The following is a 71259-nucleotide window of genomic DNA, read 5'->3' as shown; positions in this document are numbered from 1 at the left end:
TTTTGCCGTTCATCGGTTTGTGAGACCCCAACTTTGAGAGATTAATCATTCATCTGCAATTTAGTTGTGTTCTTTCTTGTTCTTGCTCGTGTTCTTCGTTGCATAGGCAGGGATTAGCCTTCTTGGCGAGGTCAACCTGGTCCAAGACTCGGTTGATAACCAGAGGAGCTGTGGTGCTAAGATTGTAAGGTTCAATCTTTCGATCTGAAGCCGGATCAGTGTGTCATTCTCCGCCACAACGATAGTTACCACCACCTGACGGAAGATCAGGATCCCTGTCTCCATTAGAGGAGGCATTGGTCTATTGGTGCTCTCTCTACGGCTTGTATCTTGGTGGATCCAAGTTCTATCTAGGCTTGCCTCTGAGATTTCTCTGGTAATCAACTTATAATTCAAGTAAGACTCTTATTTATATTATTCATTAGGTTCACAACTTGTTTGAGTGCTTTATTCCTTATCCGTTAAGAGTAAAGTAGTAATTGGAGTGTAAGCGTGGTGCTTAGACTCTGGTTACTTGTGGATGCATCATGCATTCTGGATTGGTGGTAGCTCATGAGGGTGACTCTTATAGCCTTGTTGAATCCTCTGTAGTCCACCTCCTATTTGTAAGGGCATGTAGGACGTGGTTGCGAAGGAAAGTATCCTCTGTTGGTGTCTTTCTCTAGTAATGTCCCCAGTTAAATAGTAGAAGACAGCTTACCCAAGTCAAAATTAGAGAACCTTAGTTTTCCTCTCTATGCTCCTATTTATCCTTACCTTGTTGCTACCCTTAGTTAAGTTAGACCGTAGTTAGTCTCACACGTCTCCCTGTGGATATGATACTTCGAATACTTCCGGGTGAAAGCTACAGTGGTATTTGTGCGCTTGTGGATTTATCTATGTGCGTTAAAATATACCAACAAGCTTTCTGGCGCCGTTACCTGGGACATGGTTGCTAAATTAACTACAAGCTTAGCTTAACCTTTTATCTTTTATTCTTTCTTTTGTTTTATTTTTCTTTTAGCATGGATTCCACTCCTATCTATCAATATGCTAAACCCACAAGTGCAAGCCTAAATCCACCTGAATCCTTAGACCCTATCATAACACCTGGTTATGAACTACGCCTGTATTAAATAAAACTAATTCGGGATAAATCCTTCTCGAGAGAAGGCGATGAAAACCTATACTCGCACCTATGGGAGTTTGAGTAGACCTATGCATCCTTGCGTATCACTAGCATATCTGACAAAACCTAAAAATAGAAGTTATTCCCATTCTCTTTGATGGGAAGAGCTAAACAATGGTATAGCCTAATCGTAGGAAGTATGCAAGGAGATTGGAAAACATTATGCTCTAAATTTTGTTTATGTTTTTTCCCATCTCTAAGGTAGTCTGCCTTCGAAAAGAGGTTCTAAATTTTAGACAACTAGAAGAAGAATCTCTTGGTATGTCGTGGGATCGTTTTAATGAACTAATCATCATTGGCCCGGACCATGCCATTCAAGACCCTATACTTCTTCAACATTTTTACATGGGTCTTAGCAAGGATTTTAGGGAATTCCTTAATGTAGCCTCTAGAGGAGCTTTCCTTCATTTGTCTGCTAGTGAAGCAAGGGCTATGCTTGATCGAATTAGTGAAAAGACTCCCTGCACTAGCATTCATTATGAACTCCTCAAAGAAGAGAAGGAATCCTCTCCAAAACAAGAAGAGGAAGTTTTGATAGCCAAACTACAACAAATCCGATCCCAAGATTTAGCTATCAATCCTGAACCACCAATACCCCAAAATCCCCCAAAAGAAGAAGGAATTCCACCTTTGAAAATCCATGTTAAGATTAAGGATGACCTCTTTGGTGCTGATTTTGGGAGAGCACTAAATTCTCATAAGAGACCTTCAAGCGAATATAATTCAAATCCTCTCAAGAAGAGATCTCTTAGAAAGCATCCTTATTCCCATGTGGGACATTGGGAAGAATTCAAGGATGGCATGTCTAGTGATGCCACAGAAGGAGAGCCAAGCCATTTAGAAGCCAATCCTATCTTCTCCCCTTCTATATCCACATTAGATGTCTTATTTGAACCCATCTCTCAACCCATCCTTGACCCCAATGATCCTTCTTATGCTCTTTCTCCTAAGTCTCATGATGATCCTAGAAATCCATTAAGACAACCAAAGCATAGGAGTCATGAAGAGCATAAGGATGACCAAGAAGAGCAACGACAATGGCTGGAATGTATTAAGAATTGGCTAGAATGTATTAAGAATTCATATGCCATTGCAAAAGAATGGATGGACAAGGAGAAAGCCTTATGGGTAGAATCCAAACTTGGCCTAGATTCAAATAGTGAGTTTGAATCAGCCTATTTAATAAACATGACTCATCCAAGTTTGGAGGAAGCCTTAGACGAGATCAACCCGAGAGCCACCAATCCAAGGAAAATATTGCACATTTAGGAAGAAACATCCTTGGATCTTGAAAAGGAAGATGACATCGATGAGCATAGGAGTTATTTCATGAACACCTCATCAAATGCATGCTCACATGAGAAATTTCCTGAATTAATTAGTCTCTCCAACATTGCCACACATGAGATCTTCAACCCCCTTGTGCTTCCTATTCATAAAGACTTTGAAAGGGTGGTTGTAGATGCATATGTTTATCATAAATATTGCAAATCTTTTTAGCATGAATCTTGAGATAGGTACACGAAGATTGGTGTTGGAGGGGAAACCACTTCACAATTAGAAGGCTTCCTAAGGACGAGCTTTTGTCCTAAAGCAAGCACTTTCGGGAGATAACATGAGCTTTCACCTTTTGCTGTGATACCCTTGTGAAATGAGCATAGAATATAATTGTGAAAATATTCCTTTGGGTATTTTTGTCACTAACCATTCCAGGTTTGAAGCAAAAAGAATGAAGGATGACAACATAAGGTACGTCCAACCAATTATCATGCAACATTGAATCACATTCACACATGAGAGTTCTATACATCCAAACTTGATTCTGCCTTGCAAAATTCAAGTGTGGGGGAGAACTTCTCTAAAAAATCTTATGCCACATGGTTAATTTTGGTTGTCTCTGCCTTTAAGCCATGCTCAATTTGCTAAACAACAATCATGCTCTTTCATCTCTATTTGAACAAATCTCTACAATACTTTCATGCTACTTTTGTTTACTATAGTACGCGTAGGTTTTGAAGTATTTTCATACACCTTTTAAATTAGGTATGGTGCTTAGTTTAAATTGTTTTCCTAAATTGAATTAGACGAGGTGTTTAGTTTGATTTTCGAACCAAGAGGTGTGTTTATCTTACTTCTAAAGACTTTTTAAATTAAGCGTGGTGCTTAGGTTAAAATGCCTTCCTAAATCAAATTAGACATGGTGTCTAGGTAAATTTTTGAGCCAATAAGTATGCTGTAGTAGACACTTGATATTTTGTTACACTAACCCCTATAGGAAACTCTCAATTCAATTTTGGGTAAGTCACGAGATAAATTCAAATCGGAGATGAAGCACGGCACATGACGAACTCCAATAACATTATGCAAAGAAGACATAGTTCATTCATCATAGATGGAAGAACTATAAGTATCAAAATTCATTCACTTGTCTTCTGTTGCAAGTTACCTTTGCCTTGAGCCATGCTTGTATAGAACATGATAAACAAAATATATGCTAAAGTAATCTTAAAGCCATATTTTTATTAGCATAGATGAAAACTACAAAATTTTGGACAAACAACCCGTGTTTCAAAATTGTATATTTCTTCAGGTATGTGTTGTCCACTAATCCTTTGTAGGCATAAAACAATGAGTGAGGTGGAAGATCCAACAAGATCAAAGAGTAGAAAGATGGCATGACAAAAGGATAAGAAAGGAGTGCAACCTAGGCGACAAGAAGCTCATGAATAGCTTAAGCTGTGATGCTAGCCGAACAAGGAAAACCTCAAGCAAAAAGGAAAGGACCATCATGAGACATCTACCCTTCATCATATGGTGCTACCACGACCCAATGACAAAGGTAACATCCAAAGGTAAATGGCCATTATTTAAAAAAGTTTTCCCTTGATTTTGGTCGGCACATAAATAATAAACAAACATGTTTGAGTCATAATTTACTCGATCCAATTTGACTAACTCAATATGTTTAGTTCTTCGAGCTTGCTCCTAGCACCATTTTCTTGATCTCATAGCCTTAACCAAATGATCTAAAACTTTGCACATCTTATCTCTAGAAGATAATAGTCATAATTAAAGATTTATAGATAGACAATCCTTCCAAGGTTAAGAAACTCAACCCTTTTTGCCAAATATACTTAAATGCTACACTCATACTCAACCTTTTGATCTTATCATCGAGACATAATTGAACAAAACACACAACATCAACTTCATCTTGTTCAATGTGCCTAAGATTAGAGAAGAATAAGTAAAGTTTTGGTTCTGTTGGTATTTTTCCACCAACAGAACCCATGCACTTCAAGCAAAATGTGGAGGGTTAGTCAATTCCCTAATTTCTACAAGCGAAGGTCCTGAACCTGTCAAACCAAAATCAAAACTCAAAATCAAGACAGGTTTGGCGGAAGAAGGTGACATCACCATTAGAGGCATCATCATAAGAATCTTCGTCTTCAGAACAAATTGAGGTATCAATGAACTTCACAAGGAGAAGTCCGATTCGAAGGACTTATAATACCGAACCCACACCAAAAGAGCTAGCTTGGGGGAGAAGCACCTCCATGTATCTAGGTAAGTATTCTTATCCAGGTAAGTATTCTTTTCCCTTTTTAGTTTTAGTTTCTTTTTAATAGTTAAGAAAATGATGAATGAAACAAAATAAAAGTTATATTGATAATAAATATATATAGCTATAGTAATAATGTGTGATCTAGTAAAATTAAAAACAAAATAAAAGGTGTGTCTAGTTTGCTTTAATTTATTTTTAAGAGTTGAATAAATAAAGAGGACTCAGAATAATCTCTTGAATAGAAATGATGAATAGTTGCTCTGTTATAATCCCTTTCAAGTTCCAGCCTCGAATTATCCCGAGTTTTGGATAAGATTGTTTTGACATAAGGGTTTACTCTGAACTTAAAACTCGTGGGTAGCATATGCTTGATCTAAGTCTAGGTAATTGATGGATATGATATGAGAAGGTCTAAGCTGTTGTTTATCTTGTTCCAAGTGACACCAAAGTTCTGGAGATTTATCTTTTGAAAAACACAAAAATACTACATGATGAGTTCATGTATGATAGCTTGAATTCCCACCCAAGCCATACATGTTATTTAGACTAGGAAACTTCCACATATTTGCTGCTTGCTTTTGTATTGAGTTTTGTCAAGCTTTATTGACCCTTATGAGAGGTTTGTCATGCTCTTAAAATCAAGATCACGTGCACACCACCCACATATGAACTACTCCTACACTAGGGGTAGGCGCAAAAACATGCCTTCCATCTAGATCCACCCAAAAATGTTCTACTCCTACACTAGAGGTGAACACAAAAACATGTTTATTAGGTTTTCCATCCAACAAATAAATGCTCCAAATTCTAGTTGCTATCTCTCAAAAGTTTTGTTGCCGAAAAAAGGCATGGGGCTATGCAAAAGTTATTCATAAAAAAGGAAAAAAAAGAGTTGAGAAAAATGGACAAGTGTCCAAGATATCTAAAACAATGGGTACTTAGATGCCTGCCTGAAAAGAGAGAGAGATGAATAAGATAGCCCCTGCTCTCTAGCAAGTGTTTCCAAGTTTTAAAAGAGAGATAAGTTTTCAAGGAGCAAAGTAGAATTAGGATTAGCCACTATATATTCCACACACATGCACATCTTGATTTGATTGTATGACTCAACTCGCTTTTGATCCATTGTTTAACTTTATAATATATGCATTGCAAGTATGCCCAAGCTTTCTCCCTACCTATGAACTCCACATAAGTCTATTGGTAGGAAGAGAAAAAGGCATAACATCTTTATTTCCTTGGTGAGGATCCACAAATACCACATATATTGATAGACTTGAGAGTGTCATACAATGAAATCTCTAAGTTTTATTTTGAAATTTTATAAAAACTCTAGAACAATGGTGGAACAAAGAACTTGGGACATAGTGCTTGACTTGATCATTCTATCTTTCAATTGCTCAAGACCCAAGTGAAGGCTCAGAAGCCCCATGATTGAAGGTAATATGGGTAAGTTTGAAAGTCAGATCAGTTTATTTTAATTTAGAGGAGAATTCTTGATTGAATGCCTGAGTACTTTTGAGGCATGAAAACATTATAGCAACTCCTGATCCATTGCTAAGTTTAGCTTTGCTTAGGGACTAGCAAAGGTTAAGCTTGGGGGAGCTTGTTGACGGTCACTAACATCAATTATAAACCATCAACATAACCTGCATTTATATTTAATTCCATCACCAAACATAGGTATAGGGGTTTAAACTAATGAATTCCATGAGCTTTGGTAAATATTTATATGCATGAGGATTTATCTAGAAAATAGCTCCTGGGACCACTATCATACACTCCAAGCAAGCAAACCGACGACAACAAGTGATTCAACCCGCGAAAACTATGAAAGACAATTATAAAAGGTTCCAGAAGACACCACATCAAAGCTTGGGCCAAACGGCCATGAAAGTGGGACGACCACTCCAGCCCATAGGCCAGACAGCCTACCACGGAGCCCGTTCACCCTCCGCCGCCTCATACTCATTCCTACGATCTACACCGTTGATTTTAAGGTGGTTTTAAGTCGGTTCATCCAATAGTGATCGAGGCAGTTGATGCAGATTGATGATGTGGAGATTCCTTGCCCCCTACTCCACCTCAGCCTATATATATAGCAGCCCCTACCCCCCTCCTAGGAGCCATCCAAAAACCCTAATTCATATTCTCCTCGTCAGGATCAGAGCCAGCTATCAATAGAAGATTAGTCCTCTATAGGATCTAGTCTTATAAATAGAAATAGTGAGAAAGAGTGAGGGAAGAGTTTGGAGGAGGCGTCGGCCTATCGGTGCCCTCTCTACGGCTTGTACCTTGGTGGATCCAATTTCTATTTGGGCTTGCCTCTGAGATTTCTCTAGTAATCCACTTCTAATTTAAGCAAGCTTCTTGTTTATATTATTCATCAGGTTCACAACTTGTTTGAGTGCTTTATTCTTCATATGGGAAGATTAAAGTAGTAATTGTAGTATAAGTGTGGTGCTTAGACTCTGGTTACTTGTGGATGCATCCTGCATTCTAGATCGGTGGTAGCTCGCGAGGGTGACTCTTATAGCATCATTGAATCCTCTGTAGTCCACCTCCTGTTTGTAAGGGCACGTAGGACACGGTTGTGAAGGAAAGTATCCTCTACTGGTGTTTTCCCTAGTAATGTCCCTATTTAAATAGTAGAAGACATAGCTTACCCAAGTCAGAATTAGAGAACCTTAGTTTTTCTCTCTACGCTCATATTTATCCTAACCTTGTTGCTACCCTTAGTTAAGTTAGACCATAGTTAGTCTCACACGTTTCCCTATGGATACAATATTTAGAATACTTCCGGGTGAAAGCTACAGCGGTATCCGTATGCTTGTGGATTTATCTATGTGTGTTAAATTATACCAACATATGGGCTATCTTTATTTCTTCCTTTCTTTTTCTTTTCTTTTCTTCATGCTCTTTGGCATGCATTTTTTCTATCATGCTTTCTAGCAAGGATATTTTCTTTTCTCTCTCTTTTTTAGCATAGCCCATACTATTCTTTTATGGCATACAAAACTTTAGAAAGAGAGACTCATGACAAGCATGTTTTTATGTAACTCTTAGTGTAAGAGTTAGCAGTTTATTTATGAGTGTACGTGTGTCTTGATCATGGGTGCATGACGAGAATCTCAACAAGGGTCACAACAATTTGACAAAGCTCAATGCTCAAACAAGTAGCATATGACTAAGGTTTTGCATGTATATATTGTCATATGGCCTTGGTAGGTATTTATAATCATTGAGGAACTTTAAATTTTAGCATTTTGGAAATTGAGAACTCCAGATGTCTAGCCTTTCTTAGAATAAAGTCATAGCAAATTCTATTTGTACCATATCATAACTCATAACAACTTAGAAAAGGAGCAGGCATTTGCAACCCACAAGTTTTCAAGTTTTTAGGATGAGACATTTTTAGCCAACAAACTTAAATCTTGGGGAATACTAAGTTATAGCCTAGGCACACATGAATTATAGATAGGGCAACTATTCATCATTTCAACTTAGGAAAAACTGAACATTCTTAAAACACATATGAGAGTGAAATTTATATTTTTTGGTATTTTTATCATATTTCATTTTTTGTATTTTTAATTTTTAGATTTTTTTCTCTTTTTTTAAATGCTAATAAATAAATAAATAAATGAAGAAAATAAATGAGAAAATCTAAAATACGAAAAGATACAAGGTACCAGCAGAGGATACTTGGAGAGGATACTTTCAAATAGGGACATTACTAGGGAGATGATGAATAGTTGGAGATTACTTGGAGATGACTCCGAGGTAGCTTATTTATTTTTATTGCATATATTTTTATATGGTTTTAACAAGTTTTTTCCACCCATGTCTATACTCAGCAGTTTTAGTTCAATGATCAAACTAGTCTTTTAATTTGATCAAGGCAGGCTAGTCAACCTAAGAACCTTGCTTAATTTGAAAAGCTTATGAAAAGTATGATCGTACAATAACCATACTTCAAACCAAAGCTTACTTGTATAAAGCATGGTAAGATCAACAAGATTTGTTTATATGAAGGGTGAACTATTGTTTTTATTTTAGCAAAATTAATACAAAGTCTATGGTTTTTATTATATAGGAATTCTAAGCAATTTATAAATGATAACTACTAATGTACCTCCGGCAAGGGCTCATTGTTTTAAAGTCCAATGAGCAGGACACTTCCCCTTTCATCTTTTGCTTGATGATGGTACATCCACACCCAGAGAAGTGGACGTGGATGGCTACACTTTCTTCCATTGCCGTGGCTGCCTAGTCTTCTTATTCCCAAAATTCAGCGGTTGATTTTCCCTACGTGGTGCTGAACGGGGTTGTTTCCTAGGCTGGGTTGTTTTAATGTGTTTACTTATTTTATACCCATTAAATGGACATTTTATTGTCCACCCTTGGAAGTTGAAAGTTAATTTGCCCCAATCACAAGAAGATGACTGCATTGGTGGTATTGAGGAATGGTCTTCCCAGAATGAGGGGAGCTTCCTCATTGGTGCCCATGTCTAGGATGACAAAGTCTGTGGGGATGTAGTCGTCCTAAATTTTTACCAAGGTGTCCTTGGCTAGTCCTTCTGGGGTTCGTATGGTTTGATATACCATATGTAGTTGAACACATGTAGTGGATAAAGGTCCATGAAGTTCATTGTCATATGTTACCTAGGACATGATGTTCACGCTTGCTCCAAGGTCGTGGAAGGCGTTGTAGAAGACCTTTGGTCCGATCGAGCACTCGATTTTCGGGAGGCCAGGATCTCCTTTCTTGGTGATGAACGGTGGATCAAGAAGATAGTCGTAGTCCAACCGACAGGGAGGCTTACCGAACCTCATTGAGACTATTTTAATAGATTTGAGAGGAGCTTAGGTTGCCACGGGATCCTTCCTGAATCATTATTAACAGGAATAGCTATAGCTATTTGAGCTAATTGAGTTTCGATCATTTTATTAAAACTTAATTGATTCTTAACATAGGAGGATAAATTTTCAAGTTTAGAATTTATATTTTCAATCATTTTATCTTTAAACATTAACTTTTTAGTGATATTTTCATTGATTTTAGCCTGGCCTAAGACTAGGTCTTTGAAGGAAGGTTGATTTGAATTGAAATTTGAATTGTAATTATTGTTACCTCCTTGGAAGCGTGACTGATTATTATTACCTTGTCGAAACCCGTTGTTGATGAATGTTGCGTCTTCACGGGTTTGGGCCAGTCATTCCCTGAGTGTCCGACATTTCCACAAACCTCGCAAGTCATTTGTGAGTCTATGGCCTGGACGGTGCCCTTCATAGCCTCCTTTTTGTGGGCCCTTTCATCTAGTCTTTCAACAATAAGTCCATTGTTTAGCAAGCATATCCGCCGCCTTCATGGTATGCATGCCTTTTTGTTGTTTTCTTTCTTTCCCCAGCTTTGATTTGCCACCATCTTTTTTATGAGAGCTGTAGCTTCATCGATGGTGAGGCAAAGAAACGCTCCTCTAGCAGCGACATCTACATGCCACTTTGACATGGGTGTCAGCCCCTCGTAGAAGTTCTAGAGCATGAACTAGTTCTCCATCACATGGTGCAGGCAGGCTTGGATGTAATCCTATAGCCTCTCTCATGCTTCGGGGATAGATTCCATGGAATTCTGCTAGAAGTTGGTTCTACCCATGGGGAAAAATTTCACAAGGAACGCCATGAAACATTTGTCCCACGTGTTGATGGCTTCCTTTTCCTTGTAAAATCACTATTTCGCCTTCCCCGCGAGGGAGAAGGGAAACAGAAGGAAGCCTGATGCTTGCTGGTGCAACGTCTTTTATGACAATGGTGTTGCACAGCTCAAGGAAGTGTTGCAAGTGTGCACTTGCAACCTCGCTAGGTAAACCACAAAACTGGTTTGCCTACACCATCGTGATTAGGCCAGTCTGGAGCTTGAAGTTTCCAGTGCCCATGTTGACAGCGAGCCCAACGGGCACGTTGACAACAGCGGGGGTGGAGTAGGCGTGAAGTGACTTGGCCATGAGTGAAGTAGCAGACGGTGCTAGGGCGACTGGTTCATTTGTTGGAGGAGTAGCGGAGGGAGAAGCGATACGGGACCTGTTCTTCCTTAGGAGTGCCTTTGGATTATTGGTGTAGTTTTCTGACATAACAAAACCGGTCATACACTATCCTGTTTTCATCCACAACAAGAAAAAAACAAGTAGAGTTAGCCTGCATAAACTATGGCTGCCATTCATGCATGTTATCATGATCATGTCCTACTAGATTCTTTTAACCTATGCCTTCCCAGGCAACGGTGCTAGAAATGCTTGTTGGCATTTCTTAGCGCAATCACCAAGTATGGAGATGGAATCCATTCTTGGCAACAACACTAAAAATACCTGTTGGTATTTCTTAGCACCATCACTAAGATTTGGATAAATTTTAGCAATGCCGCCAAGGAACATCAACACGATAGTTCTTAATGATTACAGATAATATCCGCAAGCGCACAGATCTATCGTTGTAGCATTTCACCCGAAAGTATTCAGGGTATCGTTATTTATATTTTCTCAAAGGAAGGCAAGGTGTAAGAGTCTAGCATGGATATGAATAAGATTACATACTTGCATAGTGAATCAATAGTCTATGATAGGGGTAAAAATGGTAATTCAAGGATAGTGGACATACATCTGGGCCAACCTCAAGGATAAAAGGAAAATAAAGAATAAAAGAATATTCCTAAGTGGAGCCGACATGTTCTAATATAGCCATGAAAAGAACAGTTGATGATCATACAAATTACATGGTTAGACTTAGAACTAAGTGTAAAATGGATGGGGAGATCTCCGGGCACTGGTCTGCTAGCAAGCCAGGAAGACTTTAAGACTCCTACACAATACCAGAACCTAGGGGATCACAAGGAATGGATAGGGTAGTCACCACCTACCGCCTACCCTTCAACCGTGAAGTACCGTCATATCCAAAGGCTTCTGTGCACCCCGGGCACCATGCCTATGTACAAAGAAACTACCCACATCCCCCTGAGACTCTGACCCTATGGGTCAACAAGCATAGAACATGGGAAACCCCAAAGGAACAATGAACCGCCATCTCAACTTAGCTCTACTTCTAATCATACAAGTTATATGAATGATTAAGCATAAAGTTCTACATGTTAAGCTCATAACATAGAAACTATATGCTAGTTCATATGTCATGATTATAACATCAAAACTATACTCTAGTTCTATAGCACAACTATATCGATAATATGAGAGCAAGACTTTGAAAGAAATTCTCATTGTATTCATACCAAGATTTCTCTCTTTCTTCCAAGGAGCCAAGCTCTCCTTGATAGCAAAGCTCCAAATACTACTAAAAGATAAAAAGAGTACAAGTGGAGGTGGAGGTGTAGAGCCCAAATAAGGTGTGTGTTGAAGGGTGAGCACTACCCCCTACTTATACTACTTGGTGGTCGGTTTGGCGCCAATAAATTAGGAAACCACCGTAAACCGACCAAGCATACCACCATGCAACCACTAGAGCAAGCTAGGCCCGAGCGGAGCTGGGCCCAAGTGGAGCTGGGGGCGGAGCGGGCACACCCTGGGCCAGCCCGTTCACCACCACCTTGCTCTGGTGGGTTTCTGGCTGGGCCTGGATGGCTCCCACACCACTGCTTGGCCCTGGTTTGGTAGTTGATGGGCTTTTGCTTGTTGTGCTCTTGTAGAATCTGCTTTATGCTTTCTGGATTGTGCACTTTTGGTCATATTCCCTTGTATTTTATGAATAAGTCCTGCAAAATACTAAGTCTCCAATATATGTGGAAATATGTCAATAGTAAATGTATATGCACCAAAAGTTTATTTGTTTCTCCTGTTTTGGATATTATTTGGTGGTCGGATATGGTTGTTAAGGACCGCCAACACGCGCCACTGACCGAACGCAGGGTCAGAGTCCGGTCACTGCCTAAGGCAGAGCTCGGTCACCTCGGGACAGCTCCGTCACTTCTCAAACTTCGCCACCCTTGCTCAAATGTGCCAACCACCAAGTGTAACACCTTGTGCACGTGTGTTAGCAACTTTTCACAAACATTTTTAAGGGTGTTAGCACTCACTAGAATCTAAATGCATATGCAATGAGTTAAACATCTAGTGGCACTTTGATAACCGCATTTCACGATGAGTTTCACCCCTCTTAATAGTATGGCTATCTATCCTAAATGTAATCACACTCACTAAGTGTCTTGATCACCAAAATAAAAAGCTCCTATCAAATATACCTTTGCCTTGAGCCTTTTTGTTTTTCTCTTTCTTCTTTTTCAAACTTTGAGCACTTGATCATCACCATGGCCTTCCCCATCATCATGATCATCCTTCACTTGATCCACCACTTGGATTAGTACTAACCTATCTCATATGCACTTAGAACCAAAGGTTAGCACTTAGGGTTTCATCAATTCACCAAAACCAAACTAGAGCTTTCAGTTGCTTCAACAGTTTCCAAAATCTCGCTCCTAAAATATAGAAGACAATTTTAAATTAGGAATCCCTAACTATTACCACTTTTATACTTTTTTCTCTCTCATATATTTGCATTGGAAAACCTATCCTACTTCTTATTCTTCTCACGTCCTTCCACCTTTAGATTGGCGGATTGATACGCACGCGAAAATATATCCGCGCGATTGGAATGTGTTTTTCCCCGTGCGGAAAGATTGGGAGTTGAGATATGGAGTTGTTGGAGGGCAGTGTTTTTTCAATCTTGCTTAAAAATCTAAATTTGGAGTGGGTTTTGGAAACTCTTGGAGATGCTCTAACAATAGGACTCATTCCCAATTTCCAAAAACATGGTAAGATAGCCATTTCTGGACTAGAGCATCACACAAGCACAAACTCACCAATGTACCTTCCTAGATGTGTCCTAGAGGTCGCATAGGAACACCTAGGGACAAACTTTGCTCCAAGCCAAGCCCCAATCCGTTCTCGACAAACTCAAGGTTGGACATGGGTGTTTTCATCAGATGGTCTTCCAGTACACGCGAATGATGATTTGTTAAGATAAAACATAGCAATAGAGATTGAAGTTTTTGTTTAAACCTCACGGACTGTCCGGTGGTTCACATGGTTATCTAAAAAGATGGTTTGATATTGATGGGCCTACGCATTGGCTATATAACTACCACTCCACATTAATTGTAGGAATATTTTCTATGGATGAAGATTCTCCTACATTAATTGTTACATTACTGAACAAATCAACATCTAATCAAGGGAATAAATATGTCAAATTAAAATGTTAAAACAAAATTCATAAATATTTTAGGATCATGCATGATCCAAACTATGGATTCCTCCTTTTCTTAGGCCTCATATATATAGAATCATATGCGATTCTACTTGTACTATCTTAGGATCATTATCATTATATATTAAGAAAATACAATCCGTGGAGGATCCATCTCTTGGCGACTTTAGGGGATGGTATAAGGTGTACTGAGTTCTGAAAATCTTAAAGTCTAGGATTTTAACCATCTGAGTTTAAGAGTTCCAGGACAAGATACACCTGGGGATGTTTGGATCTCTTTATTTTTGAGAAATTGAAATATACATAGTGGATTAGGCTATTTGGCTTGGAATTTAATATTCCATAACTTTCCCAAGCTCACAAATAAGCCTATCTCAAATTCATAGGGTGGGAGATGAGAATTGATTCTATAGACCACTATGCTATAATTCTATTCTCCAACTTATAGCACACTCTTTAACTCACTTTCCTACAATAAAAATACAACATATAAGTATGTCCCTTGTATGCATAACAATAAATATACAAATATATTCTATATACAACTATATTAGCTTAATTAATCTATGATTAAACTGTAAGTATTAGAATGAATTCAATTCCAAGGATCTAAACGGACCCTTATAGAACTCTGTACTATCTTATAGGATTCCAAAAGTTATTCATCTCTTTTCACTTTTTCAAAGCCCATTTCGTGATATTTTCTTGTACTACAGATGTAGGCATTCATAAAAGTGTGACGGTAGCTGGGACAAAGTTAGCGTGACAATAGCTTGTATTTTAGGATTAAGAATACTGACCCGAGAGTAAATAAGTGGTTTTCACAAATTAGAAGATACTCCATCTGTCCCGAATTAAATTAATTTCTAGAGTTATTTTAAGTCAAAATATTTTAAGTTTGACCAACTTTATAAAAAAAAAGGGCACTAAAATTTATTATACCAAATTAGTATCACTACATACGTCATGAAATGTATTTTATTATATGCTTATTGGGTGTCATGGATGTTGTTACCATTTAGTCGAACTTACGATAGTTTAACTAAGGTGATTCTAGAAATTGATTTATTTGGGACAAAGGTAGTGGTAAACAATTTACTACTCTCTTCGTTCCCAATTGTATGATGTTTTCGTCTTTCTAGATTTATTTACTATATATCTACACATAGTGTACATCTAAGTGCATAGCAAATGCTACGTATCAAAAAATGGCAGTTCTAGCGCTCGAACGTCCAGACGGACACGCACGTCCGGACACCCGAGCCTGCACTCCATTTTGCGTGCCCACGTGGGGGCCCACGCTGTCTGAACGACACCTGCGCCTTCCGACCCCCACACGGAGACAACTCGCGCCCCCTCTACTTCCCCCGCTTGGACGCCTGCTACGGCAGGTGGGTCCCCAATAGTAACACCCAATTTGTTTTCGAAACTTTAAGATGAAACATTTACAACATACGTATGAAGATAGATGAAACACTTAAAACATATGTTTGAAACATGGAAACATGCGTCTGAAATACTTGCAAAAACACCTGAAAATACTTGAAAAAAAAGCCATTGAAAAAATATGCAACATCTAGATAAAACACTTATAACATATGTGTGAAACATATGCAACTTTCAGATAAACACACTTGTAACATACGTTTAAAAATAGATAAAACATTAATTTGGAATAGACGCTTGCCATTGCAACATATGAAACATCCTGACCTACTTTTGCAACATCCATATGAAACACTTGCAACATGCCTCTAAAATATCTAAAACACTCGAAACATACTCTTGCAACATTTGCTTTCAAGCACAACATCTATTTGCTGCTTGGACAAATGGAGGCTTGGTGTAGGGCCGATTGTGCATACCAGCAGCATGTCGAAGGCGCACTAGCGGTGGCGATGTGCCGGGAGACATCCACCTTGGCAAACACGTGCAGGAGATGCAGGGAGGCGAGACGGATGCGGAGGTAGCGTGGCTGGCTGGGTGAAGGGCCACCAGGGATGGCTCACCACGGTTACTATCCTATGGTCGTGACGAAAAGGAAAAAGGGGGCAGCGGGGGATTTGCTCGGCGAGCATGCATAGGGGGGACTACGAGCCTAAGGCGGCATTGATGGAGCTAGAGTGGGAAGTGAGAGGGATAGAAGTGAAGGGAGCAACGGCAACTGGGGAGCTCCAGGCTCGGCTGTCCCCTGTCCGCGTGTGCGAGCAGAAAAGAGATGGAGAGAGCGGCATGACGAGAGAAGGGAGCGTGAGAGAGACAGAGGAGCAGGCATATTAGGCTCTGCAAGCCCAGGAAGGCTGGCGCTTGCGGTTGTGCGTGGCGGAGAGGGTGGCCGGCGTCGGGCGACGAGCAGGAAGTTGGAAGGAGCAATGTCGGGTGAACGAGAGAGGAAAGCAGACGAGTATACGGATATTTAGAAGAGAAGCTGGTACTGTATGTTCCGTAGGTAGAGGGATGTGAGGCTGTTAGGCTGTCACATTGCGTCCGGAGATTAAAGTTGTCCGAACAGTCTAATCCTATCAATTTTGATCTAGACAAGCCAAAACATCTTATAATTTAGAACAGAGGAAGTACTGAGAAAAGCGACTATGCCAATTTTTCGGTTGTGGGGTAACATGCAGCAGTTCAGCGTCTATGAACGCAAATTGCTCAAAGTTGCACAAATTTAAATGAGCTCAGAGTGTGACATGACATTAGTGATGATGATAGAACACGCTAAAGACAAAAACATGACATCGTGACACAGTAGCTATTGCTTGGCGACGAGTTCAGATTGATTTTGACAAAATGGCTATTGCTTTGTGGCAAATTCGAGTTCCAACAATTCCGTCTCACCTTGTTTTACACGGTGGATTCGCTTGTATAAAGAAACAATCTATGTAAGGAAAATGGACCTTAGGTCCATTTATTTTAGATTTTAGTGTTTGATGACCAACACAACCAAATTAGACTAATGAATTTGCAAGTAATTATGTTGTAGTTCAATAGAGTGAAAGACGTGACTTGGACAAAGATGACATGATGATCCCACGATCAACACCATAAGCAAGACTCTAGAAGCACAAGAGAAAACCCAAGATATTAAGCAAAGTCCAAACACGAAGATGGGAACCAAACCAGACGCAAGATCGCGAAGAAACGAGCTCCACAGAGGTGACCGGACGCGGCCCTATGTGGACCGGACGCGTTTGATCAGTTGCTCGACAACAGCAGGCGTCAGCATTAGTGACCGGATGCTGAGTGAGGCAGTGACCGGATGCACGAACTTAACTATTCATCGTCGCGGCAACAACTCAATGAGGACCGGACGCAGCGGCACTGGATGACCGGACGCACAAAGTGCAGCGTCCGATCATATCCAGAGAGGTTCCAAAGCGGCGCAAATGCGACCGGACGCGTCCGGTCGATGATAACCGCACTCGGTAGTGCGTCCGATCTCTACGCGCGCGTTTAACGGTCGGGACGACCGGACGCGTTCGATCAGGACGACCTGCGCGTCCGGTCAATGGCAGAAAACTGGGTTTCATCCCCAACGGCTACTTTCTTTATGGGACTTATAAATAGACCCCCAACTAGCCATTTGAGAAGTGTAGAGTTGAGGAAACATATCAAGGGTGTTGATGCACCATTTTAGTGATCTCCACTTGTATAGTGCTTAGTGATTCATTATGTGATTAGCGTAGGTGCTTTGCGAAGTGTTTAGGTTGATTAGACCACCGCTTATGCGTTTGCTCTAGGTTTAGGCCTAGTGTTTAGTGAGGTTTGCATACCTCTTACCACTCGGTGCTTGCGCGCACTATTGTTGTACACCAGAGGGGCTTGTAATCTTACGAGATCACACCAACCGCGTTTGTGGTGTGACTGCCACCGTGTACCGGAGGGAACAAGGCCCGTAGCATTTTGACCAGAAGCTAAGATGGCGGGGAGCGGTCTGGGAGAGGCTTTGCCACGAGTGGCTTAACTAGAGACCCGCTTGCGAGTGAGGAAGGCCCAGAGCTATCCACGGAGTTACCTGACCGGGAGCTTGGCCCTTGAATGGGATTCCTTGCGAGAGGCTGCAACGAGGACTAGGAGAAAGCTTGCACGCTTATCGGTACGTCAGTAAAAATACCGGAGTCATCGTCAGGAGTTTGCATATCTCTACCTTGCTCTTTAGCTTCCACATTTATATTATTTGCATAACTCCTTTTGCGGTAGAGATAGCAATAGACTAGCAAAACCGTAGTTGTACATTTAGATAGTTTATGTTTTTGCATAGGTTTTGCTAATGTTAGAAAAAGAGGCCATAGTTTAGAGTTAGAGTTTTAAGTTGCCTAATTCACCCCCCCCCCTCTTGGGCATCACAGTCCCTTACAAGTGGTATCAGAGCTAGTTGGCTCAATTTAGACCTTTGGCTTCACCGCCATTGAACCGTCGTTGAACCGACGCTCTAGGCCTTTGCACTTTGAGGGCGCTAACTTCCCCTACTATAAAGCTAGAATGGCTTGTCACCTTGAGGCGGTAGATTTGGCTGTTTGGACAGTCACTCATGACGGGATGAAACCCATTAAGAATCATGATAAACCCACAAAGAGTGAAGAAAAAGAAATTTATTTCAATGCTAGAGCTAAAAATTGTTTGTTTGAATCTTTTAGCATGGATGTGTTTAATCAAGTGTTCACTTTAAATATGGCACATGAAATTTAGTTAAAACTCCAAGAGCTCCATGATAGCACAACTAATGTCCGTGAGCAAAAATATTGTCTAGCTAAATAAAATTATGATTCCTTTAAAATGAATGATGATGAGCTTGTTCGTGATATGTATTCTCGTTGGAATCTAATTATCAATGAGCTCCATTCAATAGGATTAACAAAGCTAGATGATGCGGACATCGTGAGGAAGATCATCTCCGTGCTACCACAAAAGAAATATGTAAGTATCATCACCATCCTTCACAACATGGAGGACTTGAGCACCATGACCCCTACCATAGTCATTGGCAAGATAGTGGCATTTGAAATGTCATGGAAGATAGGTCAAGAAGAAGCCTCCTCATCAAGCAAAGGCAAAGCTCTTACATGTAGTGAGAAAAAAAGATGAAGGGCAAGCAAGTTGAGACAAGCTCAAGCTCAAGCTCCTCAAGTGAAGATGAAGAAGAAGATGGGATGATGATGATGATGATGATGATGATGATGATGATGATGATGATGATGATGATGTAGATTTAAGTGATAATGATCAATCTTCCTCCTCTACCTCTGACCTTGCTAAAGAATCAATCAAACTTATCAATAAGGTAGAGAAGATGATCCAAAGGCTCAATGTCAAGGGTGTGCCCATCCAAATTCAAGATTTCATCTTCACCAATCAAAAAAATGAGCAAAGAAAGAAAGGATGTTATGGATCCGACGAGTTGGGACACTTTGTGGAAGTTTGTCCAAACAAGCCCACACCCAAGACAAACAAGAAGGCGTGCAAGGACAAAGCCCTCACATCAATAAGGTCATGGGATGATTCTTCAAGTGAAGAAAAAGACCATCACAAGAGGCGAAGCCACAAGCACTCATTATCAAGCTCTTCTCGTGTGTGCCTTATGGCATGAGGTAACGAAAGCTCATCCTCTAGTGAGAGTGATAGTGATAATGAAATGCCTTCTCTTAATGAACTTGTGCAATAAAATTTTAAATATGCTAAGGCTTGAACTAGCGAACGAAAGAAGCTAAAATGTTGTAAGTAAAGCTAGATAGTTTACAAGAAGCATATAAAACCTTGCTTGAACAATATGAGACATTTACTAATCTCAATATTGAACTATCTACTAAAATTGAGCAACTTGAGGCTAGTGAAACAACAAATGCATGCACAATCAATGATGAGCAACTTGTAAAGAAAAATGAAAAATTAAAAAGAAAAGTTAGCTAGCTCACAAGATGCTTATAAAAGTATGCTTGCTAAAATGGAAACTATGTGCAAATATTATGATGAGCTAACTAATAAAGTTGCTAATCTTGAAGCTGTCGGTACAACCCTCACCAAGGCACCTAAAAAGAAAAGTTCTATCTTTAACATGCCTAAAAAGGATTCTACTACTTCTTGTAATGATTTATGTTTAGAGTAGACTCACCCTTATGTAACCAAGTTTGTGTTGAGAAAGTTGTTGTAGATACATGCACACAAGAGGTCACAATGGAGAATGAGCAACTCAAGCAAGAAGTGGTTCGCCTTACCAAGGACTTACTCAAGTAAAAGGCAAAACGGAGCAAGCCCAACATCATCAAGATAACACCATTAAGGGAGTGAAGAAGCTTGATGAAGGACAAACCATGGTTTGCTACATGTGCCACAATGAAGGCCACAAGTCCTATGAGTGCAAAGTGAAGAATGGGGGAGGAGCTAAGAAGAAAGAGAAAAACAAAAAGGAAACAAGCAAGCTCACCAACACCTACACCAACATGGTGGAAAAAAAGGACTCCACACCTTATCTCTTAAAGAAGAAGAAAATGACAAGGTGGTGGCCATCAAGGTGAACAAGCAAGCCAATAATGGGGCCAAATGCATTTGGGTGCCAAAGGAGATCATTTTTAACATGAAGAGCACCAAGAAGGTTTGGATCCCGAAAGGGAAGTGAGAAGTCCAATGGATTTTGGGGAATTTGGAGACTTGGCAAAGTATGGGTGCATTTCATGGGATGCATCATTATGGACAAGGTAATTGCCAAGTGGGTTAGTGAATACTATGGACTCAAATTCCCCTTCCCATGTTATGTAACTAGATTTAATTTCTTGCAATTTCAATTAGCATCTAGTTCCTTTTCATGTCTAGGTTTGTATTTGCATGTTTAATCTTTTGTCTTGCATACACTAGGTTTATCTTATGGTAGGCTTGCTCGGTTTCACTCTTAACTCTTGGAGCAAACCTACATGGTTTAAATTATTTAGGAGCATGGCACATAGCTTGTTTTACAATTGTTCATCTAATATGTGCCAAATTCCAAAATGTAGATAATTTCTCCCGAATATCACTTTCAAAAATGATTCTCACATTCATGTGATGTCATCTTTCAAGTGGTATTTTTTATTCTAAAATCAATGTGCATGTCTCCTATAAGTATTCCATACTTGTGTGCACAAATTTAGGGGGAGGTTACTCTACAAGTTGGATGCTTTGAGACTAACACCTTTTCAAGCTTATCATGTGTGTAGTAGTCTCATTGCAAGGAAAATAGAGTCACCGGAGTTAAGCATCATACTTCAAATATCCATCACCTATTGCAAGTGGTATAAATCAAATTGGTTTCCACATGTGGTATTTCTAAACCGATATCATCATGTTGATTTCACTTTGGTATTTATATGCGTTATCCATGCATTATATAGATTAAACTCCCTTGAGCATTAATTTGCCAATTATGCATAAACTACATTCTTCATCATATATATGCATATATTAAGGGGGAGCTTAGTCTATGTAATGTGAGAGTCAAATTTTGTAACCTATTCCACTCCACATACAAAGGATCACAAAGTTTGACCCTCCCTTGTACTACTAATGTCTTCCTTTTCGGTGTTTGATTCCAAAGGGGGAGAATTTGTAGGACCAAAAGCAAGCCCGATCATAATAATTTACAAGTGGTAATGGTCCGAGAAAGGGAGGATAGTGGATTATGGAGTTAGGGGGAGTCTTAAATCCATAATGCCACATGAGGACATTTGTAAGGGCAAGATAAGTTTCCAAAGATGTTTACATGTGGTATCTTTTAGCATCATATAACCTTGCCCTTTGCATTGCATCCTAGCAAGTAAATAGTTTTTAAATTCCAAAAATTTTATTATTTGCTTGCTTTGGTCGTGTTGTCATCAATAACCAAAAAGGGGGAGATTGTAAGAAAAATGGACCCTAGGCCCATTTACTTTGGATTTTGGTATTTGATGACCAACACAACCAAATTGGACTAATGAATTTACAAGTAATTATTTTATAGTTCAATAGAGTGCAAGACGTGACTTGGATGAAGGCGATATGATGATCCCACGATCAACACCATAAGCAAGACCCTAGAAGCATAAGAGAAGACCCCAAGATATCAAGCAAAGTACAAGCACGAAGATGGAAACCAAACCGGACGTAAGATCGCGAAGAAATGAGCTCCATAGAGGTGACCGGACATGGCCCTATGAGGACCAGACGCGTTCGATCAGTTGCTCGGCAACAGCAGGCATCAACAACAGTGACCGGATGCTAACCGAGGCAGTGACCGGATGCACGGACTTCATTGTTCATCGTCGTGGCAACAAAGTGCAGCGTTCGATCATGTCCAGAGAGGTTCTAGGGCGACGCAAATGTGACCGGATGCGTCCGCTCGATGATGACTAGACTCGGCAGTGCGTCCGATCTCTATGCGGGTGTTCAACGGTCAGGACGACCGGACGCGTTCGATCAGGACAACCTGTGCGTCCGGTCAATGGCAGAAAGCTAGGTTTCGTCCCCAATAGCTACTTTTCCATGGGACTTATAAATAGACCCCCAACCGGCCATTTGAGAAGTGGAGAGTTGAGAAAACATACCAAGGGTGTTGATGCACCATTTTAGTGATCTCCACTTGCATAGTGCTTAGTGATTCATTAGGTGATTAGCTAGGTGCTTTGCGAGGTGCTTAGGTTGATTAGACCACCGCTTATGCGCTTGCTCTAGGTTTAGGCCTAGTGTTTAGTGAGGTTTGCATACCTTCTTACCACTCGATGCTTGCGCGCACCATTGTTGTACATCAGAGGGGCTTGTAGTCTTGCGAGATCACACCAACTGCGTTTGTGGTGTGGCCGCCACCGTGTACCGGAGGGAACAAGGCCTGCGGTGTTTCAGCCGGAAGCTTGATAGTGAAGACGGTGGGGAGCAGTCTGGGAGAGGCTTTGCCATGAGTGGCTTAACCGGAGACCCGCTTGCTCGTGGGGAAGGCCTACAGCTATCTATGGAGTTACCTGACTGGGAGCTTGGCCCTTGCGTAGGATTCCTTGCAAGGGGCTCCAACGAGACTAGGGGAAAGTTTGCGCGCTTCTCGATACCTCAGTAAAAATACTGGAGTCATCGATGGGAGTTTACATATCTCTACCTTACTCTTTAGCTTCCGCATTTATATTATTTGCATAACTCCTTTTGCGGTAGAGATAGCAACAAACTAGCAAAACCGTAGTTGCATATTTAGATAGTTTATCTTTTTTTGCATAGGTTTTGCTAAGGTTAGAAAAAGAGGCTATAGTTCAGAGTTAGAGTTTTAAGTTGCCTAATTCACCCCCCTCTTAGGCGTCACGGTCCCTTACAACCTGAAGCAAAGACTTGCATACTAGTATGGAATAAAAGCTTAACAGAAACGGACTTTGTAGCACCCGGACGTCCAATCTAGGCGCTAGCGTCCTGAAGCCCGCAGCTACTAGCCTGATGCGCCTGCTGCCCACACTGCGTTGCTCGCCCGCCTGCTCATTGCTACGCCTGGACGCCTACGGCTACTAGCCAGATGCGCCTGCCCGCACTACGTTGCTCGCCTTCCTGCCCGTTGCTGTGCCAGCCTATCCGCTCACCTGCCTCCTCGCTCGTCGACCTGCCCACCTGCTCGCCCGCTCGTGCCCGCTCCACTCCATAGGGACTGCTCGCGGCCACCTCAGTTCCTCGCACACGTGGGGACCACCTGTGGCCACGAGACCGCCTCTACCTGCATCCGCTTCTCGAGCCTGCTCATGAAACACTTGCAATATGAAGAACTTGCTGCAATGTATGTCTGAAACAGATAAAATATTTAGAACATATGCTTTTAACATATGTGTATAGCCACTGCAACATATGTAACATCCAAATAAAACACTTGTAGCATATGTTTGAAACAACCGAAACATTTGAGAACATACACTTGAAGCATATGTGTATGATTGCAACATGTGCAACATCCCGATGTACTTTTGCAACATCTAGATGAAACACATGCAACATACATCAGAAACAGCTAAAACACTTGCAACATACGTCTGAAATATTTACAAAAACATCTTAAAACATTTGAAACCATTGCAAACATACGCAACAGTGTACAACCATTGCAACATATGCAACATCATGATCTACTTTTGCAACATTCTTATGAAATACTTGCAACATACCTCTAAAACATACGAAACATTTGAAATCTACGCTTCCATTATGAATCGTATCCTGGTGCGGCCTCCTACGCCGTCTGCATCGGGCGCCACAGCAGTAGGAGGCAAGGCCGGAGGGCTTCCGCACCAGGGCCCAACGCTTCTCCTTGTGCAGCGGCCTTAGTGGCTAGCTGGCGGCCGAGGGAGCGGTCACCATGCGTGGGCGTGGTGGTGCCCTGGCCATCAGGCGGAGCGGGCCGCAGAGCAGGAGCAACGAAGCAGTGTGGCGTAGCAGGAGAAGGAGCAGGCGGGGTGACCGTCAATGGCGGAGCAGGCCGCAGCGGTAGGAGCAGCGACAGGAGTAGAGAGGCTGGCGATAGAGCAGGAGCAGAGAGGCAGGCGATAGAGCAGGAGCATGCAGGGTGACCATTGATGGCGGAGCAGGTCTCTCGTCTCATTCTCCTTTCCTTATCCAATCGGCGCAACGGAAGGGACACGTAATAAAAAAACGAGCGGGCGTAGAGCGGAGGTCTATTGGGCTGGTCGTGGGCCCACAAAGGGGCGTCCGGACGGATGGACCACGTAGCATTTCCGAAAGCTTAAATCTAAAGTTTGCAGCCGTTCGCGTGCCCTTAAACCCGGCTTGATTCGCTTATTTTTTTTTATCCGGAACAGTGTTTTTCTCTCACAAACTCATCCAGCATTCCTCCAAACCATCTAGATTCCTCCAGAATTCAGACAAGCGAGCAGGCCCTATCATGCTCGCAATAGTACTTCCAATCACGTCGGTGGCATTAACTTCCCTTAGATAAGTAAACAAAATGACACATAACGACTTAACATCTCAATTCTACTAGCTTCTCACCATATATAAATAGTCATGAACAGGATCCTGATTTTTTTCCCACCATTAAACATAACCAAAGTTTGTGCATGTGATCCAAAGGGGCCCTGACCGGAATCAGAATGCAACAAATGATGTGGATTTGTATTTGCGTAGGCTCTCTGTTTTTCTCCTGTAATATACAACACTGGAATCGGTTGAGCTGAGTTTCTAGTGGGTACCCTACCCTTTATTACATTTTGTAGTGCACCCATGGATAGAACTCACTCATCTTGTACAATGATCTACAATCTACAACAGAATACTCCAAAAGAATGGTATTTGTCATTTGACTCTACACCTAACAACAGGTTCAATAACGATATCGACGTCATTGTCTTGAATCCATGGATGAGTTATATTTCAAAAAGGCTTGTCCCAGCATGTCACCCAGCTGGAGTTGAGCTTCTGTGGAGAGGTGCAACTGATCATCACGGAGCGGCAATCCTATTGCATCTACAAGAATGACGTTAGGAAGCTTGATATTTCTCTGAGCTTCCCTGACAATATCAGTGTAATTACCCTCTCCTGATGCAAGACCAACCTGAAATTAACAACAGCCATATAAGTTTCTTGTTTCTTACTCTGGATAAACTGATGCAAGAGGAAAAAAAAAGGTATCACACTATTCACGATTTTTTTTACCAAAGACATTTGGAAGCTGCAATTAGATGTAAGAGAGCAAAGATTTGCTTAAATGTGGGAAACGAGGCAAGAACACATTCTTCCAAGACTTTTAGAACTTTAATAAAATATAAACATTTCCCAGTCAATGTGTGAACCACAGTGTACATGTCTAAACAAAACTACCGAAGCGCACAAATAATAATAGAGAATATTCTTTTCCATGACATCACATGTACTGAACCTTCATTAGGCCAAAGAACTGTTACTGGACTCCATTTCATATCTCAACTGCAGAGGTGGAGCCCAGCATCCCAATGATCATGTGCATTGTTATAATATAAAGAGTAAACTCAAAGAGTGACAAGTGACAAGCAACAAACTCCTTGCTCCTAGTGGAAAGTGCCCTCCTTAGACATTCAAATCAGCTTGTTCAAGGGAGGCAAAAAAAAAAGAGCATTCAGATCATACTTTTTTTCAAACAATGTTGAATTGGTCATCAGTCCCGTGCTCTAATCATAAAGACCAAAAATATAACCACTTTGAGTCAAAGGCAAGAAATATGATAGTGATGTAGAAGTCATACCTTTCTATTAGGTAGGGTGTACTGTAATGTGTTACTTGGAGGAAGCCAATCATTTTTAAAAGGAAGTTTGACAAGAGCCACAGAATTTCTCAAATTTCTACTCAAATGGCAGCTTTGAAGCTATTTTTCTGATGAGTTATTATGTTTAGTTTGGTGGTCTCTGGTATGCTACCATTTTCTGTGACATCTACCTTTGGTTAGACGTATCGTTGCATGGAAGACTTGGTAGCTAAATGATGGTTTCCTTTCTACACTACAATTGCTCACAGAAGGGTGGCCCTAGTAACCTAGTTAGCACATTCACAACTAGAGTACTTTCAGTGAGTCATAAGCAGCATTTTATTACAATATTACTTATGTTGAAACCTTAGTAGCACATATGTTTCAGTCATTCACTCATTCTTTGTGCGGAGAAGGTTTTTATATGTTCCATATTCTTAGAATCTACTAATCGAGTTAACTAAACCTATGATAATAGTACTCTGCCTATCAATCAGTAGGGCCTTCAATCATGATCTTAACATTTTGAAATACTTTCATGTGGGTTTTGAGTTCTATGAACTTAAAGGGGTGTATGTTTTTGCCTTCAATCATGTATCCCTTGACATTTTGAAATGCTTTCATGTGGGTTGAGTACTATGAACTCAAAGGGGCATACATTTCCATCTGGTTATGTCCTAGACATGATCCTTTTAAATCTGGCTTCGCTTTCAAATGAATGCAAAAGAGGATACGAGTATGACTGGCATGTTCAGCATTCTTTCCCCATACTAGGCCAATGGGTAAACTATTAATTTTAATAATGAGTAAAGTCAATCAAAATTGAGCACTTTGAGGTTGCGTTAATCAAGATGTCCCTTTATTGAAGCTGATTTTCAACAGAGTTCCTCGAAATGGATGACAAAAGTGATCGGCCTTGTCAGTTGATTTCAGTAAAAGTAGGATTATTTATCGTCTAAAATGAGTGCTTACGGCTTACGCTATCATGCTGACGTGCGCTGATGTTTGTTTGTAAGAAAGGAGCCAACTTTCAGGCTTGGCTTTAGCAATGTGGAATTAGACCATTTCCATAAAGAAATAAAATTGGTCCCGAATTCAAGCTGACGCCATGACGGAAGCACATGGAGAGTGGGGGGGGGGGAAAAAAGAGGAATCCGCGTGCTGACCTGTATGACGAGCAGATTGGGGATGCCGAGATCGGCCCGGAGATCGTTGACGAGGCGCTCCATCCTGCCTCCATATGCCGTGGCGTCGTCGAGCTCGATGGTGTCGCTCTCCCCCTGGAACCAGAGCACGGCGCCGAGGGTCCCGCCGCCAGCTGCAACGGCGGCGCGCGCCCTGGCGACGGCGGCCTCGTAGAGCGGCTCCCCTTTAGCCCACATCCAGATCCTAGTACCCCCCACGGCGGAGGGCACGAGTCCCAGGACGAGGTCGGTGTCGGAGTCGGCGGCGGCGGCGTGGAGGAGGAGGCGGTGCGCGAAGGGCATGGCGGGGCCGAGGCCGCAGGCCTTGTGTGTGTCGATGTCGGCGTGGAGCGGCGGGGCCGCGACGACCCAGCGGCGTGACGCGGCGAGGCGGAGCACGCGCGGGTGCGGGCGGAACGGAGGCGGGAGCGGCGGGGGCGGCGCGACGCCGCGCCCGGCCATGTTGGACTGGCCGGCCAGGAGGAAGACCAGCTTGGGGCTGCCCGCGTAGGGCGAGGCCGGGAAGGCGAGGAGAAGGGAGGAGAGGTGCGCGGCGAGCGGCGGCGGCGCGATGAGGAGGATGGAGAACGCTGCCGCCGATGCCAGCGCGCACAGCAGCAGCAGCGGCCGCCGCGCCGCCGGCTTCATGGTGAGGAGTGGCTTGGGCTCGTGGCTCCGGCTCGGTGAGGCAGCTGGATTTCCTTTGGGAGGAGGGAGGGCTCGGTGGTTGGTTGGGCTTCCGCTTCGTTAGTTGACTTGGACGTTTCGGCTTTGCCCAGTGACCACCAGGCACCAGCCACACCATAAGCTGCTAATAACACGTGCATGGATCACAAACTTTTCAATGTTTTTAGTGGAGCTGAATCAGTTAAGGCCTTTTGATGCCAACTCCACAAATGCCAGAATTCCGTGGACTTCAGAAATGTTGGTGTTAGTACCATCTTGCCTCAACTCAGAATTTGGTCACGTCACCCAGAAGAATTCAGCAATGCGAGCCAGAGTCAAGCAGGGCCCAAACAAAGAATTAGCAAAATGGCACTAAAAATATTAAAACGTCAAACCATAAGGCTTGCGTGATACTGTGATAGCCAGTGTTTTTTTTTTTTAAGAATAAACCTCTGCTTTTAAGAGAGCAACAGTCATTCGGTACATCACTGGATAAACCAGTTTAACAGGAAGAGCTGTGATGGCCAGTGTTTAACAAAATTTGCAGTCTGTACGAAAATTTTAGAATACGCTTTATTACTGGCATGAATTTGGAGGAAACAAACCAGCCATACTGTTTTCTTGATGCACTTGCAACGACATTGCTCGCAGGGACTGTACACGTCACGGATTGTGGGCTACTTTAGTTGCTCATCTCTGCGCAAGAAATGCCCGGCACCACATTTTCTGTTGCCAGTGTGATTCTAGTCGTATGTATAGCGATTAATAAAGATGAAAACTCTAGGTTAAACGAAAACGAAAAGGAAAAGGAAAGCCTGCCCAGTCGTGTGATGAGCATCAACGCCTAGATCTTAAACCAATGTAATACTAATACGGATAAATAACGGGTGAGATTATATCCTTACATAAATTCTCCCTACAAGTTAACCCTGACATGGCAACAAGCTGAGAACAGGGGGTTCATTGTAGCCACACCTTACTACCTTAGCTTGACCTCATTAGCCCAGAAGTTACCCTAGACACGGTAAGACTGCATTTATACAAGGCAGATTAGTTTCAAGGTTGGATCAGTGGATCAACACAGCACCTAGGCTTCAAGGGCGCCTCAGCTGCGGATTCAAGGCATACCCTAGTGGGAGTCTAGTCCCCGGAGCCCCCTGCTGGTTTGTTCTGGAAGCGGCAGCAGTGGCTGCACCCATTCGAGAAGCAATTATCATGCTCCGCTCCAACATAAGCTTCTTCCGCATCCTCTCTGTTGATTCTCTCCATCGTAAGGCCAAGTTTTCAACGTCAGTGAGAAACGACATTTTTGCTTCTATCTTCTGAAACTGCATGAGATAGGATGTTAGGGGGGGCCGAGGCAATGCACACAACATTTGGGAAACAGAGAACAGGTATAAATATCTTCTAAAATTACCTAGTACTTATGCCAGCAGCCTAACTGAAAAAAAATGGGGCATTGGAATCTGAAACTTTGATCAAAACATAAATGGCATATGAAGTACCTGCTTTTCGATCACAACTGCAGCTAGTTGCCGAATATAACCCTCCTCCTGCTCCCTAAGAAACTTAGCCTTCACTGCAGCTGCTGAAATGGCAGTACCAGCTGCTCGCTGTAGCCTTATTATGGGATCATCATCGGACGCAATGTTTTCATTGCTTTTAGGTTCTGTGACGACATATGACCAAATTATTTCTACATCATGGAAATTATTTTATAATCCATATACCTCAGGGAAATGACAAGAAAGTTAAGCTGCATTTACAGTGCGCTTTCCATATAACAACCCAAGAGAGTTGCACGCCATTGTATTGAGAAGAGAATAAAAAGTACAGAGGAGAAGCCAAAGAGACCACTCGCAAACATAACTCTACAAAACTAAGTCCAAGGTGAACTACCGAAGGAGCTCATGGAGCAGAGGCTAAAGCCATGCACCATAAACTACATATAACATACAATGACTCCCTCTGCCACATAATATAGGCCCTCATGCAACATGAGAGTTAAACTCCATAAGTATTGATGATCAGTCATGCAATCTATAATATGTTGATTGTTTTTCAAACACAAAAGACACAATTACATCTGCAACTTAAAACAGTTACGTTCATATGACAATGAGTTGTAGTCACTAGTAATCTATCACAAACTTCATCTTAGTCAAAGTTTAGTTTCTAGAGAGTGGAGAACATTCTATAGGCATGGGAAGCCAATTAATAAACACCAGCTGCAGCAGAATAATTAAACTGGGAGAGAGAAAAAAATATTTTTAACTTGTTGAATCTTGTATCCTATATTTCAGATAACCAGTTTCTTCATGCCCATGGAGGCTAGGAAATCTGTTACTGGTCATGGTATCATGGAGGAGTTTGGAACCCCAGGACTGAGGCAGATTCCTCAATGGCGTGTAATGAAAACAATATAATATATGAGGCCAGTTCGAGAAAATAATGTATAAGATTGAATGAAGTACCTTCAGTGTTGCCATTTCCAGCTTGTTTGCACTCACGCAGTTGCACACTAGATGAGGCAGCAGGTGCATGTTCAATCTTCTTGGGCTCTATCTTCCCTTGTGAAGGTGAAACATCATCTGGTAATTCTTCCGAACTTGGTTTGTCCCCTTCAACTTGTTCAGGGTTAGTTGTGTCCTTTGTACTTGCTGCACTGGCTTCTTGGGAAGGTATGGAACTAGGTTCAGTTGCACTATTTGAAGTAGCAGAACATGAAATGGCATTAGCATTACACCCATCTCTCATCTTATCAGATGCTACACTACTGTCCACCTTGGCAATTGAATTATCAGAATCCTTCGTGCTGTTGGATTTGGCCTCTGCCTCAGGACCTCTTTCCTTTGTGTAAGATAATTCCAGGTGCTCTTTCTGTAAGGTGAATGCAGCATTCTCCTTTTCAAGACCTAAATCATCTTCTTCCCTTTCACTGCTGTCTTTATCATTATCATTCACATTTTGAGTAGTATCAGCACCTTCTTGGCACTCACTGCCTGTGCAAGCGCTGCAAGTCCAATTTTTTATCAGTAAAATTTGGCACTTGCAGGTCTACACCAAACAAGTGTCCTAGGATAAGTTACATTACCTGAAAGTGGAAGTTGGATCTTTGAGGTCGCTTGGTGGATCTGGAAGAATAAAACAGTGCTCAGTTGCCAGTTGGAGAGCAGGAGATATCTCTGATATGGCTCTCAATGAACTACGGCATGAAGAAACAGCATCATCATGTTCCACAAGAGAAGCCAAAAATGCAGCCTGCAAGTTATTTATCCAAGCATCAAAGAGAGCTCTTGTCATGTATGTAGTAAAAGATTAACAAACTCAGAAGCGTGTACTCACTAGTGCCATCACAGGATTTCCCGCTTCAGCAAATGAACCCAAGTCCTCTTGGCCCAGAAAGTGGTCAACTGCTTCAAAAGTAGATCTCAGGACATCAATAACAAAGTTGGATGTGTGTTCCCCAGAGACATCAGCATTAGCAGAATTTTTCTGATGTGCAGGATCCATCAATGAAGATTTATTTGATTCATCATCAATGGAAGCAACTAGATCATCATCACCTGCATCCATGGTATCCTCTTTCGCAGAAACATTTTGGTCAGCTAATTTTGTTCTTGTTTCTGAAGAAATAGAATTTGCTTTCTTGTAAGCTTTTTCATCAGTGCTCTCTTTTCCTTCTGCATTGCCATCTACATCCATTTCGTCAGGTACATCAGAAGGACCAATTTCTGAATCCTGTTCTGTGATCTTCTGGGGTGTTTCATTGAAATCTTCACCATCTAGAAATGGTTCAGAAATTGGCATTTGAAGGAAGTATAACATGCACTGTTCTTTTGTTTTTGTAGCAACATGCTCAGCAATCTCACCCCATTCTTTTCCTTTGAAAATTTCTAACGCTTCCAAAAGAAGCAATGTCTCCTGGTCAGTCCAGTTAGAACCACCAGACCCTGGAACTTCTGCAGATTCCATAAGGATGAAATCAGCTTTTGACATGCCTTCATCAAATTTTCCTTCATTGTAGCACTCAGAACAAAAATCAAAGTCTACCTGGAAATGATTAAGATGAAATTAATCAGCATTGGACCCCCAAATAAATAACAGATATATCAGACAGTAACGATAATTAAATAGTCTTTTGTGACAGGGTAAAGGTGCCACAATAAGATGGTTGCATGGCCAGTCATCTAAAATATGCGCAGTGAAACCACTAGGTGAACATACTGTAATGTAACCGAAAGTAGTCAGACTGAGGTTAAGATGCCTCATGTAAAGCTAAAGATTGCCCCTTTTTGGGGTACAAGTGTACAACACCCCAACATTTATCTGTTTTGTTCATAATGCACAAGGTAAAGTATGATACCCAGTTGCATAGAATTTATGCGAGACTAAGAACATATATCATTTCTTAACTAAAAAGATAAATTGTCGAACCAATTAGCATGAATTACTCAGCTGCAGCTTTGCGCAAGCATAACTTCTCAATAAAACATAATGAGATTTGAATCGACCAGTTATATATGCCACTTAAAATGTTCAAAAAGGCACCAGGCGTTAGGAAGGCAATGGGGTGGAACCTAGCGGCAATCACCAATTAGGCATGCTAGGTGGTCATTAGGTACAGTGTATTGTGGGTGTGAGGCAGGGACCAGGGACAGCCCAGCCCTCCCTCATGTGCAACACGAGAGATAGGATTAGGCCTTATCCAAGTTAGTTAGATAAGGTACGAATTATGGTTACTTTGTCAGATATACTGTTAGTGTTAGGGGTGCGCGTTACATGCCTAGCTCTATAAAGGCAGGCACATGGTCTGTGTTAAGGGCTATAAAGGAAGGAACATCTTCCCGAGAGTCTAATCCTCCCCTAGCAGCCGGTGCCGCCCAGCAATCCTCCCAGCGATGCTTATCTCTAATGATCCTTTAATCATAAGTTCATAACACAGTGGCAGGGTGGTCCATAGCAGCTACAAGTCACCTAAGCGAGCTAGGTGGTTGGTTTTTCAAATAGAGGATAAAGTATTTGGGAGCATCTTGTGACTTGCGTAGCACTTCCAGAGCTTCATCTTCAACCACTAGCCCAGCAACTCACTCCCAGTTGGTGGGACAACCATGGCAGCCACAACTTCCCAAAATGTGGGGTCTGGATTTTGGTGATCCTAGCATGGTTGAGTGGGTGTGGAATGAACAGTGCGTGCAATTTGGAACAAAGAGAAAACAGCAATCCCACTCCTAGCAAGGTTCAAGGAAGAAGCGAGAACTTGGATACTAACAGAGCAAGGTAACTCGCATGTTTATTGCAGCGAGCATATGCTTTTGTCTAGCCACAGCCATTTTTTTTCTTTTCATGCCTGTCTTGGCACAACTTCTTTTCAGTATAACTGTCAGCTCACCAGCAGATATGTCCAATAAAAAAGCAAACATATAGATACAGGGAAATACAAGGAAGCAAAAATCATCGCTATTCTGATTCTCATTACCTTGATCCAGTGCATGGAGTAATTCACTAATTCTTAATGGAAAGCGCACTAGGCTGCTTGTTCATCCTTATATTTCTCAAATAGCACAGATTGTACATGCCGATTTTATATGTCAAGGTATGCCAGCCAACTGGCCATATGGGCTAAAAGAACACACGGAAGGAACAGCAGATCAGATCATTTTTGTTTAGGTTGATTTTTTAGTTGGATTCAAACAATCATCAATTAGCTAAATACTTACCCCGATACGCCAAGGAAGGGACGTATCCCGTATCGGATACGTATCCGATACCGATACGGCATGGATACGCGTTGGATACGTATCAGCGAAGTATCCATAAAAAAATAAATCAACTATAATTCAGATACTCTTCTTAGATATGTTAGGCTCGTCCGATACGGCCCAACCCACCTGACCACTCGGCCACTCCCCACGCCTGCTGCTTTCTTGTCCCGTAACCCTACACAGCCGCCACAACACGTCCAGTCATCCACACGCAAGAGCCCCTGCTCTCGCGCGCCACCTCTCATGCAAGAGATGCGCCACAGCTCTCCAGTGGTCGGCAACGAGCCCCCGCCACATCCTGCGCACCCCCCCCCCCCCCCCCCCCCCCCCCCCCCCCTCGCGTTGCATCCTGCACACGCGTGCCGCCTCCCGTGCAGGAGATGCGCCACCGCTCGCCGGCCGCCGGCGACAAGCCTCCGCCCCCTCTGTGCCATCAATCGACCTCTCATCCTCCAGGTCGCCACGCCAGAGAGCACTGCGCTGGGAGCACCCACCAGTCCACTAAGGACGCGGCTAGCTCCCTCAATGCAGGGGAGAGATGCAGGGAAGAGGACGATTCAGGACTCAACAGCAAAGCCTTCCGCCGACCTCCATCAGTACACCCTTTTTCATTCTTGATGTACTCTACTTCTGCACTTGTTGCTTTGCTTTGTTCCTGACTTACTGTTTTAGATAGACTTGGTAATTGCACATTCATCTAGTATAGTATGGACTTGGATCTCCTGACCTAAAAGGTGATCTGGTGATGTATCATATATGACTGTATGCACTAACTTATAATTAGTGATTACTCAAATTTTACACTTCCACAATTTTAATTTGCATTATTATTTATTTTATTAAAAATAGTAAAACGTATCAGCGTATCGTGTTTTTTGAGAAATTGCCGTATCCGCGTATCCGTATCCTTCCGATACCGATATGCGTATCCGTATCCGTGCTGCATAGGCTAAATATCTTTATCTTCTAGTTGGTTAGTTCAATATTTTTTTAAAATACAAACTCCACCACAACCTAGGAGGAACAAGGAGGCATCATAAATAAGAAAGAAGAAACAGGCATCTAAGTTCAACTCGACAGCACAGTATCTTATAGGAACTACAGAATGTACACATGAGACCATCATCTATGAGGAAGCAAGAAACAAAAGTATATGTCCCATCACAACACATATATCTCATTCAATCCTATTTGCTGAGATGTTTCTCCGTGTTGTCCTGCAACCCCTGTTTTGTTTTCTCCAAAGCTCATAACAATGTACAACTAACATTCCAACACTCGAACACAATAAATTCTCAAACATTTGTGGATAAAACACTATAGAAAAACACATAGCGATACAAGTCATTATCTTGGAGAAGTGAAACTGACCTGAGTCCTACAATGATAACGCTTTCTTGAACAATCAACTGAGCAGGAGTTGCAATGATACTCAACAGAAGACTCAGCTGCACCTATCGCATCTTCAGCTAGTGTAGGCTCAGAGAGCAAGCTAGTGAATTGAACTGGAGATATTGCTTCAGCTTTCTTTGAAACAGGTACCAGGTACGAATGAACTGTTTCAAACTGAAATAACTTCTCAACCGGAGAAATTTCATCCTCTATCTCAGCACTACTTTTACTCTCAACCAGCTTGTGTTCCTGCGTAACTGGTGGAAAAGGGTGGAAATTAACTAAGCCCCAATGGGCCAAAAACTCCAAGATTACCAGACGAGCATCCATCTCCCCAATTGACAACTCGCACAAATCTTTGGACTCCAGATGCACTTCAGGATTAAAGTGAAACTTGTTCATGATTAAGTTTCTAATCCCCAAGTATATCTCGGGTGTCCGTCTCTCTGATTTCCCATCAAAAAATGTAGCCAACATTTGCTTCTCGATGGGGTGAATTTCCTTCCACGAAAACCATCCTTCAGGAAATAGCAAACTAGTAAAGAAGACAAACAATAATACAGTACAATACGCAAGTGCAATGCAATCCAAGGGCATCAGATGCATTTTTACGCTAAAGAGGACTAGCATTTTAAGTACTGTAGCTCCAGAACATTTCAGACATTATCGAATGACAGATGATAAGATCAAAGCCTCAAATTATAACAGATATTGCTCCATTCTCATGGCACCAACAGAATTTTTTCTACTTTGTATGTTATAGCAATAGCTATTCCCATAAGTTTGCCAAGCTACAAATTTGTTAAACTAAAACGATATAGTCTGGAGGATGCACATGGACGACACACTGAAGAAGCCGAAGGAGAAGATGCACAATTGCACATGGACGACACACTGAAGAAACTCCAAGAAGGACTGCAGGCTTGGTGAACCTGACGAAATGATGTCACTTGAAGGATGTCGACTAGTCTGGAGGACGGCTGCTTTAAAGTTGGTTTTCTGGAGGTGTTAAATAGAGGTTGATGAAGGTGGAGAAGAACGCCCTGGAGTGGAGATGTTTTACTCTTGCTACTATTAGTTTTACCTTTTTCTATCTGAGTGTAGTAGCGTTAGTCTGTTCTGTGCTTGTTAAAAGTTAATGTGCTAAACCTTGTAAGCTGGTAATCCTAGCAGTTACTGTTTGCTTTCAATATAAGCAGGGTCCCGACCTTTGGTCTAAAAAAACGATATATAACTGACATTGGCAACTGTGCAGGATTTTGAATAAAAACTCCCTCAAAACTATATTAAATGCTTACTGGTTTAAGCAAAGTCATTGTGCAATTACCAGACAAGTAGGACATTTACAGAAAATGAATTACACATGATTTTCCAGGTTTATAAAATGGAAGATGGTCGTAGAAAATGGTGGGTGTGAAACAACTTGCATAGTCATTGTACTTTTACTGTCGATAGCATCAAGAAGAATATGGCCGATGCAGATCAGTTTTAGCCTAATTCAAATTCAAGGAGAAGAACATAAGCGAGCATTCAGAGAAATGAATGGATCAAATAGTTGAATAATTTTCTTCTTGATTATTGCATCTCTACACAAACTGACATGGGAATGTAGCTGCTAGCAGTTGAACCACAACTAGACACTAGAATTAAAAGTGTTTCCTTGCAAGCATGTTAACATGGTAGACCTTAAAATTTGGTTGCCAAGACATCATGTTCATGAAAAAGAAATGTTTTCAAGTCGTCCGATTAATCGCGATTAATCGTCCTAATCGGTCCCTGTTGACTGATTAGGGGTACCGTCGACTTGTACGGGTACCGTCGACTTGTACAAGTCGTCCGATTAATCGCGATTAATCGTGATTAATCGTCCTAGTCGGTCCCATGGCGACTAGGTTCGACTGGACGACTTGAAAACATTGTGAAAAAGATAAGTAAATGTATCACATTTACTACTGTTTCGAGGGTGTGCTTTACCAGAAAAGGTGAGGAATGAGGCAGAAATGTTTTCACTTTTCACGAGGACAGAATTAATTTAGTAAACTTGACTGCAGCTGATAGATGTTATAAAAAAACTAAAAGCTAGAATAGCCTAATCATGGGCGAAGGCTTAGATGTGGAGCAACTAGATTCTTGTATGTAAGAAGTGAGAAGGGAAAAAGGCAGCTAGTTAGTACAGTCTAAAAGGAGCACTAGACAAACAACAAGAAGATTTCTTTAAAAATAAAAAAGAATAAGAAAAGGCATAAATGTTGCGAAGTAATAATCAGACAATTTATTAGGCTGAAATTGCACTATGGGATGACACTGCATTGGAGAAGGATTGGTATATTTGTATGTATTGTGCCACAGAGATAGCCTATGGAAGAGGCAATATTCACAAAACAGCTCTCAAAAGATAAGTAGAATTGCAAGAAGTCTGGTAGCTGTTTTGTGAATATGGTAATTTCCATAGCCTGGCTGAATGATGCAATACATGAATGTACTTACGGTTCTGGGCATATGCAATGTCATGTGAAAATCGTTTATTTGGTATTAAATAGCAGAAGATCAGTTCTAGCCTAATTTCAACCATGGAAAAAAAACATAGAAATGACAGCATGATAATTAGTAACAAATTCAGATATAACCATATGCTCGTTGACTATTGCATATATATAAGCAAACCGGCACGGGAGTGCAGCCTCTAGCAGTCGAATCCAAACAAGACGCTAGAATGGAAAATTCCTCTTTACAGGCCACGTGCGACCAAAACCTTTAATTTTTTAACTCAAATTGCCAACCAACAAGGCCACATTGACGAATCTAGGAAGCGGGGGTATCCCATGTCTAAATACTGTCCGGATGCGGGAGCTTACCGGCGAAGGTGGGTACGACATGGACGCCAGCGCCGCGGGACAGAACGGCCTCGATCTCCTTCTCCAGCGACGGCCGTGGTGGCGGCAACGGCGGCGGTGGTGGCGGCGGCGGCGGGCCCTCCTCCTCCTGCGCGCGCGGCGGCTTCACGGAGCGCTGCGTCGATTTCTTGCGTGCGGGCTTGCGCCGCGGCTTGCGTGCCGGCTGGCGGCTGCGCGGTTGAGGCGGCGGGAGGGAGGGAGGGTCGACGGGCCCGCAATCCCGGGCCTGGCGTTTCGGTGGCGGGGACCCGGAGGGCGCTGCGGATGCGGCCCTCTCCTTGCGCTTGGTCGCTGCCCCGCGGCGGCGAGAAGGGGCGGCCGGTGGCGGCGGCGGCGGCGGCGGCGGCGAGGGTTTGGGCTCCATGCTGAAGCGAAGCACTGGAGTGTGGAATGCGCGTGCGCCACTGTGGAGTGTGGACTGTACTGGAGTGATGTGTTTTGAGTGTGATGGCGACTTTTGGGGAAAGCAAAAGGTTTACTTAACCCCCACCTATCACACTTGGTCTACTTCACCCCTAAATTATGAAACCATCTGTTTTACTCCTGAACTATCTAAAACCGTCTGTTTTACCCCCTGGGTGATTTTTCAGCGGCGGTTTTGCTATAGTAACAGCGGTTTGCTACAGTAACGGTGGGTTTACTACGGTGCCCGTGGTTTTGAATTTTCTTTTTTTTATTTATTTTCAATGAATTTTTGAAAAATCATAAAATAAAAAATCTAATTTTATTGGACTCCACATGAGTAGATCTACATAGTGAATATATAATACGGTATGCTTTAGTACAAAATTTTTACTGTAGCATTAGATTAATTGGAAAATCTAATTTTGTCTGTAATTAATTGGAATAATTCATAGCTGTAGCTTCTATGGTCCAATTGTGGTGAAATTTTTATGGTACGCTAATTATTGTATGCTTGAACTATAGTAAAATTTTCGTATTCATTGGACTATGTATAACTTAGTTATAGATAAATTCTAATTAATTACAGACAAAATTGGATTTTCCAATTAATCTAAAGCTACAAAAAAAATTGTACTAAAGCATACCGTATTATATATTCACTGTGTAGATCTACTCATGTGGAGTCCAATAAAATTAGATTTTTCATTTTATGATTTTTCTATGATTTACTATGATTTTTCAAAAATTTACCGAAAATAAATTAAACAAAAAGGAAATTCAAAACCACGGAGACGGTAGCAAACCATCGTACTGTAGCAAATCCGATGTTACTGTAGCAAAACCGTCGCTGAAAACCACCTAAAGGGTAAAACAGACGGTTTTAGATAGTTCAGGGGGTAAAACAGACGGTTTCATAGTTGGAGGGTGAAGTAGACCAAGTATGATAGGTGGGGGGTTAAGTAGACTTTGGCCCCGTTCGCTGGTCTGAAACTTGGCTGAAAAACACTGTTCCGGCTGGTTTGTTGTGAGAGAAAAATACTATTTGACTGAATGGATGAATAGTGCCACGTGAGGAAAACCAGCCGCCTGACTGATCTCCTCCAGACCAGCGAACGAGCTCTTTTTCCTTTGGAGAAACCGCTTTGGTTCCTCTTTCACCTCAAAAATTTCTAAGATCAAAATTGGAAAAAGTCTACTTAACCCCATACCTATCAACCATGGTCTACTTCACCCCCAAACTATAAAACCGTCTATTTTACCCCCTGAACTTTTCAAAACCGTCTATTTTATCCCCCCCCCGGGCGGTTTTCGACGGTGGTTTGCTACAGTAGACGGTTTTGCAAAGTTCAGGGGGTAAAATAGACGATTTTATAGTTGGGGTGAAGTAGACCATGGTTTAGGTGGGGGTTAAGTAGACTTTTTCCGATCAAAATTCAACTTCTTATGGGCCCGTTCGCTTGAAGAAATTTTAGAGAAATCTGGAGGAATCTAGATGAATCTGGAGGAATTTGTGAGAGGAAGACACTGTTTCAGATGAAAAAAGAAGCGAATCAAGCCGAATTTAAGGGCACGCAAATGTGTGAGTTTGTCTATTTGAAAATAATATGAGTGGATTTGTATAGTTTTAAAATTATATTTAGTTCTTTGTATTTTAAATATTTTGTAACAAAAAAGGCACTGGTCAACATTTTGCTTTGAGGACCGTGTCAATATTAAAAAGGGATCCGGATATGTTTGTTTTAATGATTAAAACTTGTCACATTAGGTTAGTAGTGTCATAGTTTTTAGTGGTTGTTTGTTTCATTGCCACAATACGACACATCATATTTTTGTTAGCATTTTGTCTCACATATTATAGACCTATTTTTTGGCCCAATTCGTTACGAATGTGGCTTTTATTTTGTTTGACACATTTTCTATGACAACCACAGTTTATTTAAGATTAGGTATGATATACTACCGTGCCAACCAAACACACCTTTATAAAAAATAAAACGAAAAGGGGCAAAATCACATTTCACATTGGATAGGTTATTTACTAGTTCAAGAGCTGCTTGGATTCAATCATTTTAGTAATGCTCAAATCTTGCAAAGTGCAATTGGTTACTATGGGCCTGTTTGGCAGGGCTCTGGCTCCTCTGAAAATAGAGCTGAAGTCATTCTGGAAAACGTTTAGCAAAACGACTCCTTCGCACTAGACGACGTGAACCCACAAGGAGCCGCGTGAAGCTTATTTTTTGAGGCTTCTCCTGCGCAGGCAAAAAATGGTTCCGGCTCTTGACCGGCTCCCCATTCGGAGCCCTTTCCAAAACAGGCGTTTGGCACAGCTCCTACAGGAGCCGGAGCTAAAGCCCCTGCAGAAGCTCTGTCAAAGAGGCTCTATGTTCTCTAGTGGACAGTGATGTACTGGTCAAACTTGTGCCCAAATTTTCCATTACTGAAATTTGACCCGTATGAATTTTTGGGCTCAGAGCTTTAATTTTATTTGCGAAATCATACCCCTTTTATCATAGTAGTAGTCGCATCACAATTGACATCCACTCCAGTCATTTTTATTTGCAGTTACCAGCCTGATGACACGTCAAAATAATGCAGAGATCTCTTCATGTCAAAGTGATCTCCAACGGATAACATGTGTTTGACCCACTCGTCATACAATCATCTTTGTCTTTAATTTATTAATTTTTTTTATTTTTTTTAAAATAAACATGGTTGATCATAACTTGTAAGCATGTCTATACTTCGAAGTACATTGAAAAGTATCATATTTTGAAAGTAAAAGTACATAAATCGAAATCATGGTTCACTTGTAAATTTATTTAATTTGATGCATTACTAATAACCTTGATGTGTTATTACGATACTAATAACCTTAATGTATTTTATCTTTTCTAAAAGTGTGAATAGTTTTAATGTCTTGTAATATTACAGACTGCCCATTAGGCCAATAAGATCATGACCTTTTGGTGACCATGACCTTTAAAATTAGGACGTGGCTAGCGTTCAGACGTTCGGACGCTAGTGCAGCCCGTCCCATCCGCCTTCACTCCGCGCCAACGAGTGCACTCCGCCCCATCTCTGCGTTCACCGGTCCTTCACCTGACCCCTCCTCTCTCTCCAACTCTCTGCGCGGGTGACACTCGGGGGGGGGGGGCAGGATGAGCAGCTGAGGACAAAGCATGCCCCAGCGCGCCTCGACACACAGCACCCCCCGTTCGCACGGCCCCAGCGCCCCCGTCCACACGGCCTCCGACTCACCCACGGCTGAACAACATCAAACACTTGCAACATGAATGCAACATAAAGATTGAAAATAGATGAAACATGCACTTGCAACTTGCAACTTGTATGTGAGACACATGAAACATCAAAATAAAAACACCTACAACTTGCAACATAAAACCACTTGCTACAACATAAAACTGAAATAGTTAAAACATTTGGAACATGTTGTTGCAAAATATGCGTGAAACATAAACATCTAAATCAAAAAGATTGTAACATACATCTAGAGACAAATAAAACATTTTGAACAAATGCTTGCAAACATGTATCTGAAACACTTGCAACGTATGCAACATCCCCCGATCTACTTTGCAACATCAAGATAAAACAATTGCAATACATCTTAAACATCTGAAACACTTAAAACATACATATCCAACATAAAATGAGGGAAGGCTGGGCCGATCAATTTTGTCTGTCGGTGTGAGAGCCGGCGGTGAGCAACGGTGCGCGAGCCCCACTAGCACCAGACATGCTCATGGGTGCCTTGGCTTGGCCGGGGAAGACCTGAGGCGCCACGGCACATGCACCCTAGCGGCCAAAGCGCGGGGTTAGCGGCGTGACTGACTGCGATGGACGACGAACGAACAGCGAGGGAGCAAGCAGCGCGGGTGAGGCTATAGCGGCCGGAGAGATTCGACACTACGCTATTGCTCTTTGTGCCGTTATGCCAACTTTGACCGCTGTTGCGAGCTATTTCGCCGCTAAGTTGCATAGCTTTAGCGTTAAAATAGTGGCACTGTTTCATATTTGCCTACTTATCATTTGCTTACTAATTTAATTAGTTATTTTCTACTTATAATTTGCTACTAATTTGGTATTTTGAACAATTAAACACTGGAGTTTCACGAACCATGTTGTAATGTCGTATTGGTAATGTTACCTAGACTTATGGAATCTTAGAAACATATTTGTGTTTATTGAATTTCGTATTTGACATGTTTTTTTTATCAATTACCGGTGTTTTTCACGCTTATTTTATAAAAACGCTATAGTGCCGCTATATATAGCTTGGTAGCTGCTGAAAAAAAAAAGTTGTCTCTGTTTTCGGTAGGCCGCTGTTTTGAACTAGGCCTTCGAGGCCATGGGACCGGATCAAAGCCAGGACAGACAGAGTTCTAGTCCAATCGCCTCCGGCTCCGGGGAAACAGAAACAGGAGAGCGACGACTTGTACAGTAGACGGGATCGGACTCTGGAGGAGTGGAGGCTTGTTGCGTTTGGCGATGGCTGCGCAGGGAAGGAACGCAGACGTCCTCGCGCTCTTCGACGTCGACGACACCCTCACCGCGCCCCGCAAGGTCCCGCGAGTTTCCCTGGAATCCCTGGCGTTTTTAGTTTGCGAATTAACCCCGCGCCGCGCATGAATCTTCTCCTCCTCCTCCTTCTTCTTCTATTGGTCAGCCGGTGACGCCGGAGATGCTGGAGTTCATGGTACAGCTGCGACAGGTGACAGCTGAGACATCTCTCTCACCAACCCTCTTACACTGCTGCGCATGCACAATCTGCGTTATGATTTTGATTTTGGGAGCAGCACGTGACTCTTGGCGTGGTGGGTGGATCTGATCTGGTCAAGATTACCGAGCAGCTCGGCAAATCAGGTCTGGAACCGGCCTATACAATCAAGTTAGTTGCTCCTCTCTGTTCGTCACTGCAAATTACATTGTTGATGAGCTTGCGTTCAATTCCTCTCGTTGCAGTTTTTACTGATTACGATTACGTCTTCTCTGAAAATGGCCTGGTTGCACACAAGAACGGAGAGCTAATTGGAACTCAAGTAAGTTTGCGTGCACCTTATCTCTACTGTCTATCAGTTATATGTATCGGTCAACTCTGAATTTCAGACCATCAAATTAGTATCAACAAGGAAGTAGTAGTAGTAGTGTAATTAATGAGGTAGAACTGAGACTGACCAGGCAAAGGAAAATCATGTTGTTGGCGAATATTAGGCTTCGATGTGAATCATTTTAGTAATACTCAAAGCTTGCATGACCAGGCAAAGCAAAATCATGTTCTACGGGCATTGTTGAATGCCTGCTTGAGCTAACACTGACAACTAACACAAACCAGATGTTTTTACTGTGCCTGCTACTCTACTAGAATTAAATATCTGACTCCTTTAGGCTCTCACACTGACCAACCTATTGTTTTGCACTCTGCAGAGTTTGAAATCATTTCTCGGAGAAGACAAGCTGAAGGTGAGTCTAGGTGGCAGCATATTCGCTTTCTTGCACTGCCCAACCGATAAAATCTCAGGCATCTGCTGAAGATGATGTGTTCTTTCCAGGAAATTATCAACTTCACTCTTCACTACATTGCTGACTTGGATATCCCAATTAAAAGGTCAGTGATTAGAATAATTCTGGTTTGCACTACCTTATATTGTCTTATTAGTCATCACTGATTATGATTATTGTCTCAGGGGTACATTCATAGAGGTCCGAAATGGGATGATTAACGTGTCTCCTATAGGGAGAAATTGCAGTCAGGAGGAGCGTGATGAATTTGAGAAGTATGATAAGGTATAGTATAAATCATCACCTACTAAACATTAGTAACCTTGTCTAGTTGGACATGGAATGGTATCATTCAAATAAATTTCCTCCAGGTGCATAACATCCGGCCTAAGATGGTGTCCGTGCTTCGTGAAAGGTTTATACACTTGAACCTGACATTTTCTATCGGTGGGCAGATTAGTTTTGATGTCAGTCTCTAGGACTTGTGCCACATTTTCCAGAAAATATTAGGCTTCATGGTATTTACTATTTCCACACTAAATGCCAGGTATTTCCCCAAGGCTGGGACAAAACTTACTGCTTGAGATATCTTGAGGAATTTCAGGAAATCCATTTCTTTGGGGATAAGACTTACAAGGTGGTATATCTACTTTATTTACTCTTGCTTGTGTCTTGTATGGTCTATATATGGTGTGTTGATATGTTTGTTTCCAAGCCACTGATGCAGGAATTCTATTTTCTTGCTAGTAGACACGAGCACAATCATAGCATGGCCAATCTTTGCTAATTCATCTGATTAATTTAATCTATGATTTAACAGGGTGGCAATGATTATGAGATTTTTGTATCTGACAGAACAGTTGGGCATACAGGTATATGCTGGTTGCATGTCAAAAGCTCATATTTTGATGCTTATGAATTTACAATGTCACCTGACAAAATTGGACATAACTTAGGGTGGAATTTTTCCAATGTGTTTCTTGCGTCTTGCCTAAATGGCAGAGCTCTCGCCAATTTCGTTCAATTTTTTTCTTGTGTGTTTCTTATTCCCTCCAATCACAAATACATGATGTTTAGAGGTTCAACCAATCTAAACTTTAGTTGCATATTACTTATGTGTTTGAGTTTGGATATTTGAATAATATGAGTGGATTTGTCTCAAAATGTAGTTTTAAAATTATGCTTTGCTTTTGTTTTCTAAATACCATTGTGTTTTGGGGATCATGTGGGATTAAAAATGTCGCATATTTGTGAGGGACTAGTAAAATTTCTCTAAAAAGAGGGGCGGGGGGGGGGGGGGGGGGGGGGGGGGGGGGCGTGGGTGGGTTGGGGGCGGAGAACATCACTACAAATTACAAAATCATATTTCAAGTACTCAACTAGACAGGTTATTGGCCTGCTTGGATGTGAATCATTTTGGTAGTACTGAAGCTTGTAAAATCCAATTAGTTGCTATGCTCTCTAGTGAATAGTGATGTGCTGGTCAAACTTGTGGCCAAATTTTCCATTACTGAAGTGTGACTCGTATGAAATTTTGTTTGCGAAAATTATACCTCTTTTATTTATCATACTAGTAGTTGCATCGCAATTGACATTCACTGCTGATTCAGTCATTTTTATTTGCAGTTACCAGTCCTGATGACACATTACAACAATGCAGAGATCTCTTCATGTCAAAGTGATCTCCATCTTATTGTGCCACTTATTTATATGCCTTGTAGATATTTCTGTGACCATTTTTTTTTTGCATTTTTACAGCGACTATATGCCACAATTTTTTTTCTTCGAAGTTCAAACAAATTGTACTTACTCCACATTGCCAAATTTTATGTTCTGAGTACAATTGGCGACTACAAGTGAAGAATTCACACCCTTTGCTATTGTCTGCTAAATTTCACAAGTTGTCGGTGTGTAAGGCCTTAGGGAAGGAAAAAAGTAACTACGGTAACCGCAGGCGCGTTCGCTTCTGCTGAAAGCTGGCTGTTTCAGGTTCCAGCTGCTTCAAATGCGGTGGCCTGAACCTATCAGCCAGTTATTTACATGGAAGCAAATAGAACTAACTTTGTGATCCTTCGCTGAGACCGTTTGTAGTCATGCAATGCTCAACCCCCCAAAAAAAAAGACATGTTTTTTTTTTAAAAGAAAACAAAAAAAAAAGACTGAACAGATGTTGCTCACACTGACACACAACGGCACCATTATGTTGGTAACAACCTTGCCATTGAGAAGCGATGTCATTATCCTTTAATCTTTCGGATGCAAGCATGAAGCATGTATACCTTGTTCTTGCATTGCAGGTACTTACACTTCATTTCCAGAATCCACTGTTAATAATTACTCACTGCTGCGCTGTAACAAAAAGTGATCAAAGAAAAAGAGAGAAAAAAGTAAAATAAAAGAAGCTATCGATGATTAAGTGAGCAATCCCAGAGCAGAGGCCGAGACTCGAGAGGAGTGTTCATCAGGGCAGGTAATGCGTGAGGGCGTATGCGACGGTAGATCCGTAGAAGAGAAGGCCACCGACGACGAGCGCAGGAGAGCGCGAAGGTGGCTCCGACGGCGAGCGGGATGCCGCAGGAGAGGATGCCGAACTTGAGCTGGATGGCAGTCGACCATGGACAGAAGCAGGAAAGAAGGTGCCCATGATGGAGCAGCCCAGCAGGCGAGCAGCATCATCGGCTGCGCGAACCTGAGCACGGCGCGGCGCCGCTCCCGTGGCGCCCGCGGCGCGCCACGCCGGCATCTCCTCGCAGTCGTCCGGACGGGCGCGGGGCTTCTGGGCGTCGCTGTCGCCGTAGAAGTCGTCGGAGGCTAGCAGCGTGATGGTCAGCTTCATCCCCTGCGCCACGAGGCTGGACAGGAGGTAGAAGCCGAAGGCGAGGATCTCGAAGAGGAAGAAGTTGCGCGCGATGTCGTCCCCCGCCACGCAGGCCGGAGTGATGGTGGAGGACGGGGTGATGGTGCCCGTGATGCCGATGAACACCGCCACCGTGAAGAAGGTGTTGGCTGACACGATCCCCTCCAGTGCCTTCACGGCCAGTTCCGGGTTGCGCCGCCGTAGCGTCGGCATTATTGCTGGTTGTGGTTGCTGCTTGTTTCTTCTTCTTCTTCTTCCGGTGGCCAGCCGGCCGGTGGCTCTCCTTGATCGATCCCTGGCCGCGCTCGCGCTGTGGGGGAATGGAGAGGGTCGATGAGAGTGGCTACTAACTATAACTATAACTACCAGTATGCCGTTACTGCTAGCGAGCGAGTGATGGGGGCTGGCTGACGCTGCAAGTTTCTTGTCAATGATGATAGCAAAGGTTGTTGAGGAACAATGCAAGAACGATCCTCTTCTGAGGTGGGTTAACAACTCTGAATAAAGAAAGCAATGCAGTACTGGAGTTGGTATTGATCGAGAATCATGTAGGCATGCAGCACAAGGACCTGTGTTTTCTAGACAAGAGCTAGCTTTTATTACACAATAGCAAATTCCCCTGTTTGATAGATGCCCACACGTTTGCATTTCGTAGCCCCTGTGGAAGTCAGATCAGATTCAACCAAGCTCGACCGTGAATCACACGCCTCCTCCTCGCATAAACGTGCCGTCCAGGTCCAGTGCTAGAACAATACGTGATCCATACTTAAAGCGGCTGCAGGGATCGGAACGTAGTGCAGGTAGCTCAGCTAGCTAGCTTTCCGGTGCGGCAAGGCAAACCTGAAAGGCGCTGCGGCGGCGCAGATGATCCAATTCATAAGTCGAGGAACTGTTTAGTTTCATCCCAAAACGTCAAATTTTTCAAGATTTCCCGTCACATCGAATCTTTGGACGCATGTATGAAGTATTAAATATAAATAAAAAATAAAACTAATTATACAGTTTAGACGAAATCCACGAGACAAATCTTTTAAGCCTAATTAGACTATGATTGAACACTAAGTGCCAAATAACAACGAAAACACTACAGTGCCTATTTTACCAAAAATTTTGGAACTAAAAGAGTCCGAGGAGGAGAAGATGATGCATGGATCATCATTGGATGGATGGATGTGGCGTCGACCCCAGCAGCCAGCAGCACCACCATGGGTTTCGATAGCTCGTCAACCACCGGTAGGTAGGTGCGCACCTGGTTCCCTTCCCAGTGTAGCAGACTGCAGACGGCTAGCGAGTGAGTTGTTATGCCCATGGCGTACTGGTTGTCCAGTAGCAATCCAAAGCATAGGAGAATGGAATTTTCATTGGTCCTGAAATCATGTATGATTAATTAATTGGTCCCTCTTCCTCCCACTGAAGTACAGCGCAGTTACTCAACAAGGTGCGTTGGTGGGCCACGCAACGTCAGCCCAAGACCCCCCTCCTCAGTTTCTAAATAAAAACAAGGAAAAATTGGATCCATACCATTGAAAAGAACCAGAGTTTAGAAAAATAGCACCCAAAGATTCAGCTTTAGAAATTTAGTATCAAAAGATAGGTTTGGTGTTGCCTTCTACCATTTCCGTTAAACGGATGTTCACTGGAACGCTGCGCTGCTCTCTCCTGCCGTCCTGCGACCACCACCGCTCACAATGGTGTTGCTACTGCAAGCTCCGGCGGTCGGGAGCACCTCCACGACCTCGATGCGCTTGTGCTTGCCCACGAGGCTGTACGCCCACACTTGCGTCTCCCCCTCCAGGTCCACGGCATAGTATACAATGTTGGGCCTTAGCGCGGGACACACCCTGGTGGACGCGACCATGGCGCCCGCCACGTCCACGAGCACGGCGGCGTCGCCGATGTATTCCGTATCCTCCCACAGTCCCACGTCTCCCTGCACTCGTCCAACACGCGCAACATGAAACCCTTCTCCTCCCACGGCCGTCAAGGGGCGGAGCAGCTCCACCTGCATCAGCTCGCCATGGGGGGACTCCACCAAGAGGCCATGACGGCGCCGTCGGGGGTGGGCACCGGGATGGCCTTGGATTACAGCATCGATTGGGAGGACGCCGCCACCGAGGTGCTGGACCTGGAGGCCTTGCGGTCGACAAGGGGGAGCGTGGCGATGGCTGGGAGCGGCTTGCGCGCGCCTGAAACGAGGTCGAGTAGGTGCATGGGCATCTCGCCACGCTCGTCCACGCGCGACTATTGACCCACGCACGGAGCCGAGGGGCACGAACCTAGCATGGGTCCACGTGGCCCAGGCGCGCTGGGAGGGTGTCCATGCCTCCACGGAGACCTCGCGGTCGGGGCACACGATTAGGCGGCGCGGTCGAGGGTGAGGTCGGCGCTGACATCCGTGGGGAGGAGCAGCCAGGGGCAGTCGGGTCGCGGGCATCCGCGGCGGGCGGTGAAGGTGGCTGCGGCGGTGCGCCAGGAGCCGCAGACGGGAGGCGCGTGACGACGAGGTCGAGCAGGTCCTCGTGGAGCCCCGCTCAGTCGGCCATGGGGATCGTCTGAGACGTCGTCCTCGCGTCGGCCATGCTGCGTGCGTGTGTTCTGTTATTGTGTGGTGTGTGTGTTAACGGGAAGCTAACAGAGATGCTAGGAAACTATAACGGAGAGAGCTTTCAATGCTATTTTTCTAAAGCTGAATTTTTGGATGCTATTTTTCTAAACTCTGGTTCTTTCAATGGTATAGATCTAATTTTCCCTAAAAACAATCCACTCGTCCACGTATTTGTTTCTATCCGCTCACGTGCTCCTATCCACTCGCCTGCCATCTCCAGCGCTCAGCTGCTGGCCCAGCCATGCGCGGTGCGAGACCGCCTCTAAGGCACAGCGCTCGGCCGTTGGCCCTGCCAGGCGCGGCGTGGCGCGCGGTCGCCTCTGAGTCGCGATGCTCAGCTGTCGGCCCTGCCAGGCACGGGGGCGCAGCTGCCTCTCCCAGTCGTGCGGGCGCTACCTCCCCACCACGTCATGCAGCCGCCGCCGCGCGACCCGCTGTCTACAAGCGTCGCTAGGCTACCGGCTCCGGTGAACTCCACACGTCGACAAGTCTCCATTCTCCCAAGCAGTAAGGAGATGTTGCACTAAAAACGCATGTTACAAGCATACGTTTCAATTGTTTTAGATATTTCAAAGTTATGTCACAAGTGTTTTATATGGATGTTGCAAAAGTAGATCAGGATGTTACATATATTGCAGTGGTTGTACATGTATGTTGCAAGCATCTATTCCAAATGTTTCATCTGTTTTTTTTCAAACGTATGTTGCAGATGTGTTTATTTGGATGTTACGTATGTTTCACTCATATGTTCCAAGTATTTTTATGTGGATGTTGCATATGTTTTGCACTGATTTTTTCAAGTGTTTTCATGCGTTTTTTCGAGTGTTTCAGACGCATATTTCAAGTGTTTCATCTGTCTTTCAGACGCATGTTGCAAATGTTTTATCTGGATGTTTCAAAAGTAGATCGAGTGCTGCTGCTGAGGACTCACCTTTCGCAGCCGCTTGCTGCGGGGCGCTGCTAATGTCTAGGCGGGGAAGCGGAGGGGGCACGAGCCGTCCCCGCATGGGGTCGGCTACGCGGGTAACGTGGAGCGACGCAGGACCTTGTGGACGCGTGAAACGGTGTGCAGGCGCGGACGTTCGGACACGCGCGCTCCTCTAGACGTCCGGATGCCAGCACTGTCGCCGTGCAAAATGCGGTACATCAACTAATTAAGCACCTTCCGAGGGAGATGCTTCCTAGCATGCATGTTGTATATACACATCATTTACCTACACATGAACACTACATGCTGCTGTTATCTTGTTCAATCTCCACTCTCCATGGCATAACTGCAAGAATGGACCAAATTACAATACCTACTGTACTATAATTGGATATTTGGATGAAATGCTTTATGTTTCCTATCTTCATTTCTGTTCGAAATAGTACATAAGGATCAGTTGACTTTTTTTGGGTACATTGAACAGGCTTCAGCAACAGTTCACTGCCATCCTGAATATGAAACTCCATATATATATAGCTCCTAGAATCTGCCTGCATAAGGTACGGCTTTCCAATCCGCGTCTGCCACGTTGCCATGCCGTGCTCGCGATTGCTGGTCTTCCGGTCGTGTGTCGGCCGTGGGCCGATTCATCCCTCCTTTTGGGCCTTTTCTGAAACCGTTCTGCCCGGTCACGTCCAGGCGACGCGGTTGGCTGCCTCTCTCTCCATCTATCCTCGCCGCCTCCGCTCTCGGACTGCGCCGCCCGCCGCCACCGTGCCCATATCCACCTGCTTCTACTCAACACCCGGCGGCGGTCTGGCTCCAGAGGCCCGCGGCGGCGAAGCGGCTGGAACGACGAGGAGGCGGCCACGCGTGCGTCACGGACCTCGAGGCCGAGGTCCACAACGGGGTGGCGCGCTTGGCTGCGGCGGCCGTACCGCGCGCTGGAGAGGTCACGGCGTCACGCACACCTGCTCCCATGTTGGACCGTGCCACCAGACCTACACCACGCCTCCTTATCTTCACAGTAGCTGGCCTTCGAATTCCCGGCGACAAGTTCTGCAGTAGTGCCGGTGGTCTCCAGTTAAAGAAGTAAGCGACTTGCTCATGATGCACACCAACTGTTTGTTAAAATGCCTTTCCGAAATCTCTCATTGCTATCCCTAATTTCTTGAGGATCTAATAAATTTCAGCAGGGGCCGTGTCAGTGCCATCAGGAATGTAGTATTCAGATTCTACTAGGGCTATAGTCCTACTGAAGAATTTTGAAAGCCTGACATGGCTGTTTTGGTTCTGCATTTTAGGATGCCAGAAATTCTAAGAGGTCAACAATCAGGTTTCAACACCTATCGATGTTTCTTCCATTGATGAATATTATAGATTGAATTCAGATTTCTACATAAGCACATGTAGGCCACCACATTTTTTTTTTCACATTAGTTCTCTACCACTAATGTAACTATTTTTAGTATGTCAAAACTATCGCGACCTACTTTAGTTTATTTAGTGCCTACTGTTTACATACTTCGCATGAAATCAGGTGAGCTAGCTTTTGGGAGGAGAATTTTTTGCCGTGCAATTCCAGGGCATTATTGGGATTGATTCATTCCAGCTTAGCAACCACCACATTAGTTCCCTAGGGCATTCTACTCCATATATATGCCTAGATCTCATTGAGCAGTCAGCACCATATGTGGATTCGAAGCAATTGAAAGAGGATCGCTATGATCAATAATTTTTCCTTTATTATTTTGGGTTGTTACTTTTTTCTTGCAGTTATTTAATAGAGACCACATCATCTATTTAGCTGTTTCAAGGTACTACAGGAGGATGAATATGGTAGAAATGACTGACGATCTCAAACAGGCATTTCGAGCAACAGGGGGTAAGGCTCACCAATCTCCAAAGAGTAATATTCTTTTTTGATATTGGCATACCATGTGTTATGCTACCTTGTGATATAGAATCTTTTGCATTTTTTATTCGAACCAGCTTCCCTGTTTTGTTACCTTGTGATATAAATGATTTCTCGGGACTCAAATTGAGAGCTTCCGAGTTCCGACAGCTGGTGCCGTACTGTCTCCTGCACAAGCTACAGCACCCAAGAACCATTGCGCCTTTGGTGCTGCTGCATGCTGCCGCTACCCACTAAGCTGTCCACGGGCAGAATCTCGATCGGCCTCTGGTTGTGGCTATAACCAGACCTCTCTTCCATGAAGGTGAGCTCAGAAACTTTCGAAGTTTCTTCTGATTCCTTGCATTGATTACCTAAGACAGAGCTGCTTGGTTGTGGGATGAAATCTGAATGTATTGTTCAATTCGGTACAAGATTTCGTTTGCTGCAATATGAATCTTATCGATCCATCCATGGTTCTGCTTCTATGTTCTAACACATGGTGAGTGTGCACCTAATCAAATATCAGTCGGTTTGATGTGTAACTAATCTCATCTGAGTTTTAGACACACTAATTGTTAGCTTTTGCCTACTGGTCGATCCACAAACTATGCCACTTTATGAACCACAGATAGCTCATGTTCAGAAAAACATCATTTATCGGGTGCATAATCATATTGCGCTTGCCGAAAAAGCAGAACATTCCTATTTCAATTTCAAGGCTGGGTACAATGAGGTAATAATATGAACATTGCTAATTTCGCGGTTGGATGACTATTGTTACTTATTTTCTAGTTAGTCTCCTGGTTTTCTAATAAGGACTTCAGCATCTATAGATGCTAAGGAAATAAAAATGATAATTTGATCTTGTTTCTTCTATATTTTTTGTTCATATACAAAAGCTGTAAGACTCTGTTGCCTTCAATCATCAGTACATGCTTGCTAGCACAAACTGTGTAGATTTTCCGGTGCCATATTGAAGCCCCTAACAAGCCTTATATCTCCTCTCAGCATCATTCCTCCTCTCAGCATCATTCCTCCTTCATCTTGCCTTCTTGATTTTGACCCCTAACACTGAAACTTATTACAAATTATGAGCATTTCACTATGATAAGTACGAAGAGCGGGCCTGGTGCAAGCGGTAGAGTCTTACTGCCTGTGACCGGAAGGTCCCGGGTTCGAGTCGCGTTCTCCTCGCATTGCACAGGTGAGGGTAAGGCTTGCCACTGACACGCTTTCCCAAACCCCACACAGAGCGGGAGCTCTCTGCACTGGGTACGCCCTTTCACTATGATAAGTACAGTCCTGTTGGGTTTACTCTGCTAGATGCCACATGCATTTCCAGTTTTGCAAATAAAACCGCTAGAGACTCATGTTGTTCATATACTGCTATCATGGCGTGTTTAAAATACTAAGTTGCTTGAGTACTTGGTCATGGCCGTTTTCTGATTTCTAATATTGCGTTTAAATTGGCTTAACTATATAATTAGTTCAGTTAATCATCTGCAAGTTTATCCATCCTTTTACTCATGCTATTTGATAATATTAATGTTTATTTAGTTGCAACAGTAGAGATTTTTCTAGAACCTTTTCCTTTTAGTTTGTTCTTCTATGTGATATATTTTCCTACCTACTTTTTACTTTTTAGTATTTATTGGTTAGACAGTAGAACAAAATTTTCAATATTTTTGGTTAGATCGGATTAAAATGTTGCATTATGAGGCTTCGAATTAAATAAGTTGTATTGCCATTTGTTCATTGTTCTTGCGAGGGAGGTTAACTTCAGATGGCAATGCTCTTATTCTTCTTCACCTAATCTATATTGGAGAGAGGTTGATGTTCCAACTTGTACTTGCTGCGGGGACAAAAAATGGTTCCATTCTGGAGAAATAATTGCAATCCGGTTGACACATTGATCGCTTCAGTTATAGGCATGTGTGGTTTTCTGCTTTCAGAGATGACAAGGCTATACAACACGCAATGTGAGCCACACCTCACTGCTTCTCTTGAAGCACTCCAAAAGATGGAGTCTATCTTTTTAGGTTGGTCAGTGTTTTATTCGGCTTCTTAGTTCTTTGTGCTTACATATCCATCTTCTTTACTTAAGTATGTTCACAAACAGATCTTTGGCATTCAGCCTTCAGCTGATCCACAGGTCCATGGTGATGGTTCCTCCAGTGCAAAACCAACTAATAACACCAAAGAGGTCAGTATCTCTACTCACTAACTAGGCCTCTACATCTAAAAAAAATTGATATAGCTTTTCCATAGGTTTAAATCATTAGAACATAGGTTTAAATAGTTGTAGTTTTGCTGATGAGCATGACAAACGCTTGTGTTGTCAAAGCTACACGTCATCTGTAAAAGAAAAATTACACTAGCAACTTTGACCTTAGTGTTGCAGGGTGGAGCCATGCAAGCTTGGTTGTACTTGCATCCATTGCATGGATGAATCTTACTGACGTGTCCTCATTCTACCAAAAGCGAAGGACCGTATATTTTTATTAAATAATGTATTATCATGTTGAGCACATTCATGTAAACAACAATTATGAGATTCTACTTCCAATTTTTTTGTCAAAATAGCAGTTCAACTGCTGCTAATTATTTACTTCTTCATTTGTATGGTCAGTTGCTGCTAATTGTTTTCTCCGGCATTTGTGTCTATTTATTGTTTAGCATAACAACTCTGATAGTGCTATATACCTTATTTACCATCTAAGTCATTATTCGTTTTTTTCGCAATATAATCTCTTAGCAACTGGTCTAAATTATGTCTAAAGTGAGAGTCCCTGTTCAAAGCAACCATAATTGCTCTCATATGCATTAAAGAATCTGGGCGTGGCGAAGCGCGCCTACTGACCTAGTTCTTCAAATAAGGCACTTGTGATATCACAAGCCCATGTCATTACAATTTCAGAATTTAGAGCTCTGGATTGAATTTTGGACTTTTTTTGATAAATCGACGGGAGGGGAGAGAATCCCCCACCTGGATGATATATTGATGATCGGCTCTTAAATATCCTTTTGATTACAAATACAATTTTGAGTTTGCTGGTGCTAAGAGTACAATGCGCTAGCTATTACAAAGCACCAAAAGAGGCGAAATGTCAGTTCCTGTCATCTTGCGGTAGACGAGCACCCCATAGGTAAGCTTCATGTTTGGGAGTGGTGGTTCACTGACAACACCACAACCAAGAGGTTCAATTCCACGACCACCACTCGGCGACTGTTAAGCTTCGAGTCGATTCGGACAGATGACAGTCGTGATTACATTGTCTTAGAAGCACATCCGGGACCCAATTGACGCTTGCCAACGCCCAATGAGGGAAGGAATCCTCAATGGAGGGAGGGCCGGCAAGGAGCATGAGGAGATCCAAGAGAGGGGACCATGGTCTCGTTACTGGCATTTGATGAAACAAGGCAACCAAGGATCATGGAGAAAGGTAGAGCTAGGCCACTAGAAGCGAAGCATGACAGTTAGAACTTGTGCAAAACATTAGGAAGAAGGGGTTGGAACTGAGGTGGGGTTCTGAGAAGTCCACAACATGTCATTGTGCACCAACAAACAACACTCTCAAATGACAATACTCCGATGGCCTCTGAGGGGGGTACCACCCCGGATACCCATGACAGACTACAAGGGCCGCGCTACTAGGGGCGGTCCAGCCCACAAGACGAAGACTTATGGTGCATGATACTGCTTGGCGTGTATCACAAGACATCAAGGGCGATATCCTGAAGATGCTATGAGATCTGTTAGGATATGCTCGATCCTGTGATTCTTGTAATATGTTATTACTTACTGGTTATCTTCTAGATTTAACCGACTTGTAACCCTACCCTCAGCTATATAAGGCGGGTAGGGGACCCCCTCAAAACACACGCAATATTATACGATAGCCAATACAAACCAACAGACCACAGGAGTAGGGTATCACGTCATGCTGACGGCCCAAACCTGTCTAACTCTTGTGTCTCTGTTGCCTTCTTGTTCTTGATTATACGTACCTCTGCCGATCAATCTACCTTCGTGGGATACCCCTTGAAGGACTACCGATGATATTCTGTCGATAGTTGGCGCGCCAGGTAGGGGTGTGCGTGCTGTTTCCATGATGAACAAGATGGTACACTTTTCAAACTCTTCGTCCTCTCCAAAGCCCGACCAGATCTTTACAGTCGGATCGATCTCTTGGGTCATCAATGCTGACGGAGACTGAGTGATCCTTGAGCCGGTGCAGATCGATTCTGCGCCGACCACACCAACACCTGCAACAGCAGATCCAATCTCGGAACCGCCTCCGAGGTCATCTTCACCAACAACTCGTCGCTTGCTGTCCCGCTACTCGAGGAAGCAGGTCGGCAACGACGATCTGATCGCATCCATCGATCAGGTTGGCCAGAAGCTCACCGACTGCCTCTCCCTCACGGAATTGGCTCTAACCACTCTAGTTCGTCGCCGACCACCTTCTGGTTCTGATCTATCGGAAGCCAATCGGGAAACTCCAGGGGATATGGCCACCATCCATCAGGATGCCCTAAGAGATAAATTCGCCGACTAGATTGGAGACATATATCCTCTCGTCGATCAGCTCTCGCCGACTATCAATATGTTGCAAATCGGCCAACATCCCGAAGAATCCCTCCACACCATCCTAGGGGAAAATCCAGACTCTGAGTCCTAGGGCTCTACGGAGATTGTTGCCGAAACCGCTGCTGTCCTACCTCCTTTTCCACCCTTCCGTGGTGGCGGGATTTTTAATGTCAGCATCAACAACCCTCCACGAGATGGAGAAACCGATGAGGACCACGCAACTCGTGTCAACAGAAACGCCAACCATGCACAGCACCGAGCGAATGAGTCCGCTATTGTGTTAGCCAAGGCTGTTTGCAACGGAGAACAACCCGACTCGCAAGGGAGGCCACGCCCACTCCGCCGCAACCTCGATGATGAATTTGTCCGTGTCGACGGCCATGATGTCTACAAGACCCCAAGTGCCAACTTAGCCGTGGCTGCTAATGAGCTCACTCAGCTCGAACAAATGCCAGAGGTCGCCAAGGTCACCGCATTGCTTAAAGCTGCACACTGCCAGGTCAACGAGATCCGCTAGGATCAGGGACCTTCATACTCGATAAGCTCGAATCACTGATCCACCACGTTAAGATCCAATCACCACCCCAGCGGAAGCCATTTCGCCAACCAACATCATGATGATAGACAACTCCTCCAGGGGGGAGCTAGGGAGAACCATATCAACAACCCTCACCAACACGACCAGGAAGTCGATCAAGATGTCCGAGCACACATCAACAACCTCCGGGATGCACGACATCATATCGATGGGTGCCGTTTCTCTCGGCATGAGGAGGAAGTACGCCGGTGTCAAGAATACGAGTAAGAATTCGGTAATCCGGACGTAGCCCTCCAGCCACTTAACGCCGACAATGCTCCTGATCCCAACGGTGACGATCCTGAAGGGCCCAAGCATTCACAAGAGCACTCCGAACACTCCAGTGGCCCCATGGTTTTAAAATCACCGGGGTTGAGCCCTATGAGGGGCAGATGAATCCCACACAGTGGCTACAAGCTTATGCCACCGCCGTGCGTGCCGCCAGGGGTGATACCAGTGTCATGGCAAACTATCTTCCCGTCATGCTCACACCGACCGCAATAAACTGACTCACGAGCCTCGCCCCAGATTTCATCGAATCTTGGGAACAGTTGAAGAAGGTCTTCACCGACAACTACATGGCTATATGTACTCGGCTGGGCACCAAGCATGATTTGAATCGTATTTATCAGAAACCGTCTGAGCTTCTCCGTAGCTACATTAGACATTTTTATGAGATGAGGAATTCTATTCCCAACATCACGAAAGCAGAAGTCATCACCGCCTTTGTCTGAGCACTCCATCACCGTGACCTCCATTCCAAATTCAATCATAAACTGCCAAGGGGGATTGGCGAGATGATCACGACCGCCGATTAATACGTCGATGCTGAAGAGGCCGAAGTTCGCTTCACCGAGGATACAGGCACTCACCGCTCAACTCGCCGCAACGACGATCGCCCCGACAGATGATGCCATAATGACCGCCGCTACGACGACCGTGGCCACCATCAAGACAGTGGCTGTGATCGGCCAGAAGGGTCTAAAGCTAGTCAGTATCGCCGTCGTCGACCAAACAACATTGTCGCTACCATTGATGAACCTTGCACCAAACGTAACTACGATGAGCACTATAAGAAAATCCTCGAAGGCCCATGCCCCCTCCATAAGAGCAACAAGCACAAGATGAAGGACTGCCTTGGCTTAACTAAGGAGTTCCAGGCCAAAAAGAAGGACGACAACGGAGCCAGATGTCGTCGACCACCTGGGGACAACAATAACGTCTTCTAGGATCATGATAAAGTGGTCGCCACTATCTTTGGGGGCCTTGCCGCCATCGAGAATAGAAGAGATTGAAAACTCACCACCCGTCAGGTGCTCGTCGTCAACTCAGACGACGCTATCATCGACCCCAGTTATTGCCCCTGGTCTGAGGTCCCCATCACTTTTAGCAAGGCTGACTAGTGGGTGAACATCCCTTACACAGGGCGCTTCCCCCTCGTTCTTGATGCAACCATCAAGAAAGTACTCTTCAGGAAAGTACTCGTTGATGGCGGAAGCACCCTGAACCTACTCTTCGTCGAAGCCCTAAAGGAGCTGGGCCTTGGAGTAGAAGACCTCACTCCCTCTGACTCCTTCTGGGGGTGGTACCTAGTAGGTCATCCCAACCGCTTGGAGAGATCACCCTCCCGGTACAATTCAGCACGGCTCGCAACTTTCGTGTTGTGCACATCAACTTCTACATCGTCGACTTCAACTCCGCCTACCACACCATACTTGGTCGGTCAGCTCTGGCCAAGTTCATGACCATACCGCACTATGCCTATCTGGTATTGAAGATGCCCACACCTGTAGGAGTTCAGGCTCTGCGGGCCAACCTCTCCATCACCTATGCCTGCGAGATAAAGAGTCCCTCCCTCGCCGAAGCCACCGACCTCTCCATCCAGATGGCCAGTATGGTCACCGACGCCAAGACAGTGCTCGCCGATGACATGGAGATCCCAGCGCTAGAGCCTCCACGTGCCTCCGCCAAGTCTAAGGAAACGAAGGAGGTCGGCCTCGACCTCAACGACCCCACCAAGATCACCAAGATTAGGGCTCATCTCGACACCAAATAGAGCACGCTCGTCTCCTTCCTACGTGCCAACACCGACGTGTTTGCTTAGAAACCTGTAGACATGCCAGGGGTACCATGGGAGAAGATCGAGCACTCCTTGAATGTCTCGCCGACCGCCAAGCCGATCAAGCAGAAGCTTCGATGATTCGCGCCATACAAGGAGGCTATTAGGGTAGAAATAAAACGACTCCTAGCAGTCAGATTTATTAAAGAAGTGTATATTCTAAATGGCTGGCAAACTTAGTTCTGGTTCAAAAGAAGAATAAAGAATGGAGAATGTGCGTTGATTACACTGATCTCAATAAACACTGCCCTAATGACCCCTTCGGTCTGCCTTGGATAGACGAGGTTGTAGACTCCACTACTAGCTGCGAATTCCTCTCCTTTCTCGACTGTTACTCCGGCTATCACCAGATATCCCTCAAAGAGGACGACCAGATCAAAACATCATTCATTACGCCTTTCGATGCGTATTGCTATACGACCATGTCTTTCGGACTCAAAAACGCCAGGGCGATCTACCAAAGGGCCATCCAGACATGCCTTGACCAACAGATAGGCCGCAACGTCAAAGCTTACATCGACGATGTGGTCGTCAAATCCAAAGCCACCGACAATCTCATCGCCGACCTCGAAGAAATGTTTGTCAACCTGAAAAGATACCGATGGAAGTTGAACCCTTCAAAGTGCATCTTTGGTGTTCCATCCGACATACTCTTGGGCTACATCGTCAGCGCCCATGGCATCGAACCCAACCCCAACAAGGTCTCCGCCATTACCAATATGAAATGACCGACCTGCATAAAGGATATACAGAAGCTCACAGGGTGCATGGCTGCTCTCAGTCGCTTTATATCATGCCTCGACGAAAAGGGACTACCATTCTTCAAACTACTCAAGGCCTTCGAGCGCTTCTCTTGGTTGAAGGAGTCTGATAAAACCTTTGAGCAGCTCAAGTTGTTTTTAATGAAACCCTACTGATCTACATCGCCACCACTTCTCATGTCATTAGCACAACTATCATCGCTGAGCGCGAGCAAGCTGGACACGCCTATATGGTACAACGTCTGATCTACTTCATCAGTAAGGTTCTTAATGAGTCCAAAACTCGTTATCCTCAAGTTCAGAAGCTGTTATACACCATTCTGGTCACGCCGCACAAGCTTCGCCATTTCTTCGAGTACTATAAGATCGTCGTGGTCACTAAGTTCTGTATAGGGGACATCCTCCATAACAAAGAGGCCAATGGCCGCATCATCAAGTGGGTAGTCGAGCTTGGCACTTGTTCCATAGAATTCAGAAGCAGGCCTACCATTAAGTCACAGGCGCTGGCTGACTTCGTCGCTGAGTGGATCGAGATCCAAGAGCCCATCCCCGTTGCTTGCCCCGAGCACTAGGTGATGTATTTCGACGGCGCCCTCAACATTGACGGTGCTGGTGCTGGCATTTTATTCATTACTCCGACTAAGGACAAGCTCCGTTATGTCCTTCGATTTCATTTTCTAGCTTCCAACAACACCGCGGAGTATGAAACATGTCTCCATGGACTTTGTATAGCCGTCGAGCTCGGCGTCAAATGCCTCATGGTATATGGAGACTCCACACTAGTCATCAACCAAGTCAATAAAGATTGGTCCTATTCCAGTGAGAAGATAGACGCATACTGCTCTGAGATCAGGAAACTCGAAGGAAAGTTCTACGGTATCGAGTACCACCACGTGGTATGAGACCAAAATCATCTCGCCGACCACCTATCTAAGGTAGACTCTTCTCGCACTGCGATTCCACCTAGGGTCTTTGTTCAAGACCTCTTTACGCCGTCTATTAAGGAAGAGAAGGAAGTTCAAGAAGTTCCCCCCGCCGAGCAGCTGGTACTTACAGTACCTTCGCCGGTCGTAGATTGGAGGGAACAGTTCATCAAGTACCTCACCAGCGTCGACGTACCCGCCGATAAGACCAAAACTAAACGTCTCATCTATCATAGAAAGCATTACGTGCTGGTAGATGGGAAGTTGATGAGAAAAAGCGCCAAGGGAGGGATACTGTAGAAATGCATCACCCGAGAAGAGGGTGCAAAATTACTTCTTGAAATTCACTTTGGTTCCTGTGGCAATCACGTGGCCTCCAAAAACCTTGTCGACAAAGCTTTTCGAGCTGGTTTTTATTGGCCCACGACCATCGCCGACGCAGAAGACCTCGTCCGATATTGTGAAGGATATCAATTTTTTGCCAAGCAGATACACGTGCCGACGTAGGAATTGCAGACCATCCCAGCTTCTTGGCCTTTTGCATGCTGGGGATTGGACATGATTGGGCCCTTCAAGCCTGCCCCAGGCAGTTTTCGGTACGTATACTTCGCCATTGACAAGTTCTCCAAGTGGATCGAGTACAAGCCGCTTGTTTCGGCTACTGCAAAGAAGACTATCAAGCTCTTCGAAGATATCATCCATAGATTCGGTCTCCCGAATAGCATTATCACCGACCTAGGAACTACATTCACTAGTCACCATTTTTGGGACTTCTGCGAAGACCAATACATCTACGTCAAATACGTCTCTGTTGCCCACCCTAGAGCCAATGGCTAGGTCGAACGGGCAAACGGCATGATCCTCGATGCCCTCAAAAAGAGACTATACCAGAAAGAGGAAAAGCATCTAGGCAGATGGCTCAAATAGCTCCTAGCTATGGTTTGGGGACTACGCACTCAAGCTAGTCGCAACACCGGTGTATCTCCATATTTTTTTGGTCTATGGCTTAGAAGCCACACTTCCTGCGGACATTGCCTTCCAAGCACCTAGGGTAGACCATTATAATAAAGAGCAAGCCACAGCTAGTCAGACAGAGAATGTCGACAGAGCCGAAGAGGAACGCCTAATCACTTGCATCTACACGACCAAATATCTAGAAGGCCTACAAAGATACTACAATCGCAATATCAAAGGTCGTTCGTTTGCGGTCGGTGACCTCGTTCTCTGTAGAAAGCAAAAGACCTAAGGGATGCACATGCTCTCCTCCCCCTAGGAAGGGCCTTACATGGTCAAAGAGTGTAACACCCCAGGTGTTAAGCTTGCATAATTTGGCTTGCATTGCATGGGTATGAGCATCAAGCATTCATATTTAAGCTTTTACATTTGAAACATGTGATTGAAACATATGAAACATGTGTGTTATTTTATGTTTCTTTGTATATATGCATATGATCATGAGTGAATACATGTAAATGGTTGATGTGAGTCACTAAAACATCTTAGCTACACTTAGGATGACTAATGGAACATTGTTCATGAAGATCACTTTGTCTAATCAAGTCCTGAAGTGATGCTATGTATGTCGACCTGGAAAGTGAAATGTGTAACCAATGTATGAAATGTTTGTGTGACCTTATGAATAGCTTAAACATGTTTAGAATGTCATTATGAACAACTTTGGTATTCATGACTGAGGGTAATTTGGTCACTAAGTCATAGTTCAAGTGTTAGTCATCATTTAAATGTAGTAGGTTTGACCTAGTTTGAACGATATGATAGAGACTTTGCATGGATGTGTGCACTAAAGTAAAGTTGTAGCATTTGATAAGAGGAACAACTTTTATTTTTGGGTCATGAGCTAATTATGTGCATAGCTTAGTCTTTTTGAGCTCACAAAATTCAACATTTTGCTGTTTTTTCAAAATCAAATTTCACTAAGTCATTTTCGACTGATAGTGTGATGAGCTCAACTTTAGGCTGATTTTACTCTCTAACCATCGAGAATTAGGACTTGATTTGTAAATAAGATTTGTAGCTGGTACATAGCTCTACAAATTTGATTTTAGTGTCATTCACTGAATCGCTCTGGATCGATAGAATTAGTGTCCTGAAATCGTGCAGTCAGGCGCTTGAACGGGCACTGACAAACGCCGCGCCGCGCCGGTTCATGGCCGACCAGCCACAGATGCTGGGCGCTGTGTGGAGGAAATGAAGCCACGCATCGCTGTTGCCCTGACCAGCCAGGCCACGTCGAGCCAGAGCGCGCCTTCACCCTCCCCAGCATCCACTCGTGACGCCCCGTGCTCCCATTTGCATTTCCCTGCCTTCTCCTTCGCCGTAGCGCTCGTCCGCAGCAGCCGCAGCAGCGCCGAGCTCGCGCTATCGCTTTACCGGCCACCAAGCTTGCCCCACATCGCTTCTCCACCACCGCAGCCACTCCACTGTGATCCCACCGTCTCACCACACCCGCATTTCTCGCTAGCCGCACATGGTAAGGCTTTCGTTCCGTGTTTGCTCTCGCTGGTGTTTTGCCGCCATGCTCCGTCACCGTGGCCAGGATGCTTCCACCCATTGTGTGCCACAATAGTGTTTGCTCTGGTTTCACCATAGCCTGTAGATGCTTGGCCGAGCCCTAGATTGAGTCGTCGTGGTCACCTCTGGCGTATCGCCGTTGACCCGCACCGCCGCGCTAACACCTTCGCGCCACCGCGCACGTGGCTAGAGCACGTCGGAGCACCTCGCGTAACCTAGATAGCCGTTATAGATCCGTGTCGTCACCGTGGTTCTGGTGCGCTCTTCGTCGAGCTTCGCCATGGCCTTCCATGGCCGCCGCACCGTAGCACCGCGCCGTCGTGCCACCATGGCCGGCGATGAGCATGCTCCTATGCACGCGCTCCCTCACTACCTAGGTCACCCGATGCGTCTTGGTCTGTAGAACATGTCTGTACATTTTGTTTGGCCGGAGAGCTCGCCGGTGATGAGCTAGGGCTGATCCGCGTCAAGCTGTGCCGCTCCCCTATTTTGTTTCGCTGACATGAGGGCCCGTCTGAAGCGTGGATCCCGCCTATCAGCGACACAGTTTCAAAGGATAGTTCATTCATTTTTAGATTTGATGCAAACTTTGAAAAAGGATAAGTTGAGCTGTAGAGATCCAAATCTTATAAAACAAATTTTGTTGTGTCCCTCATGAAGTGTAGTGTTTTGTAAAAAATATGATATGTACAGTTTTTGATATTTTTATTGGGGATTTAAATGTATTTAGATAAATGCTTTTTGAATGTTAATAATCTTGTAAAATAAATATCTTGAGCTAGAAAACTCCTAAAATTGTGATTCAATTTTGTCGGTTTTGTATTGACATGCTCTAGCTAGTAAAATATGAAGCTTGTTGTAAACTTGATTTAAATATGGTCTTTCTATTTATTTATTAATAAATGGCATTTTCTAAGGAAATTTGTAGGGATAAAATATGTAATATATTGCTATGCAAATTTTTGTACAGTAGTATGACACTAATATGAAGCTAAGAAAAATATATAATCTGTTGCTTGACACTTTTCTATAGGGTTTACTATTTTCACTAAATTAACCCTTGCTAGCTTATCATTTTTGCATAGGATGTTATACATGTGCAAATGGTATAAAATTTTCATAGTAGCCTATTATGAGCATTAGGAGTCTACTGTAATTTTCTAAGAATTTATTGTGCACATTTGGTGTTTGTTTATTATTTACCCTAATTATTTAATTAAATTAATAAAGGCATATAAGTAATTAAATTGGGGTTCACCATGATGTTTTCTATGATTCTTGTGAGGCATAGTACCTGTTGATGTTCATAGTAAGGTGTAGAAGCCATTGATTGCATGCAACTATCTAATTATCACTTTATAATTCAAATACAAGGCTGCATATATAGTTTTGATTGTGTGGATGATTTCATATGGATAATGGTTTTTGCTGTAAAACTTGTTAATAACAAAGTTGTAGATAACTTACTAATCTACCTTCTGTTAAAGTTTCACAGTCATAGGACTTAGGGTTTTAGAGTTATAACTGTTACAAATTTGCTGTCCAAAATGTTTACTTTCTGGACAGATTTGATTGAATGATTTGTTTGCCCTATATAGCTGTTGAATCATAGTAAGAGTCTTAAAAGAAAGTTGTAGACAATTTCTTAAGCTTTCCAGAATGACCACAACATGATTTTGATGTATATAACTCCAGTTATGAGTAAAACAAGTAGCTGCTGTTTTGAGGTGTATTAAATGAATTGTTGAAGTGTTTGATAAAGTAATCAAGAAGAGATATGCACCTACTCAGTAAAATGTGATGCACTTGTTATTACTTTAACACCATGCTATTAATAATACTTACTTGAATGCATTCATCATGTGTCATCATACTATACTTGTTAGCATGTATGCATTTGTAATATCTTATGCCATATTTATGCATCTAGGATCGATAGAGGAGATAACATTGCGAAATTCAACGAAGGAGAGGAAGAGGACCAGCAGGAGATTCCTTAAGCCGTAGCTCTCGAAGAAGAGGAGCAGACCTTAGAATAGCTTCCGGAGTGCCCTGACCACCGCCCCACTTCTTTTCTGAAAGGAAGCCCCGGAGTATTATAAGTCTCCCAGTGTTTTACAAAATATTACTTGAGTCCTTTATGGTTGATGCATTAGGTTATAAGAGTTGATTGGAACCACTTGATGCATATAATTTCCTTGTCCAGAAATATACATTTAACCCTGCGTAGGTCTAGGATCGAATATATGCTTAGCCTTGCTCAGACTAGTAGAAGTTGAGTGATTTCCTGTCACCTGTGAGATATAGGTGGATACCGAAGCACGGTTGACTATATTTGCTATTGTGGAAAAGAACCATGGGGTAATGTAAATCGAGGTCAGGTGAAGTCTATGCGTAGGTTGACTCATGTGATTCCGTCTGTGCCGATTAAGGATCGTACCGTTGTTGGCACTTTTGACAAGATTAAACTCATACCTATCACTTAGCTGTCCAGATAACTCATTCCGACCACGAAGCCGAGTAGCTCAACTCAGGCTAAGCCCCACTCTGTAAGAGTGCGTACTCTGGATGGTAGTAAGGATGTGCGGGGAGGTAAACGTGAGCCCAAGGGCAGGCTGGGCCTGAACGTCCTAACAGTTGGTTGTCCCTGATTGGGCAGCGCTGGGTGAACCCGCAAAATGTGTACTTGAGTTGTACCAAAGGTGACCATTGATCTAGTCTACCTGTGTTTATGTTAGGAATAAATTCCCAGCTGGTTGAAATCGATTCGAATCACCGTCTCTCCCGGATAGTGAGAAACTTGGCTAGCCCCAATATCGTAGTAATTGTATTATGGAATATGATGGTTCGGATAAACATGGAATTACTATACCTGCTATGGTTACTATTGTATACTCTTAAAATGATGTATCACATATTTGGCACATGATAGTTGCTAATTTAGAGATGGATAGTTATAATTAACTTGATAACGGAATTATAATTGTATAACTAAGTTAATTGCTTTTTCTGCAAAATGTTGTCAAGCTACCTCCACTTATAAAGCAGTGCATAATCCTTGGAGTCAATTTATTTCTGGTTTATGACGGGTAAGTTTAGCTGAGTACTTTCTCGTACTCAGGGTTTTATTCCCATTGTTGCAGATGTCACAGTATATCATGGATATTGCAAGAGTTGCTTCTATCCCGCTATGGATGAGGAGTAAGCCTTGGGCAGGCTTCTTTACTAATCCCTCTATATGCTTTTGTGGACTATGATCGTATGTTGACACTATATTAAACTATGTTGGCAAATGCTACTTTTGAACTTAATTTGCTTCCGCTATTATCTATCAAACTTGGTTTGTAATAACTTTATTTCATACTCTGATGATGGAAATGTATCTGCGAACTTTATGTAATATGTGACATGTATGTTGAATCATGTGTGATCTTGGTTGTTTATGGATCGTTTATCAAGACCCGTCGTGGTACTCGACAGACTACCGGGTTTATATGGGCTCAAGTATGACAGTGCGACCGCTTGCGGGCAGTCATTGTACTTGTGCTCTTATAAATTGGTCGGTTCTGCGATAGCTAGTATCAGAGCAAGATTCAACGTTAATTGTCACATGTATATTTAAAACAAAGGTTTTTGTTTTCCAAAACCCTTTTCTAGCAACTAATAACTATATAAATAGGTATTTGAAATCTAAAGTGTGACAGTGATCACTTTCCTTATGCCCAAATTAAGGACTATTAGGTGGCTATTTAAGTACTTAGGGGTTTTATTTCGTCGTCCATACGACGTGCTATTGTATGGATGCCATTCACTTGAATGGTAATGTATGGATCAAATGCCTCTACGCCAAGGTAAGAAGGTAAGTTGATGAGTGGTATGACCATAAGATGTGAGCATGTGGTCGGGGAGAGTTAGCTTTGGTATGGCTATGTATGCATGCTTGCATGTGTATATGGTGCGTATTTAATTGTGGGTATAAACTATCATCGGGTAGCTTTGATACGGAAGTATATGTATGGGTATACATATATGGAAGTATTTAGATTTACATTCTGCATATATAATTATGGGGTTTGGGCTGAAATGAAACTCTTATGCAGGTACACTAACAATGAAGCATATAGCTCGACTAGCTTCGCTATATATGAGAGAACATATGTATGCCACCATGTATGTCGTTAGAAATATTATTTTTCCTAAGTTTGTGAGGATGTACGGAACGTGCATGCATCATGATAATAATTAATCAATACTTACATTGTTCCTCCCCTTATAAATTTCTTACTCAGTTATGTAACTCTTATCCATTATGACCTTGTCTCATAAAAGTTGTACATGTGGATGGTACAGATGTCAGCACCAGTTGGATGTGAGAATTTCCTGATGGTGTTCGGAACTCCTACTTTGCTTTGGAGAGTTTTGCACTTTACGGGGTATCATGAGCCACCTCTCTATCATTGGAATGAAGAGTACCTGGAGGGACAGCCATGGTATGAAGTGAGGCTAACCATACCAGCCCGCACATAAGTACCCTTCTGACAGGAGTGGAAGGAAGAATCTAAAAGGAAAACTCCTTGGGAGGCTTCCCAAGTTGTGGCCTTCGAGGTGTTGAGTCGATCTGTCAGCAGCATGGGGATGCACTTACCGGCAGTGCTGCTGGTATGTTTCCTCGGGTGGATCCATCCACAGCAATATGAGAACAACGCAACCAAAATGCATTGATTCGAGATCGGGATGAGCGGACCAATAGCTCTAGTCCTGCTATGAGTGCCATGTTTGCGGTGATGAAGATGTTCTGTACACACCAAGACACTAGAAATTTCTGGCAGGAATCATACACTACTTGCATGGACAAGCTCATGAGAGCTGAAGCCACACAATGTAAGCTCAAGAAGCATGTGGGCAAGCATAAGAAGGCAGCCAGTGAGGCCCGATGGGAATCTGACCAAGCATATGCAGCTTTGGGCAATCTCCATACCCAAATGGAGCAAGTGGATAAACAGAGAGCATCAGCCCAAGAAGTAAGAGCTAATGATCAAGCATTGCTTGCAGGACTGTTAGAGCAGCTAGAGGCCACCCGTGCTGAGGCATCCACAGCTACGCGCCAGCGGGACGCAACAAACAACCGTGCCACTATAGTAAAAATAGAATGAGATAGGCACCGTGCCATAAGTGCCATGTAGGACCGTGCTGAGAGGGATTTGCATCGGCAGCTTGCACAGGCTCAGCTTCGAGTGATGGACCTTCAGCATGAGGTGCATTATCTGAACAACCAGCTGAACCCAATCCTTGATGGGGAAGAAGATGGTCTAAATATGGAGAAAGATGATGACGAGGACGAGGAAGAAGTGGAGCCAGAGGAGGGAGATGATCCTATCTCTGACCTCGATAGTGATCATAATGAGGATTAGATTGCTTAGTGGCTAGTGGAAATGCTAGATGTATCCTCGCTATTTATGTAATGAACCTGTAGTTTAAGTTTGGTGTTTGTGATGGGACTATCATGTAATATTGGTATTTGCATGTTATCTCTCGTTTGGTTAAACACTAATGCAATTCCAGTTCATTTATCAATGATCATGATTTGAATGTTAACGCGCTATGAGCCCGATAAGTGATCAAATTGGTGGTGTCTTGTTGCAAGAATGAATTATTATGCCTCTATTTTTATTGTATGAATTTAAGATTCTCTCTAGTAATTTTAGTTTGGCATGATTATATAATTCATCTGCAATCTCTTGACACCATCTAATAATCACTTATTGTTGCAACTTTGCAGATGACTCGCACCCATGCCAGAGCTAGCAGCAGCCATGATGGCAATGGCGGTGACTTACCACCACCGCCACCACCGTCTGCTTAGGAGTTCTTTGCCCAATTCTTGGGAAGCCATAGGACTATGGAGGAAGCTCTGCGCCTCATTGTGCAGAACACGGCTCATGCCCACCCACAACAACAGGGGCCTGAGCCAAACTGGTACAACACCTTTAAGGAGTTTCTGGATACAAAGCCTCCTATTTTCAAGGTGGTAGAGGAACCGCTATAGGCGGACGAGTGGCTCAACACTATTGAGCAGAAGTTTCATCTGCTAAGGTCACCGAGCACCAGAAGGCTGAGTATGTGTCCCATTAGTTGCAGGGACCGGTAGGGATTTGGTGGGCACATTTCTTGTCCTCTCTACCTACTAATGCACAAGTAACATGGGAGCAGTTCAAGTTGGCCTTTCGGGAACATCACATTCCCCCAGGGCTGATGCGCATGAAGGTGGCTGAATTTATGAGGCTCACACAAGGGACTAAGACCCTCACTGAATATATGCATGCTTTCAACAACCTATCTAGGTATGCCCTAGGTTTTGTTGATACTGAAGAAAAGAAGATAGAAAGTTTCAAGCGTGGTCTTGACATGAAGCTGATGAAGACTATGGCCAACTCCAAGTGCACCACCTACAACAAGTTTATTAGTGATGCTTTGACCCAGGAAAACCATAACAATATGCATGCGACAGCTAAGGGCCACAAGAGGGCAATTAAGGCAGGTGCCTCCAGATCTTCACAGTCCAGAGCTCCTATAATAGCTAGACCATAGTTCCGCCCACCAGCACCTAAGTTCAGGCCTCCGCCACCAAAAGCTCAGAATAGCCGACATCAGAAGGTGTTCCATAAGGCATTCACTATTGCCTTACCCAAAGGGAATGGCGGTCAAGGAAGCTCCATAGGACCTAGGAGTAATCAACCCTGCTACAACTGCAATCAAGTGGGTCATTGGGACAAAAAATGCCCCCACCCTAAGAAGAACGGCAATCAGAATCAGAACAATCAGAGGCAGGCAAACTCAAGGGCACGTCCTGGATACGTGCACTATACTGTTGTTGAGGAGGTGACCACGGGAGAAGTTGTCATGGCTGGTATGTTTTTTGTCAACAAGCATCCCGCTATTGTTTTATTTGATTCGGGAGCTTCTCATTCATTTATGAGCCAAACATTTACATCTAGACATGATCAGAAAGTAATTGAAGTGAGAAAGGGTGGTTATAATATAAGTTTAGCTGGGGCTACTATTTCTACAAATAAGATAGTTAGAAACGTGCTCATCTCTATACAAGAGAGGGAGTATATGACGAATTTGATAGTATTGCTCGGGTTATCCATAAGCGTAATCTTAGGCATGAATTGGATGAAGGATCATGGTGTTCTCATTGACACTAGCACTCGTACTATTATGTTGAGAGAACCCAAGGGAGGAAATGCTTTTCTAGTACCACTTTCCCAAAATTTTGAACTCCAACACTTAGCTTGTGCTATCCAAACCACTACCCTTTGCGATATCCTAGTGGTTTGTGAGTTTCCTGATGTATTCCTAGATGAGCTACCAGGTTTACCACCTAATAGGGATGTAGAATTTAAGATTGAGTTAGTGCTAGGTATGACACCTATCTCAAGGA

General features: G+C 43.4%; 4 protein-coding genes and 2 pseudogenes across 4 annotated transcripts; 2 read left to right on the top strand and 4 right to left on the bottom strand.

Moving 5' to 3' along the window:
* Nucleotides 1–25073: 25073 nt before the first annotated feature.
* LOC136493032 (probable carbohydrate esterase At4g34215) lies at nucleotides 25074–28168 on the bottom strand. The gene is made up of 2 exons (XM_066489061.1): nucleotides 27366–28168; nucleotides 25074–25533 (listed from the first exon to the last, which is right to left on the bottom strand). The coding sequence occupies exons 1-2, from the start codon at nucleotides 28029–28031 to the stop codon at nucleotides 25321–25323; spliced, it is 879 nt and encodes a 292-aa protein (XP_066345158.1). The 5' UTR covers nucleotides 28032–28168; the 3' UTR covers nucleotides 25074–25320.
* Nucleotides 28169–28880: 712 nt separating this feature from the next.
* LOC136492978 (SWI/SNF complex subunit SWI3D-like) lies at nucleotides 28881–38519 on the bottom strand. The gene is made up of 7 exons (XM_066488999.1): nucleotides 38062–38519; nucleotides 35186–35724; nucleotides 31395–32102; nucleotides 31144–31310; nucleotides 30524–31062; nucleotides 29555–29718; nucleotides 28881–29377 (listed from the first exon to the last, which is right to left on the bottom strand). The coding sequence occupies exons 1-7, from the start codon at nucleotides 38462–38464 to the stop codon at nucleotides 29144–29146; spliced, it is 2754 nt and encodes a 917-aa protein (XP_066345096.1). The 5' UTR covers nucleotides 38465–38519; the 3' UTR covers nucleotides 28881–29143.
* Nucleotides 38520–42907: 4388 nt separating this feature from the next.
* On the top strand, nucleotides 42908–45886 carry LOC136493156 (phosphomannomutase-like). The gene is made up of 11 exons (XM_066489204.1): nucleotides 42908–43089; nucleotides 43193–43237; nucleotides 43323–43389; nucleotides 43489–43565; nucleotides 43951–43986; nucleotides 44076–44131; nucleotides 44211–44310; nucleotides 44397–44492; nucleotides 44573–44662; nucleotides 44846–44897; nucleotides 45652–45886. The coding sequence occupies exons 1-11, from the start codon at nucleotides 43015–43017 to the stop codon at nucleotides 45705–45707; spliced, it is 750 nt and encodes a 249-aa protein (XP_066345301.1). The 5' UTR covers nucleotides 42908–43014; the 3' UTR covers nucleotides 45708–45886.
* A 322-nt stretch (nucleotides 45887–46208) lies between these two features.
* Nucleotides 46209–47216, bottom strand: LOC136494916 (uncharacterized; annotated as a pseudogene).
* A 1299-nt stretch (nucleotides 47217–48515) lies between these two features.
* Nucleotides 48516–49425, bottom strand: LOC136491552 (uncharacterized; annotated as a pseudogene).
* Nucleotides 49426–51092: 1667 nt separating this feature from the next.
* Nucleotides 51093–54948, top strand: LOC136493025 (uncharacterized). Its single transcript, XM_066489051.1, has 5 exons — nucleotides 51093–51507; nucleotides 52233–52300; nucleotides 52380–54351; nucleotides 54432–54515; nucleotides 54706–54948. Exons 1-3 carry the CDS (start codon nucleotides 51395–51397, stop codon nucleotides 52565–52567), a joined length of 369 nt encoding a protein of 122 aa, XP_066345148.1. The 5' UTR covers nucleotides 51093–51394; the 3' UTR covers nucleotides 52568–54351; nucleotides 54432–54515; nucleotides 54706–54948.
* Nucleotides 54949–71259: the final 16311 nt, after the last annotated feature.

The sequence above is a fragment of the Miscanthus floridulus genome, chromosome 11 (assembly GCF_019320115.1).
Source record: "Miscanthus floridulus cultivar M001 chromosome 11, ASM1932011v1, whole genome shotgun sequence".
Classification (NCBI taxonomy): Eukaryota; Viridiplantae; Streptophyta; class Magnoliopsida; order Poales; family Poaceae; genus Miscanthus; species Miscanthus floridulus.
This window is presented reverse-complemented; position numbering and strand designations above follow the sequence as displayed.

What these genes read in the sequence shown, in the direction of transcription:
- LOC136492978 (XM_066488999.1), bottom strand. Translation starts at nt 38,464, where the DNA reads ATGGAGCCCAAACCCTCGCCGCCGCCGCCGCCGCCGCCGCCACCGGCC. An exon ending in GAAATCCTGTGATGGCACTA is followed by an intron (nt 31,311 to 31,394) that starts GTGAGTACACGC and finishes AATAACTTGCAG; the next exon opens with GCTGCATTTTTGGCTTCTCT. An exon ending in CAGTTGTGATCGAAAAGCAG is followed by an intron (nt 29,378 to 29,554) that starts GTACTTCATATG and finishes TATCTCATGCAG; the next exon opens with TTTCAGAAGATAGAAGCAAA.
- LOC136493156 (XM_066489204.1), top strand. Translation starts at nt 43,015, where the DNA reads ATGGCTGCGCAGGGAAGGAACGCAGACGTCCTCGCGCTCTTCGACGTC. An exon ending in CGAGCAGCTCGGCAAATCAG is followed by an intron (nt 43,390 to 43,488) that starts GTCTGGAACCGG and finishes CTCTCGTTGCAG; the next exon opens with TTTTTACTGATTACGATTAC. An exon ending in TTGGATATCCCAATTAAAAG is followed by an intron (nt 44,132 to 44,210) that starts GTCAGTGATTAG and finishes TTATTGTCTCAG; the next exon opens with GGGTACATTCATAGAGGTCC.
- LOC136493025 (XM_066489051.1), top strand. Translation starts at nt 51,395, where the DNA reads ATGTTGGACCGTGCCACCAGACCTACACCACGCCTCCTTATCTTCACA. An exon ending in GGTGGTCTCCAGTTAAAGAA is followed by an intron (nt 51,508 to 52,232) that starts GTAAGCGACTTG and finishes AGCTGTTTCAAG; the next exon opens with GTACTACAGGAGGATGAATA. An exon ending in GGCATTTCGAGCAACAGGGG is followed by an intron (nt 52,301 to 52,379) that starts GTAAGGCTCACC and finishes CTTGTGATATAG; the next exon opens with AATCTTTTGCATTTTTTATT.
- LOC136493032 (XM_066489061.1), bottom strand. Translation starts at nt 28,031, where the DNA reads ATGAAGCCGGCGGCGCGGCGGCCGCTGCTGCTGCTGTGCGCGCTGGCA. An exon ending in CCAATCTGCTCGTCATACAG is followed by an intron (nt 25,534 to 27,365) that starts GTCAGCACGCGG and finishes TGTTAATTTCAG; the next exon opens with GTTGGTCTTGCATCAGGAGA.